This window comes from Bidens hawaiensis, unplaced genomic scaffold (genome assembly GCF_021521415.1).
Source record: "Bidens hawaiensis isolate Kalapana, Puna unplaced genomic scaffold, B.hawaiensis_p1.1 tig00011510_1, whole genome shotgun sequence".
In the NCBI taxonomy this organism is placed as follows: Eukaryota; Viridiplantae; Streptophyta; class Magnoliopsida; order Asterales; family Asteraceae; genus Bidens; species Bidens hawaiensis.
In genome coordinates, this window is record NW_027491901.1 from 431,894 (window position 1) to 503,982 (window position 72,089).

The 72,089-nt window shown below is 36.9% G+C and overlaps 2 protein-coding genes and 1 pseudogene across 4 annotated transcripts; 1 reads left to right on the forward strand and 2 right to left on the reverse strand.

Moving 5' to 3' along the window:
• Positions 1 to 11,788: 11,788 nt before the first annotated feature.
• On the reverse strand, positions 11,789 to 35,947 carry LOC143538208 (protein NUCLEOLAR FACTOR 1-like; annotated as a pseudogene).
• Positions 35,948 to 36,318: 371 nt separating this feature from the next.
• Positions 36,319 to 56,980, reverse strand: LOC143538217 (protein transport protein SEC31 homolog B-like). Of its 3 annotated transcripts, none has more exons than XM_077031823.1 (23): positions 56,567 to 56,980; positions 55,897 to 55,951; positions 55,679 to 55,801; positions 46,870 to 46,966; positions 46,746 to 46,782; positions 46,559 to 46,664; positions 46,413 to 46,470; positions 46,224 to 46,321; positions 45,613 to 45,732; positions 45,490 to 45,532; positions 45,324 to 45,424; positions 45,134 to 45,261; positions 42,995 to 43,562; positions 42,057 to 42,149; positions 41,763 to 41,948; positions 40,591 to 40,804; positions 40,350 to 40,453; positions 39,292 to 39,393; positions 38,822 to 38,923; positions 38,558 to 38,686; positions 38,221 to 38,467; positions 37,085 to 37,327; positions 36,319 to 36,483 (listed from the first exon to the last, which is right to left on the reverse strand). In XM_077031823.1, exons 1-23 carry the CDS (start codon positions 56,887 to 56,889, stop codon positions 36,371 to 36,373), a joined length of 3,390 nt encoding a protein of 1,129 aa, XP_076887938.1. In that variant the 5' UTR covers positions 56,890 to 56,980; the 3' UTR covers positions 36,319 to 36,370. The 3 variants fall into 3 exon arrangements, with proteins under 3 accessions (XP_076887938.1, XP_076887936.1, XP_076887937.1); XM_077031821.1 differs by lacking the exon at positions 36,319 to 36,483 and adding an exon at positions 39,059 to 39,093 and having other exon boundaries at positions 37,064 to 37,327; positions 39,330 to 39,393; XM_077031822.1 differs by lacking the exons at positions 36,319 to 36,483; positions 38,822 to 38,923 and adding an exon at positions 39,059 to 39,093 and having other exon boundaries at positions 37,064 to 37,327; positions 39,330 to 39,393.
• Positions 56,981 to 65,314: 8,334 nt separating this feature from the next.
• LOC143538198 (uncharacterized) lies at positions 65,315 to 70,304 on the forward strand. Its single transcript, XM_077031805.1, has 8 exons — positions 65,315 to 65,556; positions 67,271 to 67,384; positions 67,500 to 67,568; positions 67,780 to 67,799; positions 68,292 to 68,344; positions 68,437 to 68,467; positions 68,542 to 68,623; positions 69,874 to 70,304. The coding sequence occupies exons 1-8, from the start codon at positions 65,367 to 65,369 to the stop codon at positions 70,062 to 70,064; spliced, it is 750 nt and encodes a 249-aa protein (XP_076887920.1). The 5' UTR covers positions 65,315 to 65,366; the 3' UTR covers positions 70,065 to 70,304.
• The last annotated feature ends 1,785 nt before the right edge of the window (positions 70,305 to 72,089 follow it).

Sequence of the window (72,089 nt, forward strand, 5' to 3'; positions counted from 1 at the left end):
TGTGCAATAGTGTTGTATTCTATGCAATACAAACACTTTTGCATATATGCAATGCACACTATTACATATGCGCACTATACCGACGAGGTTACCGACAAGTTTTTTTTTAACCAATAACAACATGTAAGAATAATGGAAAAAAAAAGAAACTTCAAAAAAAAAATTTAAAAAAATTAAAAATAGTTTTTTTGGAGTTTTTAGAAGTTTTTAAGTTTTCTCTTTAAGAGGAGTTTTCACTAGATCCCACCCCTATATATATATATATATACATATGTGTGTGTATATATATATATAGGGTAAGGTTAAAATGAAAACCCACTTGAGTTGTGAAAACCCGCGAAAACCCTATGTAACATCGTTTTTTTTGTTACATGTAATATATGTTGTAGCATTTAATACAAAACATCGAAACATAAAAAAAATGTTTTGCTATTTTTTAACATTTTTTTACTAATTTTTATATATGTTTTCAGGAGAGAGAAAAAGTTATACTTATATTTACATTTTTATTCACTTTAATTGTGGACCATAAGATTTAAACATTAATTAAAAACATGTGGTTGAGAATGAGTTTATAGAGTTTTCACAACTCAAGTGGGTTTTCATTTTATAATTAGCCTATATATATATATATATATATATATATATATATATATGGAGATTTCAAATGAGAACCCCTTTTAGTTTTAAGAACTCGAAAGAACTCAGTGTAACAAACTTTTTTTTTTGAAATTTTTTTTACACATGCGTAATATATCTAGGTTACATATACGTAAAAAAAAATTACAGAATTTTTTACTCGCCGAGTCGACTTATTACACATGTGTAACGGACGTAAAAATTAGTTTAATCACTTACAACTTTAATCTCTCTCCCACTTTGACTTTTTAGTCAGATTTAATCTCAACCACACAATCCAATTCATTTAATAAAATGTGTGGCTAAGAATTGAGTTCTTAAGTTCTTAAAACTCAACATGGTTCTCAAAATATCCCTCCCCTATATATATATATATATATAAAGGAGATTAGGAATAAATCATATTTATTGGATCATATTAATCAATGGTTGAGATTTAAAATTACAAAAAACCGACATAGTTTCCTATAATTGTTCTTTCACCATAGGTTGTAATAGCGCATGTCAAAAATCTATTGGTTCTTACCATTCCTATGAAAGTTCTTATTTTTATTTGAACCCTAAAGTAGTGTTTGGTATGAAGTAATTATAGGCGGAACGGAATCCATCATTCCAAATGAATGAAATAAGCATGTTTGGTTGTATTCATCAATGGAATGAATCATTTCTAAGGAATGAAATTCCTTCCATATATAACATTTTTCATTCCTTAGTAAAATGTGTTTTTTCTTTTATTCCTTAAAGGAATGGAATGAAATATTATCAACAATTATTATTATTATTATTATTATTATTATGTTGTAGTATAAATATTATTAAATTATAATTATTATTATATCAAATTATGTTATTACCGTTCCATTAACCGAAAAAAATATATGTGTGTATAGTTTACTATTTAATAAAAAAAATAATAAAATGATTTTTCATTTCATTCCTACGTAGTAACCAAACAAGATAATATAATGGGGTAATGATTCATTTCATTCCCTTATTCATTCCATTCTCTCGTTCATTCCATTATCTCATACCAAACAGACTCTAAGGGACATGGTAATGGAATGAATAAGGGTAATGGAATTGACAAGGGAATTAAAGGGATCATTACCATTTCATTGTCATATTTGGTTACCTTGTAGGAATGAAATGATTCTTCACTTTATTATTATTATTATTATTATTAGTAATAATAATAATAACAAATAGTAAATAATAATAATAATATTATTATTATTTACTAATATTATTATTGTTATTATTTCCTAATTAATATTATTATTATTAAATAATAATAACTAATAAATAATATAAACAATAATATAAATATTCATAATAACTAGTTTCTAAAACTCGCGCATTACAGTTAGATTATTTAACCAAAAAAAATAATCGTAAAAGCGTTGAATCACGCATGCACTTTGTGAAATGCTAACTCACCAAATTATGCAAAACAATATTGATATTAATAGTAATAATAATATAGTATAATATTGATAATATAACAATAATTATAATATAAAATTGATATAATAATAACAATAATAACGATTTATATTATTATTATTATTATTATTATTATTCTATTCTTTGAAGAATTGAAAAAAAACACCCCTGCTTAAAGGAATAAAAATCCTATAAATAGAAAGAGTTTCATTCCTTAAGGAATAATCCATTTCATTATCACATGACAATCAAACATGTTTTAATTCATTATTTTGAAATGATTCATTCCATTCCATCTTCCATTTATTCATGCCAAACACTACCTAAGGTAACACCAACAAAATTTCGGTCCAAATTTGATAAATTTATAAAGTTAAAGGACCAAAAATATTCTTATAATAAGTAATTGGAACAAATGAGATAAAAGAAAATAAGAGCATATTATGTTAGGGAAATAAGGAAAACTCCATCCCACATGGAAAGTGGGAAAGAAATTGAAGCACTTTATAAGGAAGGAATTTTCTATGGTAATGTTCTTATATGGCTAACCACTCTCACTAGTCCTAGCAGAGGGTGCGAAGCATCCGACGCGCATGGATACGGACTCGGACTCGGCCGATGGGCGTAATGTGGCTTTTTGATGGCGCACTTTGCGCGACGGGTCACCGCTTTAGTATTTTTGAGCTATGGAAGATAGATCGAGACATGACGAGCTACCAAATACCATGGACTGAAAATGAAAATTTAACTGTATCCGGTGCTGACACGTGTCACCACGTGACAGGTCTAGTGGGTTGACTCAGCAGACCTATTGGTCAACTTCGCGCGACGTGAAGTATGCTTCGCGCGACGCGAAGGAATAAAATAATAATGGTGGCTAAGTTTGTCCTTCGCACGACACGAAGATGCACTGTTTTTGCCTATAAATAGGCAGCTATGGGATGAAGTCACAAATCACATCACACACCCTTAACCTCGATTTTTGTGCCAAAATCCAGTCATTTCCGATACGTTAGTTGTCTGGAAGTACGTGCAAGTAGAAGTGCTGCCCAAGTAAAGTTTAAGCATTCCGTATAGACAAGCCATACCAGGTAGGGATTCTGCCCGATTAATTATTATATATAACTTAGACCCTAGTCGGGGGTATAGTCTATACCCTGATCAGATAATAAGTAAAATATAGCTTTCATAAGATAAGATTATAGATGGAATATTATTCTTTATTATATAAAGATATTTCTTATGAAAGAAGAAATTGGATATATACGTTTCTTCATGATGAAGAAACGTAGTATATATATGTTTTATAAAAGAAATAGATATCAAGGCAAAGGTTCTGCAAATAGACTAAAGGTCTAAAGCTAGATCATAGATCTAGTTATTTATTAAATGCTATTCTCGTACTATAGGCCCGAGATAAAGATCAAGAATATATCAGCAAGAAACGTTGAATATAACAAAAGGTGAATACATCCAACCTTTTTATGAATGTGTTTTATGACGTGAATACGTCTAAAGGTATTATCTTTTTAAAGATATTTACTCTTTAAACTATGGATTGTTATCCATACGTAAAAGAGTTATGAAAATATTTACATGAGGGTTGGTTCAAATCCTCTAAAACGTTTTGATACAAGGTAGTACTAAACACTCAGACTAAAATACACATGTGTTTGGATCCTTACATATATGTATTGTAGTGGGCACATTACAGACATACTAACCATAAGGCAAGTAACTGTCTCTAGGGCGAGTGAAGTCCGATTATGTGGTTTGTGTGTATGTTTAGTTCCGATGAGTTGAGATTGATACCCGTTGAGTCATTGAACGCTATTGGTGTTGTGTCATAACGAATTGTGAAAACCTTTTATTGAGTCAACGTGTTCACCAGCATATAGCTGACGTATTTTCAAACTGTTTTCAGGTAATCAGGAGTAATGTATAGTGGTGGATATGCCAGTGGAGATAGAAGATCACTAGGCATAGAATGCAACTGGTGGCTCAGCTAATTTTGTAATGAGGCATATATTAAACTTGTTTTTAAACAAGTAATTTTGTAAAACAAACAAGTGTATTTAATTCCCTATGTTATGAAAGTAAATATTTTAAATTAACATTTTCTGCTGCAAACTTTGATAAATTGACACAAATTGTACCAACTGTGAGTCACACGCTTAGGTCCGAAGACGGGGTGTGACACCAAGTTTATCCCTTACCACTCTATCACCAGCTCATAATCTATTAATTTTTTTCTTCTATACTTAAAAAACCCTTTTTTCTAAATATATACTTAAAATTAATGAAATTTCATGATCCTATCAATTCTATTGCTCCAAATTTTGTTTAATTTAAATAAAGAAGATTTTTTTAAAAGGTAATTTATTGGAAAACTACCAAAAAGGGAAATTGTGGATGTGATGGAAATGGAATTCTATGTATGAAAGGACAGGGATGTCAACACCCTGCTTTTAACCAAACGCCCGTCGCCCAAAAACATGGATTTGTGCACTTATGTACACGTTTTAGTTTTAACTTGTAACGTGTTTGGGATTTACATTATATTTACCTCTTTATTGTAATTTATTATCAACTTATCATCTCACATATAAAATAATTAAAACATCTTTTTAACTTTTTAAAAAGTTAAAAGTTATAAGTCATCTAAAATTAGCAATTTCAAACACCCCCTTAATGGAAAAAAAAATTAGCTTTTACCAGTTCTAATGCATAAAACTATTTTCTTAACACCATCTGAAACCATCACCAATATCTAAGTAGGTTTTCTTGAGACGAGATTCAAATCATTCATACTGATTTTGGCACAATAGTCACTCAAGAACAACATTAAGGAAAAAACCTGCCACTATGGGAAAAGCCACTTGAATCAGATTTCAAATCTAAGACCATAAGATTTTAAGTATTAACCATGATGAAAGGTATAAGTCATAAACACCCGATACAAATTCTCATGCAAGTTGATCATTTTTGACAGCACATATGATATTCTATAATACGCTTAGGTACAAACTTAAATCCAGCTTTCTCCTTCTAATTACGTTAAGAAATGAGAAATATTTATGTTTCACTAAGCAAAAGCTGGAAATAAAATCACAACACAAGCAACACTGGCTTGTATGGATGCTAACAAAATCCATCTTAGAGCATTTCCAACCAGTTCTCTACCCTATATCAATATATATAATCTAATTACACTAAAAAACACTTTATTTTCTTTCTCCTGTTTAATTAAATAATATTTTTTATACCTTTATTATCATATTTTCTCTCTCTTTCACTCACAATTACTTTATAAAAATATTAAAAAATTATACAGTATCTACAGTGAAACCCTAAATTTCACTTTCTCATATAAATTTTCTCTCTCCTCTACTCACAACCACATATAATATAATTTATAAATCCCTCTCACATAATTTTAGAGAACGGGTTAAGAATGCTCTTACAATAACTTTTATTTTAACAGGATTGATATCACACTCGCTTCTCATAAAGCTACAATTGTAGGGGTAATTAGTAAAAAAAAGAAAGAAAAAAGAATTAATACAATATGATTAACCACCCAAGAATATCCTCTCTATACTAGGTTTTTCGATACTAGTAAAAGTGATTGGAGAAAAGTTCACTAAGATCAGATCATGTGTAGTGGGACAATTTTGAGCGAAAATTACCTCAATGTTGCCTTTCACACCATCCCCCCCCCCCCCCCTTTTATGATTTTGGGTGATTTTTTTTGGAGGGGTGAGGGGGGGGGTTGAATAATAATATTATTTTTATTCTTTTGACCGTTGACAACGGTCAGGTTAATAAAAAAAAGTAACAAAATCAATATAAATACCCAACTAATTCAATAATTTTCATATTTTCATTTTATACCAACTCAACCTCAAAAACCCATTATCATCCTGTTTTCACCAAAAATGGATTTGACAAATACTATCGACATTGTCGATCAATTTATTGAGAATAAAAAGGCGACAGATAAACTCATAGAAGAGGCGGAGGAGCAGGATGTTGCGGTTACGAGTGCATTTATGACCGTAGTAAATAAGATAACTTCAGCTTCTACTAGTTCTCGTCCGCGCACGAGGCAAGTGTTTATCGTTCGAGACCGTGAGGCCGCGAACGATCGTTTGATACAAGACTACTTCAAAGACCCGCTTATATACGACGACGCAAAGTTTAAACGTCGTTTTCGGATATCTAGACGTTTATTTTTGCGTATTGCGGGAGATTTGGAGCGCAAGTATTCATATTTTTAACAAAAATGCTACGCAAGAGGAATGTTAGGATTCACCGCATCCAAAAGTGTACTTCGGCGCTACGTGCCCTCGCATACGGAAACACAACCAACATCAATGACAACTACTTAAAGATGGCGGAGAAAACGACACGAGACACATTGGAGAATTTTTGCATGGGTATAATTTAACTTGTTTTAATTATATATTTTTTCATCGTTATAATTTAAATTGTTATATATAACTTACTTGTTTTTAATTTAAATTGTTTTAATTATTTATATAGGAATAATACAATTATACGGTGCTCGTTATCTGAGGATTCCAACTTCAAACGACCTAAGTCGTATATAGATGTACATGAAAGTAAACATTCTTTCCCCAGCATGATCGAGAGTATAAACTGTATGCATTGGGAGTGGTTTAACTGTCTAACCGCATAGCGAGGTCAACACACCCGTGGTGACCATGGAGTACAAACGGTTAGTCTTCAAGCCATTTGTTTACATGACCTTTGGGATGGGTCGACCTTCTTTGGCTCTATCGGGTCCAACAACGACATAAACGTACTTAATGTGTCGTCCGTGATAGAGTATTACATCATCTGTAGCATAATGGTCTTACCGTTTATGCCAAGGGTACCTACTACCAACACAGATACTATCTGGGTGATCAGATATATTGGGAGTACTCGATTATCGTGAACACGTTTCAAGACCCGCTCGGACATAGAAGATAATATTTTAAGAAGAAGCAAGAGTTTGCGCGAAAGGATACCGAGAGGTGTCTTGGGGTTCTTAAAAAACGTTGGCATTATGTGAAAAACCCCATGTCGTGTATGGTCGCTGGCAAAAATGAGTGATGCCATATATACATGTATCATATTGCATAAAATGATTTTAGAAGACGATGGCAGAGCAATATGCCGACACGATATACCAGGCAGCGTTGAACAATTTCCCGAAGCAACCAAAGAACAGCGGACACAAAATCATCACGAGCTCACATCAAATGAGATACATAATCAACTTAACGCGGATTTGGTTCAACAAGTTTGGGCTAATCGTCCCTTTGAAGACGAGGATGACAAACAATACGAATAACACGAAGACGAGACATAAATTAGTATTTTTATATGTATTTTATTAAAAAAAAATTATGTATTTTTATTTTTATTTTTGTTTTTTATTTTAATTTCAATTAATTTTTATTTATTTAATATAATGAAGTTTTACTTGTTTATTTTAATTATAAAAAGAAAAAAAATAAAATGGCGTGCCGATGTGATGGAGTAATACTATGCTACAAACCACTACACCCTAAAATGAAAATCGCCCCTGCTGATGTGGCGTAACGTGCCAAAAATCGCCCCCAATGTATCCCCTTCACAACGCATGGCCTAAAAGTTTTGGAAAAAAATAAGTTTGGGTATTTACATATTTCCCCTTCCTAAACTTTGAAATTACATATTTTCCCAAACCATGCTTAAAGAGCATTGTACATTTTGCATTAAAAACTTGTATTTTGAGAAAATATGTAATTTCAAAGGTTTAGGAAGGGAAAATATGTAAAAATCATGCATCGACCATGCGCTATATGCAGCATTTTCTCTCATGAAATTTTAGTTGTTACAGTCCAAAAAAATAATAATAAAAAAAAATCGGCAGCAGCATTCAAAAGTTACAGTATAGATCCAAGGCGAGTCATGAAAGCATTGCTGATATTCAAAAACAGCGTCACAACAAAAAAACAAAATACCGGTGCCACTTGAACAACTCATACATATATACCCGTGAACATGAATCTACTCCTAAACAGGATAATAAACATCCATAAAGTAAGTTATTTGACTAAGCCTTAAACTCAAAATGCTAAGACTACTTCCTTCCTAGAAATAGTCCTTATTTCTTTCCAAAACGCTTTACCATTTCCTCAATAGATCAAAAACTCATCGTTTGCTTACTAGGTTTCAATAATAGCATTCTTTTCAAAGAATACCATTCCCATATTTTCTTCACTCATCCATAAAACGCTTTGGGGCTACCTTTAGCCAATAGGGCTCCGTCCGTCCGGACTCATGGCCAGCTCGGGCTACCTTTAGCCAATGGGGGCCGCGTACGGAGTACCCGGCGTTACTTAGTTGGTCGTTCCTAAAAAAAAAAAACGCTTTGAATTCTCTTATAAGTATATTGGTATTTTAAAAAATAAAAACTACAAACGAGCAAGCATTTCTAACAAGGGCGATCATGCATATTTCGCTTACTAGGTTTTAATAATAAACTTCTTATAAATATGTTGATTCACGGCATCCATCGTAAGCTTGTTGTTTGTATCTATTTTTTGGGAGAGCTTTGTTTGTCAAACGTAGCATCCCGTTTTCCGGTGTGAATAAGTACTATATAAAGGTAATCAAAGTTTATTTATATAATCCTTAATGGATTAAGGATGTTATGGATGCGCATATATGAATTAAACAGACTCAAAAAGTCATAAAAATTAGTTGACGGGCCAAAAGTATCAAAATAAAAAAGATTAAGTCCATGGCTAAACTATCATTTAAAATTCATCTAGGAATAGCTTTTAGTTTATTTTGGTTTTTTGTGTAAGGGGGGTAGTAGGTGTACTTAGTAACACAAGGAGTGCCGCCAATAATTATTGTCATGAAATATACGTAGATTGTGACTTGTGAGGTAAATATATGTGCATTCACGAGCTAATATTTTTGTTTTTGCAAAAATTAATAACACACAAAAAGAAAAAAGAATAAAATAAAAACTAAAACATTTATTATTTAATGCGTGATTGGTTGAGAAAAGGTGCATGTGGTCGATAAATTGTTCTAAAAGCAAGAGACTAATTAGATGGTAAGTTAGAAAATACATCATGTTTGAACTTTAAATTATAAATTTATAAAAAAAACAAAAGAGCAACTACTTTAAGACAAAAAGAACAACTCTTTATCTTTATTACAAGTGAAAACGAAATTTAGTATCGAGCCTTTTAAACATAAGCTTATTTAAATCACTTAAAACATAAGCCTTACTTTTATTTTTATTGTTATAAAATAATAAAAGACAGTAAATGTGATTTAATTAAAGTGATACATACTGACCCAGATAATAGTGTCATTAGCTTTTAGTTAGTTTTAGTTTTAGGTTATAGTGACATCTGTAAGCCGAATTTATCTTGAAAAGATCAAAAAATCTCTTCACAAAGTCACACTCTTTTTTGTGTCACTATACTCATCTTTATTGTAAACATTTTAATCAGCTTTTTACTTGTAGGTAGAACCATAAAAATTATGACACTTTTTCATTCATAGTGACACCTTTTATATATGTCACCAATGATAATTTTCTTGTGGTGCTTGTTAAAGATGCCCTAAGAATATATTTCAATACATTATAAAGTGGTATATGATTTAGTAAGTATAAACCATCTGTGTGAAAAGAAATAAATACAACCTAATTTTCTGGAATTGAGCAAAGTCAAACGTCATAAACTCAATCCACCTTCTCGAGTAATGCAAATGCAAGAAGTCTTGTACCTATAAGCTTAAATTGTCAAAAAGCAGTCTATGGAATCACTATAAAAAGATATAATATTAGCTTTTTAAGATGTTTTGAACTGGTATTCAAAATTTCTAATTAATGTTCATATGATAGGCTTCCAAATTCCAATCACCTATCCAACTATTTTGAATAAAAAGATATAATATTAGCTTTTTAAAATGTTTTGAATTGGTATTCAAAATTTTGCATTATGACAAGGACATAAAACCTAATCCGTTTATATCAATACGGTCTTTAATTCGTTCAAGCCATTTAAATAGGAACTGAAAAGGCTCATACAAACAAAAATTAGGCGTAAAAACGTTGAAATATGTACTTCCGTTTCTAAATATAATTGCAATTAAGTTTAGAGATTTTTTTTTTAAATGTGGATTTAGATAGTAATTATAGCAAAGTATAAGAGTAAATAGTGAAAAAAAACTTATTAAAGTTAAGAGGCTAAATATATCATTACCAAAAGATAAAAAAAGAGCTAAAGTAATAATTATAATAAAATCAAAAAAAAAAAAAATTAAGTACAACACACCAATGCATAGAGAGGCTGATAATTGTGTAATGGTAAATAATGGAAAAAGAAAAGGAAAAAAGAGGCTTATCAAAGTTAAGATATCAAAGATGGGCGATATTAACCAAAAACATTAACAAAGCACAAAATAGAACTCCCAGTGCACACAGAGGTTGATAATTGTTCTTCTATATAATTAGATAACCTTTAACAAGATATATATAAAAAGTGTGTTACACTTTCTGTATAAAGATGTTAAAGCTATATTTATTCAATCCAATTATAACAAAATTCACATTAGGCATTTTGTTAGTTATATAAACCAAAGGATACATTGTGAATATCATGTCACGCTATTATATATGGTGTAAAATGGTGTACATTGTGAAAATTTTTAAGATAATGGAGTTAATTATCTACACCTAGCATAAGGAATTTCTTAAGTGGTAAATGTGTTGTTCCTTTAAATACCCAGTTGAACAAGTTATGTGTATGTATAATATTCATCTTTAACTTGAGCTACATCGTTCTTGAATCCCTTATTTGCTTGAACAACTATAAACATTTACAGTTAATATTTGGTGATCATCTTATAAACACTTGTTACCATCAAGTTTAAATTTACATTTACATGAAATAGTAGATGCAAGCTCTTTTGATCGAGACAAATCTACACGATGCAAAGTCTTCAGCTAGAGGGGCATCACGCATGTGGTCATGACGTTTAGTGATCAAGACTTGCCTCCCTCCCATACGATTGTTAAAAGCATGGAAAGTTAGGAATACTATTTGGAGCATGTAAACGATGCCTATATAGCTTCATGCGCCACATGTAAATAAAAATCTTCAAGGGTTAATACATATCAGATGAGATCTTAGTGTTTAATATATTTGATCAAGGATATTCGTACAACCATGAATGTTTCTAGTAAAGATAAACTCAATTCCAATTAACATCGTATAATACCGTGAAAATATAGTAGAATGCAAAAAGTATCTTGAATACCTTCATATAATGCATACTTTAATGAAATGAAAACGAATAATCCTAAACTTTGAAATATCATGTCACATCAAAACCCTTTAAACATAAAATAGATTGTATCCCGTCATAAAGATTATCACGAACAACACAATGAACAACATTATGGAATCTCCTTCAGAATGTAGTTTCAAAATTCGTAATTATTGCTTCATTTGATCATCTTAATGAGGATGAAAACTTCTTTATTAATGTTCATATCACATACTTGATTCAATCTAACCGTATTCACAAATATGTTACATACCAAACCACAACTTCAAGTGACCACAAAACTTAACTCAAAAGTATAAACCTATCATAACTATGCGAGTTTATAAGTTATATTTCATTGACGGTCATAACAAAAAGTAAAAATACGCTTATCAGATCTCACCATCCGTTCAGCCGGGGCGGTACCAACAATTCTCTCCAACTGAACAAAAGTACAAGTAAAAAAAATTGTAAGTAAACGCTAACGGATGTTATTGCTAGCGGGCCAAAAACATTGCATTAAAATATAACTAGCTTAAAAAGAAACAAATCAAACGTGTCAAAAGCCATATAGTGTATTTTCAATGCATAAAAGCTCTAATAATATTTTATAGTTAATTACACCGATAGTCTATGTGGTAAGTCTATATGGCAAGTTTGGTCCCTAACTTTGAGAAACTACATCTATGGTCCATATGGCTCTTTAATATTTTATTCACCAAGAACCTTATAATTTGGACAAAAAGTGTTGTAAGTGAACCCGATTTGACCCGTACAAAAAAAAATTTACCCGTTACCAAGACCCGCTCGTTTTGCCATATTGGTCAACAAGTCAACGAAATACTAACGGTTACCTGGAAAAGATCAAAGCGAGAGAAGAGCACAGTGCAGTTCATGCTATGTGATCCTTCAAGCATATTAACAATCTGAAATAACAAAATAACATTTATAATTAATATGATACAAAAAATGTGTTCTAACTTCTAATGTAAAATAAATTAATAATGGAAAACTAGAGTTAGAATAGCCTGCCTCGGGGTAGAACTCTTTCCGCTCAGGAAGAGAATACATTATCAAATTCTGAATCCCGCGAATCTGTTTTAATAAAACACTTAAGTAACGCGCATAATAACTTGAGCTTAGAGTGTTTTGACACATGTCAAACCAGACGACAAGAAAAGATTTGACTAGAAAGAAAACGGGTCAAACGGGTTCAACTTACCTTGTATCAGCGGTGGAAGTGGGCCCTCTCAGTGTACAACATGATCTTCTTTTGTCCCTGAAAGAACCTGGCTCGTGAGCGGGTAATATCAGGATCTTCTGTGTTCCTAAAGAGTCGAAAAATATCAAAAAAGGATCTTCAAAAACAAATTACAAATAGTTTAGTTAAACATAGTAACTCACTCGCATATCTGACACATGGATGCATCTTGTGACTTCAAAAAGTTCCTTACACGAACGAACTCAAAGTAAGAACTTATAACTATCAAAATCCCGCCCTGCATCAAGTAAATCATTTATAATTTACAAAATTAAATCACTTAACAAACTTTGAAACAAATATAATTATAAAAATTATAGTACTTAGGAAAAATACCCTGCTTGCGGTGCGCGCATATAATGAATATGTGTGTGAACCCTCGGGTGGGCAAAAGTAAAATTGCACTAATTTTGACGTTATTTTACTAATCTCGTGAAAATAACGTTAAAAGTGGCGGAAGGTTAATCAGGCATCATGTGGTGGCGTTGATAGCCGAAAGACAAGGGCACATGCACCAATCAGCCGGTGTCACGATGATTGAGTGCTATGTGCCTTATGTCCAAGGCTTGATGCAAAACTACTATCGAGCCGGGGGTCTCACCGGAAGCAGCCTCTCTATCCCTATGGGATAGAGGTAAGGCTGTCTACATCTTACCCTCCTCAAACCCTACCATAGCATTGCTATTGGTGGGATATACTGAGTACGATGATGATGATGATGATGATAGTACTTAGGAAAAAAATAACAATTTTGGAGACATTTGACATGTTTCCTTTAAAGCTAACCTTTTTCCTATTATACCCTTTTAAAACATGACCCGGGTTGACCCGTTCATATGAAAGTGGGTCAAAATCTTAATATCAACATTTTACCTGAACAGAATCTTTAATTTGTGGGAAGAACTGTAACATCAAGCATGAAAAACTTATTGTGATTACTATCCCATAGGATGATATAGAAAATGAAAAATGATACCTTTTTCTTGAAGTAATCAAGGCGGGCATCATGCTCATCTTCTATTGATTCGGTGTCAATGCGGTCGTAAATCTGTACGTTAAAAAGTAGAAATAAACAAATAAAAATAAGAATATGTAGCAATTACAGTTCAAAAGATATGATATTTTTGAAATTATAAACCTGCCTCACTTGAAGCAAAACCTTTGGAAGAACACCTTTATGCTCATGCAACAATTTAACCTGCAAATTTGTCTTGATTTTTTATTTTTAATTCTATTTACACAGAAAAACTGATATATTTTTCCTTAAAGAACAAAGCAAACATTTGTGTACAAGAAGCAAATGTAATAAAATATTCTCACCTTTCCTTTATAGTTGAGACATTGGTTGTTAAACAAAATTTCAATATCTGATAAAAGAAAAATAATACAAAACAAGCTATCATCATAATATCATATATACAAGAAAGAAATAAATAAATACAACTGCATATATGAAGTCCTAAATGTTTTAGAATAACAATAATAGCAACCTTTAGTAATGCATGCTAGATTTTTATTAAAAACATGAACGGCATAACCTTACGTCTCAATGAGATATATGCAGTAAAATAACATAGTAACCAAATGAATAGATTAGAGTCGTTAACAAGCTTTATATACATAAGACCCTAAAATAAACAAACGGAAAACAGGATCTTACCTCGATTTATATAAGACCCTAAAATAATTGTTTGTCGATAAAACCGAGCATGTCCATCAAGATACCTATGCAATGCATGGAGACAATTAAGAAAAGACACTGAAAATACACTTAAAATCCAATCGTGTGTTATAATATACACGATAAAAGATATTTCTCAAGAAAAGTGAAAGCGAAACACAAAACAGACTAACAGAGATATACCATGGTCTTACGCGCATTATATCAGTTCCATGTTGCTTTGATGGAATACAGTTCAACTGCTCAACAACAGCCTCCATAAATAACCAATTCTGCACGAGTGATATTTAATATTTTACCAAAAAAATAATGATTAATTATACAGAAATTCATTTTGGACCGTTTACCTGCATTGTTAATAAATCTGCATGATCAATAATCAGCACCTGTTCACAACAGTTCCTTATATTAGCAGCTTAGCAGGTAATAAACAAAGAAACAAACGTGTGCGCACGCGTGTGTGTAAGTGTGTGCTTGTGTGTTTTTTAACATGCGATATAATGGAATTATCTCAATAGAAGACAAATAATCCACATCTTTTTCCTTTTCTGCTTGAGCATCTTCAATTTTCTAGAAAAAAATGCATACTCACATTTTACACATATATGTAGATGTTATATATATATACATGATTAATAGTTTTCATATACTCACTTTGATCAAACCAAGAGGAGATGCAACAATTATGTCTGAAGTATAAAAATCACTGTACAACTTTATGGTCTTCCTACAAAAACAAAAGATAATCAAAAGATTAAACCGCTAATAAATAAGAAAAGTCATAATTCTCAAACACACTGTAAAAAGGGCATAATGGTCTTTTCCTAATCAATTGGGCCGATATTAACATTATGTTAGTGAAAATGTTAATTTGAGTACAAATATTTACTTGGTAAACTTGATGCCAATCATGAAACAATCATTATTTTTCCCTCCAAAAAGTGTCTGAAAGTCTAACGGCTTTAACTTTTTCCATGAATCAGAAATATGATCTTCGCCGCCAAATTTATCAGCGAATCGATCAATGCAGTCCACATTAACCTGTTGAAATCGAAATCAAAATCAAAATCTTTCTTTTAATATGTCAAAAGTTATTCTTTGGTAAAATCTTAATGTACCTTATGCCCTTCAGGAGTCAACTGAATCAGTTTAGTGATTACTCTGTATGCAATGCTTGCATATGGCAATAATATCAAAATCTGAACTTGATTACAATAATAATTTACCCAAAAATGGCATAGTGAAAAACAAAAATATTGATTTTCTTTTAATATTAGTTTACCTTCGGGCGAGTAAATCCATGATCAAGAAAATTCTCACTGGTCAAAACTTCTGCACCCTTTGACTCTTCAAGTTTTGCTAACATTTTTTCATTCTTTGTTACAAGATCTCTTGTTTTAAATATGTGATTTAGCTGCATTAATAAAAACCTTAATCACCCTTCAAGTTTTTACACGAAAACTGTTATTCGTGACATTATGATAGTGTAATAAATGAGTATTGTACACACCGAGTGTAACAAGTAGGCATCCCCATCATATTCGAGTCTTCTTCCCGTCCTTTATTATAAAATGGCTTTTTGTTGTGGTGTAATATGTCCCGATAAGTGTTACCTATTTAAATAGTAGATGTAAAGTTAAACTTGAAGTTATTATAATTAACAAAAAATTAGTCACTTACAAAGAGAGAAGAATGATCTTTGTCTTGATGAATGAAGATCGTGTCCTCCGGATGCCTTGTAATTATTCAACCAATGGTCATATAACTTCGTATTTAGACCATAAGGAGAATTCGCGTAAGAATCCTGCAAATCGTAACAAAGATTTTTTAAAAAATTTATAAATGTTGCATGATGGCCAACAATATTACAATACCTCTAGATTCAACTTTTTGGTTGCTTCCCACTTGCAGTTAGCTGCATCAACTCCGCATCTGTATTTCCATTTTTGGTTGAAAGATTTTCAATCTCTTTTTTTGTTAATTTGTACTCCATGTGATCGGAGAACGAACTGCATGAAGATAATAACCTTTAGTGCAAAAATGCATTATATATGTCATCTGTTTAACTCCTATTTTTCCAGGCCTGCAAATGAACCAAACGAACACAACCATGCTCGTGTTCGTTTATTAACTTTAACAGAACACGAACACAGGCACAAACACATAATGGGACAAATTATTGTGTTCATGTTTGTTCATTAAGCAAACGGGCATGTTCGTGTTTGTTCATGTTTGTTCGTTAAAAACCTAAGCAAACAGTTCACGAACATAAACGAACACAAACGAACAAAAACAGACAGACTTAAACTAACATATTTATATAAATGCAACTACATACGTATTTATTAAAACTTAAGCGAATGTAAATAAACATACATAAATGAACAAACATGAACAGACGTTCATGAACATGAACAGACGTTCATGAACATAAACGAACAAACAAAATGTGTGTTCGTGTTCGTTCATTTAACTATATGGGCAAAAGAATTGTGTTCATGTTCGTTCGTTTATTAAATAAACGAACTTCCTGCCGAACAGTTCTGAAGAGGTATGCACCCGCCTTAACATCGAGCGGGGCGGGTCAACCCACAAGATATAGACAAGAGGCTTGAAATCAAGATGTCATGAAAGCACAAAGCCAAAACCTATGCGCATGGCGCATATCACATATGCTCACGCATATCACATATGCTCACGCATATCACATATGCTCACGCATCACATATGCTCACGCATATCACATATGCTCACGCATCACATATGCTCACGCGTATCACATGCTCACGCACCATATATGCTCACGCATATCACATCTGCGCGTGGCGCATCTGCGCGTGGCGCATATCACATATGCTCACGCATATCACATCTGCGATTGGCGCATCCGCGCGTGGCGCATATCACATATGCTCACGCATCAAACATCTGCGCATGAAACATCTGCGCGTGAGAATAAAGAGAAGACCTCGCGCATCCTCAGGATAGGCGCATATCACACATGCACATAATCAACCTCGTCCTTATCCAAATCAGGATAAGGACAACCCTGATTGTGCTCATCAGACAACCTTCCAGAAGGTATCCTTTAAGGAATAAAGAATATGCTGATGTTGACAGCTGCCAATGAAAGGTGGACAACTCAGCAAAACCCATGTGCTACCACGTGATTGCACATGGGTCAGGTGAAATACCTTGGTCAGAGAATAATCAATGAAAAAGCACCAGGTGTCCGAAGGACACGTGGCGCAAAGCAATAGGAGGAGGCCAAAAAGGCCCTAATGGGACCTGAGCCCAATCATTGGAAACCCTAACACTATAAATACCACACCACCTCTACAAGGGGAGGTAAGCAAGAAAATACACTCTAAATCCTTACTCACTCTCAGATTATTATTATTCTCCTACAATCTCTTATTCTCACACCGGAGGGTTACCCCAAAGAGGACCCCTCTGTCCCTTTCTGAGGGGTAAGTTCACGGTGCTGCTCATTTTGTAGGTGGAAGAATTCATATTCCGGAGAACCATCGGTGATATAGCACACCCATACCCGAGGAAAGTTGATCGTCTACCAGTGAGCCGATCCACGTTTCTTCATTGGCGCCATCACCTGTTACAACGGCAACAAAATCTCATCAGTTCTCTCTGAAAAACTTCACCATGGTTTCCGGCGTTCGAAACAGCGATCAAGTTCTGGAGGATAATGAGCTTGAGGATGTTAATGAGGGACAGCAGTTTCTGAGGGCGCCGCGTGATACTGCGCGCACCATCAGTAACCATCCCTTCATCACAACACCTCATAGCCAGACTGAAACTCCTCCAGACGATCTCACGTTCCAGAATCTGACTGGTGCAAAACAAAAAGGACCAATGGGTCCAGAAGTTGAAACCAATGATCCTAAAGAATGGCTCATAAACGAACAACGGCGTTTAATGGACAAGTACAATGAGCTGGTCAAACACAAAAAGTTAGCCGACTTAACACAAAGGCTCGCATTTGATAAGCAAACCATTCAGGGAACAACAAAACGGGCGCGCGCGCCGGAAGATGGTCACTCTGTTCACACCGAACATGCTGATTTTAGTGATGAAGAAGTGCACAGCATGAGGAAGACGCGAGATACTCATGCAGGAGGCTCACACCTCTGCGCGCACATGAACATGGCGCCTGGAGCCAAAGCCGATCTGGATCTGTACACACCGTACAACCCACCAGCGAGAGGGCAAGTGGACGTAACCACACCATACAGGCCAGCCATCTTGGTGAAGCATTCAAAATTCACTGAGCGCATCGCGAAGGCTCCCATTCAACACAAAACCAAGATGCCAAGTGGGTTGGGCAAGTACGATGGCACAACAGATCCAGACGATTTCTTACAAGGTTTTTACAACACTGGAAACCTAGAAAGCTGGACGATGCCAACATGGTGTCACATGTTTGCTCGCTGCCTCACGGGCGCGGCGCGTGTCTGGTTCGAAAGCTTGCCGACTGGACAAATCGATGGGTTCGAAGAGCTATTGGAGAAGTTCCAAGCTCACTTTGTACAGCAGCGCAGGCACACGCGCGACCCCGATGACATCATGCACTGCGTGCGCAGGAATGATGAAACCATTGAAGACTACATAACCCGTTTCAATCAGGAATCTCTTGCAATTGGAGGTATCACTGAGCAACTCTTGCGCGTGGCCTTTATACAAGGTGCGCGCAGTGATCAACTCCGCAGAGCTCTCGTGAGCAGAGATGGCATGCCAACCACTTGGGCTAAGCTAATGGAAGCATCGCGAGTCTTCGCGCGAAATGAAAAACAAATTGCCCAAGATAGAGCAAGAGAAAGAGGGCATCAAGCAGAAGCACCGCGCAACAACGAAAGGAGGGGCAAACAAAACTCTGTATGGTCCAGGTTGCAACAAACCAGTTTTTCTCCCGCAGAAAAGCAGGCGCAACCAAGTTCACCCCAGCCCCAAAAAGACATTCGTAATCGCGGAGAGGGTGACAAGAGGGAAGGCGGCAGAGAGCCTAACAGACCTCTACCAAGAATATGGACTCCCCTCACTAAAACGCCTTCACAAGTGTTAAGCACAGAGAATGTCCAGTTTAAAAGCCCCAAGCCACTACACTATAAGGGACCACCAAACAGTGGCAAGTATTGTGAGTTTCACAAGTCCACAGGGCACAACACCGATGCATGCCACCATTTGAAGGATGCGATTGAAAGAGATGTGAAATCAGGCAAGTTGGCTCACCTGGTGAAAAACCCAAGACCAGAGAATGAACAACCAGATGGAGCCTCAGCCAGTAAAAAGTTCAAAATAATCTGTGTAGCCGAGGGAGGAAGGCTGGGGCAAAGATCGAGAAAGAGAAGCGCGCAAGTCCAAGGAGATTGGCGCGAGCAACAAGTAATCTTCCCAAGAATCAGAGGAGGCCCGTCTATCAGCAGTCCTCTAGTCATCACTACACACATTGCTCATTATGAGGTGTCAAAAGTCCTGGTGGACACCGGCAGTGAATCAGACATCATGTATGAGCAATGTTTCAGGAAGTTGGATCCAGCAGATCAAGCAAGGCTCGAAATTGTGAATGCACCAATCTCGGGTGTTTCAAATGAAATTATTCACCCCCTAGGTCAGATACAATTTGAACTAACTATGGGGGATGAGAAACACAAGCGAGCTGAAATTGTCAACTTCTTGGTCTTGCCCACCACTTCATGCCACAATATGATCTTGGGTAGAGGAACGATTGCCCAATTCAACGCCATACCGTCGCCAGCGCACGGCGCGTTGGGGTTCCCAACACCAACAGGTGTAACATTTGTATACCGAGATCATTTGTGCGCAGTGACAAGTATACCGCGGGAAGGGAGAATGAAACTTCCAATGGCAAACAACGCGCCAGAGGAATGGATTCTCAACCCAAAATTCCCAGAGCAAACAATCACAATTGGAGCTACGATATCAGACGACACAAGGTTGAGAATGAAAAGATTGCTCACAACGTATATGTCGGTCTTCGCGTGGCAACATTCTGATATGACTGGGGTTCCGCGAGACCTGGCGCAACATTCTCTCAACACGTTCAAGTCTGTAGAGCCAATTGCTCAAAAGAAGAGAGTCATGGGGGATGAGAAGGCAAAGGCCATGAATGAGCAAGTAGAGGATCTACTGCGCGCAAACATCATCCGCCCAATACGATACCAGACATGGGTAGCCAATCCTGTGATGGTAAAGAAGAGCAACGGGTCATGGAGGATGTGCATTGACTTCAAGGACCTCAACAAAGCATGTCCAAAAGATTGTTACCCCCTCCCAAACATTGACGCGAATGTGGACTCTGTGGCGCCATTTAAGCTCAAATGTTTCCTGGATGCCTATAAGGGCTATCACCAAATTCAAATGGCACCACAAGATGAGGACAAGACTGCCTTCAGAACTGACAAGGGTGTTTTCTGTTACACAAAAATGCCCTTTGGTTTGAAGAATGCAGGAGCCACTTACCAAAGACTCATGGATGCGGTTTTCAACGAGCAAATTGGAAGAAACCTAGAAGTCTACGTGGATGATTTGGTGATTAAAAGCAGGGAGGAAAAACAAATGCTCAAAGACATCGAAGAAACCCTTTGGCGCCTAAAGGAATTAAACATGAAGCTCAACCCGAGCAAATGCACATTTGGCGTAGAAGAAGGGAAATTTCTCGGTGTAATGGTCACCAAGGATGGTTTCAAGGTGAACCCAGAGAAGGTGGAGGCTATCCTTGACATGCCCTCACCATCCACCATGAAAGAAGTTCAAAAGTTGAATGGTAGATTGGTATCAATCAACAGGTTCCTAGCGAACCATGCAAGCAAATCTACCCCATTCGTTAACACATTGAGAAATTGCCTAAAAAAAAGCCAATTCAAGTGGACGCCTGAGGCCGAGCAAGCTTTCAATGAGATAAAAGAATGTCTGATAAATCTGCCTGCGCTCACAGCTCCACTACCTGGCGAAACTCTAACGTTGTACCTGTCAGCAGGAGAGCGCGCTATTGGCGCAGTGTTGTTGGTGGATCGCAAGGGAATCCAAACACCAATCTATTATGTAAGTCGGGTGCTGACAGATCCTGAGACGCGCTACTCCATCATGGAAAAGTTAGTTTTATCACTAACGCATGCGTCGCGCAAGCTTCACAGATATTTCAATGGTCATCCTATTGAAGTCCAGACTGATTACAACATCCAGCAAGTCTTGCGACGTCCCGCGCTCTCAGGAAGGCTGACAAAATGGGCGCTGGAATTAGGAGATCACACGATCGCTTATAAGCCTCGTCCAGCAATCAAGGGACAAGTCTTAGCTGATTTCATCGCAGAAATCCCTGAAGGAAAAATTGAAGAGGCTCAGAACGAGGTAGACCCTCCGCGAGCCAATAATGAAGAAAATGTTTGGAGATTATTCACTGATGGAGCTTCGAACAACGAAGGGTCCGGCGCAGGCCTCAAACTGGTGGATCCAGAAAATCATGAGTATACTTATGCAATCAGGTTGGATTTCAAGAGCACCAACAATGAAGCTGAGTATGAAGCCCTGCCGGCTGGCCTGCGCATCGCGCACAAGTTCGGAGTTAAAAAGCTAGAGGCCCATGTTGATTCATACTTGGTAGCAGCACAGGTCAATGGCCTTTATGATGCCAAGGAGAACACCATGCCTTTGTATCTAGAGCAGGCGAAAAAGCTCATCGAGCAATTTGACTACTTCAGAATCATACATATTCCGCGCAACGAAAACAAATCTGCCGACGCGCTGAGCAAGATGGCATCAACCAGCTTCGATCACTTTGGCAAAGATGTCAGGGTAGAAGTAATGAGCAACCCGTCGGTGGGAGCGAAGTCTGTCTTTGTAATTCATACAACACCTTCATCATGGATAACTCCAATAATGGAATTCTTGAAGGAGGGAAAGGTACCGGACGATCGCGCACAGGCGAGGAAGATAAGACACAAGTCGCAGAACTATGAACTGCTTGATGGTACGTTATATCGACGCTCTTATCTTGGACCGCTCATGAAATGCCTAGATGCTGAGGAAGCAAGCTATGTGATCAGAGAGACACGAATGAATCTGTGGAATACATGCTGGCCCGCGCATGGTGGTTGCCAAGGCAATGAACGCAGGTTACTATTGGCCAGGCATGTACTTGGACGCGTTAAAAGAGATCTAAAAATGCAAAGCGTGTCAGAGCTATGCGCCAAACACCATGCGGCCAAAGAACAACTTGATTCCGGTGACCTCCGCATGGCCTTTCCACAAATGGGCAATCGATATTGTGGGTCCCTTACCGCAAGCGCAAGGGCGAGTAAAATTTTTGGTAGTGGCAGTAGACTATTTCACAAAATGGGTTGAAGCCAAGCCACTAGCAAAAATCACAGCCGAGGCGATGAAGCAATTTATTTGGAGCCACATCATATGCCGTTTTGGCCTGCCCATGGAAATTGTGAGCGACAATGGCAAACAATTCACTGACAGGAAGATATCCAGCTGGCTCAAGGAATTGCGCATCAACCAAATCTTCACTTCAGTATACCACCCTCAGGGGAATGGCCAAGTGGAGCGCGCGAACCAAAGCTTGCTGAATGGGCTGAAGAAAAGGTTGGAGGGAGAATCCCATTCATGGGTCGAGGAGCTACCTAATGTCCTGTGGGCGCACAGGACACTAAGCAAAACCAGCAATGGCGAATCCCCGTTCAGCCTAACCTATGGAACGGAGGCTATGATTCCAGCAGAGATTGGATGCCCATCCCATAGAGTGCTCATGATGAATAAGATGGATAACGAGCGCGAAAGGAGGTTGGATCTCAACTTACTTGAAGGGCGCAGAGAGGCGGCTATCATCAGTGAAGCCAAATACAAGAAAAAACTAGAAAAGTATTACAATCAGCGCGTGAAAGAATGCCACTTCAAGAAGAATGATTTTGTCCTTCGAAACAATGAAGCTAGCCGCGCGATACCCCCGGGAAAGATGTCCCCCAATTGGGAGGGACCTTATCAAGTCTCGGAAGAATTGGGAAAAGGCGCATACGCTTTAAAAGATTTAAATGGAAAGAAGATCCCGCGCGCATGGAACGCAGCACAGCTTAGAAAATGTTTCATGTAAAAATTGTCAAGTTTGTAATTAAGGCTTTTTAAGCCATTATGAATAATGATAAGCGCTATTTTCTCTTAATGTGTGTTCTATTACCTTTTGCATACATGTTTCACACTTCCCTTTATTAATTTTGAGCAATATGACAACATTGTATTGACATCAAAACTAAAAATAAAACGAAGTAAAACATACATGCGCGAGCTTCAAGCTCAAACGCGTTAACGAGTTTTAACTCTAAAACGTCAGGGCCTTAGCCCAATAATATGAGCCTTAGCTCAGGGCCTTAGCCCAATAATATGAGCCTTAGCTCAGGGCCTTAGCCCAATAATATGAGCCTTAGCTCAAATCACTCACAACATCCATCCTACATGCTGCGCAGCCAGACCATAAAAATACCTAAGCACAACTAAGGCAAAGCACATGCCAAAACATAGTTGTTAAGGTCTCAGGTCGAGGTCGCGCATGGAATTGTAATGGATATCAGAGTAACACATACTGACACGTAAAGGCTAAAAAACTCATAATTCCCTATAATAAATGCGCGATAACGTCGCGCAAAAGAGGAATAATGAAATGCCAAAGCACGTGTCAACATATTCAGAATATTGCAAAATAACTTGAAATATGACAAGGATTAAGCAAAATAATTTCCTTACAACCTTGTTCAAATTTCAATGTACTAGCATATCTTATATTCAACAAGCAAACACATGCAATATAAAGAGATGAATTGGGAATGCGCAAGATGCGAATAAGGGGAAAACAAAATTTCATTCAAAAACATAGAAGTTTACAAATTTACAAAATGATGAGATAAAAACTACAAACAAAAAAAAAAAAAACATGAAGGGCTTCTCAGGTCTCTATATCAACATCAGCCTCTTCATCGCCCTCATCATTACCTCCCTCAGCATCTGGCGCAGCCCGCTCCTCGTCATCTCCAAACTGACCATAGTCAAGCTGTTCGTCTTGAATGGAGTCGTCTTCTATCACGATAGTGTCAGGAGCGGGTCCTTTGGCCACGCCAGAGCCGCTAGCAGAGGCAGCATTGCCCGCGCCATCATCGCTGCCACCAGCCCCTTCACACTCGTCAAGTAATTTCTTTAGCGCGCCGAGATCGGGCTGGTCAGCAAGCGCGACTATCTGCAAGTCACAAGGAAAAGTATTGAGTACAAAAGACTAGGAAAATAAGTCAAGGTAAACTCAGTAAGAATAAAATACCTGTTCAAGGATGGGAATGGGAGTATTCAAATACTTCTCCCCCACCTCGGCCATGTCAGCGCAGACAACGTCGAGCTGATAAGGGTAGTCGGATGGGTTCTTCTTCAGCATGCTATATTCACAGCCATCCTTAAACCCTTCAGCTCGACCCACCAAGCGCGACGCAGCGTTGCAATCCATCACAAGGGTCTGAAACTCGTCTGAGTATTTCATCGCATAAGCGCAACGAGTCATACCCTGTGAGACTAGCCATTGGCGATCCTGCGCGAGGGACGAAACAGACGTCTCAAGAGCAGGAATCTGAGAGTTTAACAACTCAACAGTTTCCTTGGTCTGTTTTAGCTCTTCTCTGTCGGACGCTGCTGCCGCCAATGCCTCATTCCTTTCCGCTCGCGCAGCATCGAGCTCTTCACTGTTAGACGCTGCTATCGCCAGGGCTTCATCCTTTTCTGCCCGCGCCGCTTCGAGCTCTTTCTTCAGGCGCGCAACCCCACTCTCTAATAAAGATTTGTCAGTGATAGCCTGCACAAGAGTTTGATCACGCGCCTCTGCCTCTAACTCCAAATCGCGCGCTCGCCGCGCGTACTTGGCTGCATCCGCCTCTGCCGCCTGCAGCTCATGCCCGCGCTTCACAAAGGCAGCGTTGGCACTTGCTCGGTTCTCGCTGAGTTCTGCTTGGAGTTTCTCAGCTCTCTCTCGAGCGTCAGAAAGATTCCAAGCAGAAACCTTAGCCTCTTGCTTGGCCTCCGCAAGAGCATCACGCACCTTTACATAATCATAGCGAAGCTCTTGGGAGGCAGCAAAGAACGCAGACCCAGCAAAAAGATGGTCGTTGAGCAAGTCCACACGGGCGCGTTCCTCCTGAAACCTCTTTTCAGCTGGAGGCACAGAGTGAGCCCAGAAGTCTTCACACACACCCATGGACTGAAATGAGCTATCCTCAGTAATATTCCATCTCGGGCGGTATATGTGATCGGCTTCCTGCAAACACAAAGCAACGTTCTAGTCATCTAAACACTAATATGGAAGTCCGCACAGCGAAGCAAAACGAACTCATACATGCGGGGAGCAAGCAGAAAAGTCAGCGCCAGCCCCACGAGAAGGCTGCGCCACGAAATCTCGTGGCGCTACAGGGCTTGCGCGGCCGCCATCGGAGTCTTCAAAGTTGGCCTCCTCATCATCCTCTGTAACAGATCTTTTCTCCTGCGACTTGGAAAAATCAAAAACAGTCTCGCGAGGAGGGCTGCGCGCAGGAGGAGGTGAGGGAGGTCTCGACGCCGCTAGATCAGCGCGTAAAATAGTCTCCTGCTCCTTAGTAATCCCAATAAGAGGAGATTCAGTGCTTTTCGGAGCAGGAGCAGAGCTAACGGCGCCGGCGCCAGCAGTGCCGCCAGCAGCTTGTGTGCCAGCTATAATTCCTATGAAAAAACCAAAGAGAAATGATTCATGACTTGATCTAAAAGAAAAAAGTCTAGAAAATCAAAGCGCAATATATACCTTGGCGCACCGCCGTCCGCGAGTCGAACATCGCCATGAAGTCCATTTTCCCCCTTTTCGAGGGTAAAACAGGGGACTTCAAAGCAACCTTCGGCGCAGCCTCGGTACCTTGCTGCGCCTGAGGTTGATCCACCAAGGTCGCCGGCTCTACAAACATTTGAGTGAGCAAAGATTCATTAATAACTCTATCGGAATCATGCTCATAAAACCACAAAATATAAACAAAGTATACCTATTGGAGAGGAGGAAACAGCAGGCGCAGCGCCGCTTCCCTTGTCCGCTGCGCGAAGAGATGAGGTGGCGGCACCATACCTCGTGTGGACAGGAGGACTGCCCACACCTCGAGGCAAATAAGACAAGGAAAACTTGGAGGTAAACCCCTTGGTTTTCTCAAGTCCCTTCGCTTGAGTAGGAGGATCCTGAGCAACAGGGGCATCATTTTTCTTCTGTTTTTTACTGGCCCCTGCGCCAGTTTTGCATTTAGCTTTACGCTTGAGTTGTGGCGCCTCAGCTTCTTCCTCCACATCCTCTTCTGCGAGCTCCAGCTCATAGTTCTCGAGCGCATCTACAAAACGTGCAACAGAAATGTTAACCAAATTTGGTATTATAAAGGCATAAGCATAAGTACAAAGGCTTACCAGGTGCGTCGCTGTCAAAGCAAAATCCCAAATCAACAGGGATGAACATATCGTCAAAGCGATCGGGGAAAGCAACTTCCCCAGCGCCCAGCGCGACAGAGCCACCCTCCATATGCTCATCATAGGAGGCGTGGACGTATTCCCTGCTTACTGCATAAAACAAGGCAAATGATATCAGCAAAACGAATTATATTCGCGCAGAAATAATGCAATGAGCTAATAACTCACATAAGCCATCAACTTGAATGACAGGCTCAGTCGCGCTGTCGGTCCACCTCTTGCTCATACCAACCCCCACCAGCGCCTCCTCGCAAATATTCTTGGCGGGGGATGGTTCAGCAGTCAACTTATTAACCCATGCGCCAGTTGGGTTTTTAAGAACATTTTCATCCGCGGGCGCAGAAGTGATCGCGCGCATGGTCATGCGGATGGGAATCACACCGGCCTTAATATAAAAAAATTTCTCAGACCAGTCATGAAGGCTTTTAAAAGAAACAGTGCAGCACTTAACCTTCTGACTGCGAGGAATGAATGAGAACCAAGAATCTTGGATTTTTGGCTTGTAAAAATATTGAAAGCGCCGAGAGGTGGGCTCCTCGCGCTGAGCTTTGCACATGAACTCAAAATGAGTCATGCGCACAAGTCCAAAAGGATGGACTTGGGATATGTGAATCCCATGAAATTGAAGCAGCGCACCCATAAACCTTGTCATCGGGAGACGAAGGTTACAGTGAGTGAAAAAATGGCAGTATAAGGAGATATAGCCGGTGGGCGGATCTGCCGCCGTTTGCCCGGCCGCCGGGAGCATACAGCCGTACTCAGGGAGAAAACCCTGAGAGGCGATGAGACTGTCAAAGTCAGACTGTTTCAGTTTGCAGGGAATCTCATTCCATCTTTTCACTGTTTTGCCCTTCCCCACCTCCTCCGACGAGGCCTCGGCAGCCCGTTTCCCTTGCCGGTCTTCTTCAAAGTGGACATGACTAATGATTTTACACGGCGTTTGCTGGGGGAGATTGTGATGTCTGGGTTATCAGACATACAACTGTGAATCAAACAGCGGTTACTTCAAGAACGGAAATCTGGAAGCAAAAGACAGGCTCTTAATCGGAATGAAAATGGAAGGAAAGAAAAAGCTCTGAAATAACAATGAAGATGAAGAATAACAACTCAAAAGGCTTGCTTTTATAGGCCCAGGAGAGAGAAAGAAACAGGTACTGATCAGAGTTCACGCGCCCCCACTCGCAGGTGCAGGCCAACACGAGCGCGACACGTGTTCCTGACACTGTGTGAGGGGACATGAAAGGGAACGAAACAGGTACTGATCAGAGTTCACGCGCCTCCACTCGCAGGTGCAGGCCAACACGAGCGCGACACGTGTTCCTGACACTGTGTGAGGGGACATGAAAGGCAACTGTAGCACCTCGAGCACACGAAAAGTCTGACACATGTCTCCATCTCTGACGCGTGTCAGCACCAACCAACCACGTACATGGACGTTTCATTTCAACCATAAGGATAGAATTTCGCGCAACGATGAGAAATAAAAAAGAAAAGACAAACCCTATTAAAAGAGCAAACTATTAAGTCTAATATCTATCTTACCTCGCTCACGCGAGACAAGACACACATTAGACTGGGGGGGCTTGAAGAGGTATGCACCCGCCTTAACATCGAGCTGGGCGGGTCAACCCACAAGATATAGACAAGAGGCTTGAAATCAAGATGTCATGAAGGCACAAAGCCAAAACCTATGCGCATGGCGCATATCACATATGCTCACGCATATCACATATGCTCACGCATCACATATGCTCACGCATATCACATATGCTCACGCATCACATATGCTCACGCGTATCACATGCTCACGCACCATATATGCTCACGCATATCACATCTGCGCGTGGCGCATCTGCGCGTGGCGCATATCACATATGCTCACGCATATCACATCTGCGCGTGGCGCATCCGCGCGTGGCGCATATCACATATGCTCACGCATCAAACATCTGCGCATGAAACATCTGCGCGTGAGAATAAAGAGAAGACCTCGCGCATCCTCAGGATAGGCGCATATCACACATGCACATAATCAACCTCGTCCTTATCCAAATCAGGATAAGGACAACCCTGATTGTGCTCATCAGACAACCTTCCAGAAGGTATCCTTTAAGGAATAAAGAATATGCTGATGTTGACAGCTGCCAATGAAAGGTGGACAACTCAGCAAAACCCATGTGCTACCACGTGATTGCACATGGGTCAGGTGAAATACCTTGGTCAGAGAATAATCAATGAAAAAGCACCAGGTGTCCGAAGGACACGTGGCGCAAAGCAATAGGAGGAGGCCAAAAAGGCCCTAATGGGACCTGAGCCCAATCATTGGAAACCCTAACACTATAAATACCACACCACCTCTACAAGGGGAGGTAAGCAAGAAAATACACTCTAAATCCTTACTCACTCTCAGATTATTATTATTCTCCTACAATCTCTTATTCTCACACCGGAGGGTTACCCCAAAGAGGACCCCTCTGTCCCTTTCTGAGGGGTAAGTTCACGGTGCTGCTCATTTTGTAGGTGGAAGAATTCATATTCCGGAGAACCATCGGTGATATAGCACACCCATACCCGAGGAAAGTTGATCGTCTACCAGTGAGCCGATCCACGTTTCTTCAAGTTCATGAACGTTCGGTTCGTTTACAGGCTTACTCTTTTCCGTTTTAAACAAAAAAGAAATACTAAAACATCATAACACCTTGAGCTTTTTAATACTTCTTCTCCTTCTGTATCAGATGCCACATCAACATCCTCATCATCATCATGCTCGCTGTGTTCTTCAATTGCCGCCAAACCATCGCCTTGTGTATCATGTGGGCCCAAATTGTCACGTTCGAATTCGTTTTCAAACACTGTCATTAATTATCATGATAAGGAGAATTAAAATAAGTAAGTTGGATTTACAAAAGGCAGATTATGTGCTTCTTACCATCCTCATCTTCTTCAGAAACACTTAAATCATTTTCCTCATCTTCATATGTGTCACTTTTGCCTTCTTCTGCACGTTGTCTGCACATAGTACACACAACCAACAAAACTTAAATTTTGTAAACTCAAATCTTTAAATTCCATACAATTAGCAAGGGTTGTGCACGGTTCGGTTTGGGCTAAAATCGAACCAAAACTTCGGTTTTTGAGTTTTTGGAAACCGTTCCGTTTCAGTTTTGCGGCAAAACTTTTGCCATTTGTACATGAAGAATTGGCCCAAAATAATAAAATGGCTAAATATTTTTGTTAATTAATAAGTAATTGATAATTATACATCTGGGCTAAAATATTTAGGTTCGAGTGTTTATAAAATTCATAAAAAATTACTTGAAAATAAAAAATGGAAATCCATAAATTTGGTCCGGTTCAGTTTTTTCAATTTTCATTACACGCAAAACCAAAACCAAACTGAAAGTTGGATTTTTACGAAAACATAAAACTAAACTGTCGGGTTTTTTTTTTCCGGTTTGGTTTTTCCAGTTTCATGCACAATATCCCTACAACTAACACATTAATTTCAATTACCTCTTGTTATAAGCATGAGCAACTGATTGTTTAGCTGAAGCAAGCATATTTAACAAGTTATCATACATTGTTGGTTGTTTGTAAACATGCACATCTGATTCTTCTGAAGCTACAGATGTATATATTATCATAAACAATCAAACATAAATTAATTCTTCATATATACAAAACAAAAGGATCAGTGGTTAAATAGAATTTGTCACATATTTATATATTTGCAGGGATTGTAACGCCCGTTAATTTCAGATAAGTGATTTAAAGCATGTAAAGTATGTACATCTCTCGGGGTTTATCCGACTTTCCTCGGAGGCTTTCTCGTCATCCCGGTACGTTAAATTCATTAAACCTTTCTTTCAAGTTGCTATATCCTTCAAATTGGAGGGGCTAGAGTGTAACATTTTATATTATAACATAAAAACTAAAACCCTAGCCCTCCTCTTGGCCGATCGGACCATTGCTGCTGCCATAGGGCTCCCAATTTCGTTTTTGGAAGCCAATTCCAAGTGCCAAACTTCAATTCAAGGTTAGGTATATGTTTCCCCATGTCTTTTACACCTTAATTGATCATATTAACGTGCTTATTGGTCGTTAAGGTTGAGTTTTGATGATAACAATTTGCTGACAGATTCGTATACGTTTATTGTAGGGTCTGTAACTCGATGAAAATATACTATTTTTGATCTATTCTTGATCCCATGATGTTTTACTTTGAGTCTAGTTTACAGAAAGGTATAGTAGTAATTTTTGGACGAGATTTGAATACTTTTTATGATTTTATAAAATCGAGTGTCAAACCTGATGCGGGACGACGGATTCTGGTCCGTCTTCCCGACATCATAACCTTTTTTTGACAAGTCTAAATTGGTTGGTTCCACTTCTGGAAGTTAATATTTTGAGTTAGGAACCAAACCCAATTAGAATCGTTTAATTTGGCTGGGTAATGAATTTTATAAAAATAAAACCATTTTGTTGCGCAGCTGAATAACTGCACGTACCTTGCTGTGTTGGAGGAATTTTTATAATTTTTTTGTCCAATAGAAAAATATAATAAAAATATTTTTATAAACCTAAGACATTTATTAAAGTCTGGTAAAAATTTAATAATTTATTTCAAAGGTTATCCTATGTAATTAAATGCATCTTCGCATGCTAAAATCTACACGTTTTACTCGTTATTGATCGATAAGTTCGTTTTATGCTTAACCGGTGGATGTTCAATTGTGTTCTTGTCGGGGCTGTTTGAAGTGAGTTTTTGCACCACAATCTTTCTAGGTATGTCTCGTACATCATACTCAAAGATCATGTTCTTAGGTGTTCGTTAAGTTGATCAACTAGTTGTAGTTTGATTGTTATGTTCGGTTGTCTAGAATTGTTGAGTTTGATGCGTTAGTTGATCGGGTGACCGACCGATTCTGTTCGTGCAGCCCTAGGGGGAGTTTAAGGGCTGTGGAAAAATTATTTTTTTGGTGCTCGGGGCTGCGGGGGGTTAGTGTTTCGTCAATCGAGTCGGCGGTGCGCGAATTTTCGTTTAAATGTTAAAGTAAGTGTTGTAAAAAGGAACCGTCAACCCTATCAACTCGGGTGACATAATTATGATGAATGAAAAGGTTTAAGACGGAATTTGGTCCATTCAGGGCTGATTCGGTTAACAAATGGTTTTAAGGATTATTTCACGCGCATTCGACCCAATTTGACTATCTTTGGGCCTTGGGCCAAGTTGTTGGGCCGTTGGGCCTTGGGCCAGGTGTTGGGCCTTGGCCCAAAGTGTTGGGCTTGTACGGCCCATTAGGCTAGGGTGTTCCTACAGTCTAGTTTAGTAATGCGTTATGTATAATTTACAGGCCCTTGCTTGTGATTGTGCCCTTAGGAACTTCCTAGCTCATTGCAAGTATTCGATCGATCTCAGGTGAGTTCATAATGTCCCTTTTTACTCTTTTAAGTTTTGGGCTAGCATGCACACCTAAGTGTTTTTCTTACTTGATGAAATGTTTTGAATGGTTTTACATATGCTTGCTAGTATTGGTAGGCCTTGGAATGTTATAGAATGTGTATGTATATATATATATATTTATATATATTTAGAATGGCCAATATTTGGCGAATGTTGTAGTCTTCTCGACTACTGAATGTTGCGTATGCCTACCTTGTGTTTGGATGCGCCGAATGTTACGTGTTTGGGTTGTATGTTTGCTCGACCCTGAATGTTTGTAGTCGTTTCGACTACTGAATGTTGCGTATGCCTACTTTGTGTTTGCATGCGCTGAATGTTACGTGTTTGGGTTGTACGTTTTCTCAGCCCTGAATGTTATTTATTGAATGTTATATATATATATATATATATATATATATATATATATAGGAATGCACGTATAGAGATGCTTATACGTAAGAATGACTATTTATCGAATGTGGTGACCCAACCGATGTACTTCCATTTACCGTTTTAAAACCGTTGGAATGTTAGTGTAAGTTTCAAGATTTGGAAGAGGATGCCTTATCGCTTGGACGTGCACAGAGCTACTTGGATGGTGAAGGGCATACTGGAAGGAAGAATTGTTATGAATATTTTATTTCAAGGAAACTTATAAAAGTTATATTTACTTTGGATTTTGGGCAAAATTCCCGGGTTTCGGGAACTTATTTCATTTTTCATGTTTTCCGCATAATTGATACTCTGATACGTTCGTTTTAATGGAAGAAACCGTTTTTAAGTTTATTTAATTTTACGAGTGTTTGAATGATTACCAACTGTGGGGTTCCCGGGGTTCAGGGCCTTACTGGAATCATCCAAAACTTTTCTAGCACGCTTATTATTCGTCGTCATAATAGAAAAAGAAACGTGAACAAGGGTTTCACTTTTACCACTCTATCAAAGTTGTAACTTGTTTTCGTTTTTTATATATAGCTTCACATTTATAATTTTAAGGGCCCATAAAAGTTTTTTTATATATTGCTTCTATGGGAATTTTTAAAACCAATGGGTTTTGGTGGCCCAATGGTTTGTGTGCGGGTCCGCTATTGCTCGGCATTGTATTAACGATGATACCAAAAGAGAATAAAAATCTGATTACAACCAGGGGCCGTCTCTGAACATCGTGAAAAACTTTTGGGCCGAATGTGAAAAAAATTGGGCCTTAAATTAGTTGAGTAATTGGGTTTGAAAATTAAGAATATATAAATATATATGATTTTAAAAAAACTCGGGCCTATAGGAGTGTCGGGTCATAGCCGGCTCTGACTATGACTCAGCCAACTTGAAACTACAACACTCTTCCAATCTACGTTGTGATTTATTACTCAACGAAAACTAGCCAAACGCCTTAATGTGTTCGATAGTTTTATGAATCGAGACGTTTTTATGGTTGGAAATCTTGTAAGTAGATCAACAAACCATCCTGAAGAGCGATTGGATAGCTTTCTTTTCTTTTTTCTTACTTTTGCTGACAAAATTGTGATAGTTCAAAATATCTCTCAAGGAGAATACATAAGCGGAAGGGATGTTACACCATTGGCTAACAATAGGCCAAATCGCAATGGCCACAACACACGCGATAAACAAAAGCTCCACAGTTTCCTCGTGAGCACCACACAATCAAGAGAATTTTAATACATGTTTCTTCTCTAAATTGCCTCACGAGTGGGAATTCTATCTCGTCAATCGAACAAAGAAATTCAATTGTTCCTTGAGTAATGAACATCCTCAATCCCTATTGTGCCTTTATCGATCTTTTGTCTTATAGAACGAACCGAGAATCTCGTGGCTTCTCCAACCTAAATGCAGTCTTGTTTTGCGCCTATTAACAGTCAGCAACAAATCAATATCTATTATTTGCTAACCTTAACAAATAGGGATTTTTTCACACAATGGTTCTTCTCAACAATCAAGACAAAATCTAACCATACTTCCACATGTATAGGTTACTTATAGAAGTATTAAGGAGCATGTTAGTTTGCTGTTAAAAAATGTTTTAGATTAGATATCTTTTACATAACGTATAAAAAGGGGGGGTTTACCCGATTCGACAAAAAGATTTACAAGCTATTATAGCATTTACCCAATCATAGCAAAATTTATATTAGACATACTATATAAACAAATTGGATTTTAATAATTTAAAATTATGATCCACTTGTCGATAATAATTCATATTAACAATTTGACCAATGACACTCATAATTCCAATTTAGTTGCCAAGTAAAATCCCAAATCCCCAATAGCATAGTTATCATATTTTTACAATCGATTTACACTTAATATCAACTCGATTTTGCTTGTAAGTTCCCCCATTTCGGTCATAATAGCCATTGCTCCCTCCCCCTACCTCCTATATGACTGTAAGAGCGTAGAAAATTTCGAATACTATTTAGAGTGTAAACGATGGCTATCTAGCTTCATGTGCCGCATGTAAATAAAGATCTTCTATGTTTAGTGCATGTTAGATGAGATCTTTGTGGTTAAATATAATTGTTCGAGAATATTCAAATAGCATGAACACCCATGAAGAATACATGGGCAAATGCCAAAAGAAACATTGTATTTCTAGTAGAGATAAAGGTAGCAATGATAAACATCAAATTGTTGAATAGATTGATTTACATCAGACACATGTATTCCTGATATTTTGAACAAAAGCATAAGAGCAATTATAGGAAATATAAAAATAAATCTCATAACAAAACGGTACACAAATTAAAAGAGAAGATAAGTGTTTAGACATGTGTAGCTAAAAAAATGCATACATTGTAATGTTTAAACCATTTAAAATTTAATGAAATGCTACACCAAGCTCCGACTTTTATCTGTAGTATAATATGATGACCTAAACTAGTGAAAAGGATTGTTGTGTTCTTATCATAAGATATGAACCTTATTTAAAACGACTTTGAATGAACTAGCCTCTGCTAACTAACACTTTACGATTAATTATAACTATACACGTTTCTAATAATAAGTTTATGAGTTGAAAGATTTTTTTTGTTTTATAAAATAATAAAATAAGCATTTGTCTAGTTTTTGTTTTAACAATATTAACCCTAATATCAACTAATGAAGTTCGTTTGATAACATATCAACCATCTTTTTAACTTTCGACACCAAAGAGTTCAGAGCATGCTTACGAGAGTGTGTCAAATCCAAGAAATTGGAGATGGGGAGAACATGAGACTAACAAAATGGTGAGATGAAGGATGGAAGTTTTTTAAGTAAACTAAAATTTCTATTTTCATTTTTATTTGTTAATTTTTTTCAACTTTTCCTTTCGTTAAATTACACTTTTCATCTTAATATAAATGTTTTTACTAAACTCAGTCTTTTTTTTTTTTTTTTTTTTTTGTAATTTTTGGATAGATATATGAAATTTTTTCCCGTAAAAATCACCCATTAAAAGAATGCAAACTGAAAGTTGTATTTTTAGACATGGAAACTTGTTTCCATTTCGCTACTCCGTACATTTTGTCGATTATAACTTACCTGTAGCTTTCATATCTGCTCGAGTAACAAAAACCCACCCCGAAGCGCAAACCATGTGTCCTAGTTTATAATGACTTGTAATCCAAGTATGCGTATTTTAAATAAGTTATTTTTCAAACGGGTTTTAATATACCAACTAGTTTAAAACAAGTTTTTTTATAAAATTTTAGAATATTTAATAAAATTAACCATAATATAAACTAAGGGAGTTTGTTCATTTAGTATACATCTAGTGTTTATGGTATTAAGTATTAACGCTAATATCATATTTAAGTTCAAAGTGAGTAAACAAGTACAAGAAAATAAACTTAAGAAAGCCAGTCAAGAATACCAAATCTATTTTCACACAATAAAGGGCAAAAAACACCAACAAAACCCAGTGATCTAACTTCTTTTAACCGCTTTGAAAATTCCGAAAATCTTATATTATAAGAAAAAGAAAACAAAACAAAACCTTGTTCAACAATTAGTCACTCGTTCATCTTGCATTCTGCCTGATCTTGATCATTCTTTTGAGCGTTGCTAACCAGAAGCTGCACTCGTCCCAGTCACCAGTCGTAAGATCAACCTGTAAACACGGTCGAGTCAAAACTCAGTTTCAACCTATTTGAACTGTTTCCTTTGTAGTTTACTGTTTTTACTATTTACATGGCCGGCCCAGTGGGTGTGTGAGCCAGACAGTCGGCCAAGGCCCGTGATAATAGGAGGCCAGTTTATATATATATATATATATATATATATATAAACCTTATAAAATATGATTGGATCTTAATCATCTTATAATTATTGGGCCCAAAACCTTTTTCCATCCATAATCCATTTAATCAAGTTTAAGTTATTGGGCCCAATCTAAAAATCAAATAAAAACTAAAATAAATAGCAGCCGATTGTTATAACGCTAATCGTCGTTTAAAAAAATTAGCTTATATACTCTGTTACTCGTTAGGGCCTACTAGCCTTTTTATTTCGGCTCAGCTGAGGTATTTAAATCCTCTTGAGACGGGTAGTTTACCTGTTAGACCTGCTAAAGACTTTTTAAGTACAATTGGATTTGTTCACCATAACCCCCTATACTACTCAACAATTACATTTTAGGTCCCTCTATTATTTGTTTGAGCCGTTTCCTAATTAGACTTGTTCACAATATAACTCAACAACTTCAGGTCCTCCATTATATGTTACGTAACAAAACGATACCTGGATTTTGGGGCTGCAGGGAAGTCACCTTGGTCCAAAGCTTGACAGAGCTGAATAAGCTTTTCGGAAGCGTTTATGGAGATGTCGTTATTGTTTAGTTTAGCAAATAAAGCACCTATTTTCTTTGAATTATCATCGATTTCCCGTTTCTTAGCTGGTACCACGCGTGAACCTCCCAGGGCTTCTGATGTCTCGTTGAAGAGTCTAGTCAGTGTGCCAATAACCGGCTTTTGCTGAGCTGGTACACAATACATCAAAAGGTTCATTTGCTATATTAAACCATGGTGTGTGTGTGTGTGTGTGTGTTTTAAATTATTCCAAATGAAAACCACGTTAGGGATTAGGGGTGTTCATTATTCGGTTTCAAACCGACTAGTCTTAAACCAAGAACAAAACCGAGCCTAATTACATATTTGGTTTTCGGTTGAAAGTGAACTGGGTTTTTGGTCCAGATAAACCGTATCAAAAAATGGTTATTTAAGTTTTGTGATTTAGCCCAATCAAATTACAACTATAGAACAATCATTTAACCCAGCCCAATCCAATAACAAATAATGGTAAATTTTTAAAACAAATTAAAAATTGAAAGGTAAATTATTTGGTTTGACATATATGGTCAAAAACTGAAAATTGATCGAGTTCGGTTTTCAGTTCGATTTTGAACTTCCTGAATTCAATTCGAATTCAGTTTTGAACTTTCTGAACTCAATTTGGTTCAGTTTTTGGTTTCGAAAAAAAAAACTTCAAGTTTCAAACCGAACCGAAACAGTTTAAAACCAAACTGAATTGAATAATTGGTTTTCAGTCAAAACTGATGAGTTTTCGGTTTCCGATTCACTTTTCAGTAGAAACCAAATTGAGTTTTTACGGTTTTCAGTTTTAAAAATCTGAATTCGCTTCGAGCTGAATAAACCGAATATCAAACAATGGTTATCTAGCCCAAACACAATCTAATAACAATAATAAATTCGGTTGAAACCCAAATGAATTTGAATTCAATTTTTGGCTCGGTTTTAAACTTCCTGAATTTAGTTTGGTTTGGTTTTCAGTTTCGACATAAAAATTTCAAACCAAATAAAACTAAAAACAAAACCGATGAACACCTGTATCAGGGATGAGAAAATGATATACCAGGGACATTTGACACGTCAGCAGTCTGCACTGTTGGCGGAGGAGACTCTGTAATGGGGTTGGGTTGTTGGATTTGACCACCTGATGCACTTCTTTGCATTACTGCATTATCACTATTGACGGGCATAAAACCTCTTAAAGGAGGCGCAGGCGCCACATTAGCTGGTAACTTTGGGCCTGTAACATTCGCCATCAGGCTAGGACCGGGTGGTCCACCTTGATAGTTGGAATTACCATTCAACTGAGTCTGGTAAAAGATTGACAGTCAGAATCATGCAAAATGGATCGATTTGGGTTATGTTTTATCACAAACAGGTCAAAATATATATACGCATACAGGATATAAATGAGAACCCAAGGTGTTGACTTGCTGGTATTGGTCAGCATTTCTCAGTACTGATGGTGTCACGGGAACAAAGGGTCTTGTAGCTGTTTGAGTTGTGGCCGGAGTTTGATTAAAGCCCGACTACAAGAATGCAAAATAGATGTCAATTCTAAAGAGACAACACAATCGGTGAAAAATGTAAATAAATAGTAAACCCTAGTGGAATCACCAAATTTATGCTATTTATTTTATTAACAGCTTAAATAAATTACATACAGTTGGACCAGGTACTGCAGGGGATGGAACAAACATGCTCCGTTGTGGCTGTTGATGTTGGTTATTGTAAGACGGAACAGATTGTTGTTGCTGATAGTTTTCCTGGAAAAAGAAAATAAGAACCCATCTGAAAAACATAATTTCAATTAAATCCGAATGTAAATAAATAGTAAAACCCTAGTGGAATCACCAAATTCATGCTATTTGTTTTATTAATAGCTTGAATAAATTGCGTACAGTTGGACCGGGAACTGCAGGGGATGGAACAAACATGCTCCGCTGTGGCTGTTGATGATGGTTATTGTAAGGCGGAACAGATGGTTGTTGATAGTTTTCCTGGGAAAAAAAAATAAGAACCCGTCTATAAAACATAATTTCAATTAAATCTGAATGTAAATAAATAGTAAACCCTGGTGGAATCACCAAATTCATGCTATTTATTTTATTAATAGCTTGAATAAATTACGTACATTTGGACCGGGAACTGCAGGGGATGGAACAAACATGCTCCGTTGTGGCTGTTGATGATGGTTATTGTAAGAAGGAACAGATTGTTGTTGTTGATAGTTTTCCTGGAAAAATTAAGAAACCATCAATATAACATAATTTAAATTAAATCCGACAGTTTGGTTTTATGTATTGAGGAAAACCGACTTTTTCGGTTCAGTTTTGCCATCAACCAAAAGCCTACAAAAACAAACCCAAAAGGCCGACTTTAAAGAATTTATTAGAAATTAATAAATGGTGTAGCCGAAAAATTTTAGGTACAAATGTGTAACAATCAATAGCGCAACCAAAAACCGAAACTGAACGGTTTTCTAAAACCCAAAAAACCAAAGTTTCGGTTTTTGGTTCGGTTTGAGCGCAAAAACAACCACGCACACCTCTACACCATCTTATCTAGGGATAGCAATGAAACCCGAACCCGATGGGAAAACCCGAAACCCGACATAAATGGGACGGGTAATACCCAACCCGTTAGGGTTTGGGACGGGTTTGGGAATAGTTTTGAAATTTTTCGCGGGTTTGGGACGGGTTTGGGATTTCTAATATACCCGATTGCCCGATAACATAGACCCATTTACCCGATCCCGATTATATAACCAATGTACCCGATATAGCTTATTATATTATGCATATACTATATTCCAAATATATTATTTGTCCAAATTTGTTTATGTCAATTCTTTTGAGATATTTTACCTTTATGGTAACCATCTTTGTAATCGATTGGTTATATTTTGTCAAAACCCCGGTAGAAACCCAACGGGTTTTGAGCCGGGTATACACGACGAGTATTTTGTCAAAACCCGATAGGAAACCCGAAACCCGACGGGTAATTACCCGATTAAAACCCGACAGGTTTGGGACGGGTTTGGGATGGACTTTTATAACCGGGTATGGGTTTGGGAATACCTAAACCCGACCCAATGCCATCCCTAATCTTATCAAGAACTTCCAAAACTAATGATATGATTGGCTAATCTATAATAATCCCCTTATAGTGAAGCTTTCAGGCTCCATCTACCTGATAATAATTTTGATGTGGCTCCACAACTGAATTCATATGTTGGTATACATCTGTATGTGTTTGAGAATGGCCATAATCTGCAGGCACGGTTGCGGTTTTCTCTATAAAATAAAGAAAAGAAAAAAGAGAACATTATTATATGTTGTTGCGCGGTAAAGTCTTACTAAACGTTCAGAAATATAACTTTTAAATAAAATGTGAAGATCCGTATTTTAATAACCGTTGGCTTGGCACGTACCTGGTTCAGATGAGAGGGCAATCCGGTCTTTTAAGATGGAAAGTTCAAGAGACAGATCATCGGTTCCTTTTAACTTCAAATATTCCATAGCGGTTGATAACCGCCCTTGGCTTGCTAATATTTCAGCATACTTTTCAACAAGTTTGCTTAAAGAAGCACTGAATTTGTTTTGACCAGTTGCTAAAGCGAGTACCATTGTTTTCTCCATTAATTCCTTAACACGAATAATAAATAGTTAGAAATGCACCAAAAAGAAAGGGTGATTTTACATACCCCTCAATAGGCCTCTGTAAATGAACCGAACGCAGGAAGTTGTTTATGTTCATTTATTGACAAAACGAACAAACATGACCACCATTTTTTGTTCATTCAAACTCAAAGAACGAACATGAGCACATGCCATGTTCGTTCATTCTTGTTCGTGCATGTTTGTTTATGTCCATTGATGTTCATCCGTTTACGTTTGTTTAAGTTCGTTCGCTTATATATTCACAAAGGTCCATTACAATTTAGTCTAGTTTTATAAAATTAAATCAGCAATTGTAATATAGTTTAGTTGGTAACTTTTTAGCCAAACAGATTGATGTTCACGTTTACTTTTCAATTGTTGTTCGCTCAATTATGTTCATTCATCTATGCTCGTAAGAACGAGCATGGATGAATGAATTTGTGTTCTTTTAAGTACATGGACTGTTTGTTTATATTGTTAACAAACGAACGCCAAATATGTTCCTTTTCTTAACGAACAAACACAAACAAAAAAAACTCCATTCATTAAGTGCTCCTGTTCGATTGTTTGTTCAAATAATGCTTTGTTCATGTTCATTCAGTTCGTTTACAGGCCTACCCCACAAATTTCGCATAAATATTAAATATCATATGCACCCATTCAAATTACTTAAAAAACTTCATATCTATCCATATCCCATTTCATTAAATATAATTTACAGTGTGACAATTGTACCCTCTTCTTTCTCCTTGCATTGCAATTATCATATCTTGATGAAGGTTTTAAGGGAAGCGTATAAACGTCATAAATTTGAAATGGGTATGATTGGTGTCATGATTTTTTTGCAAGGTAATATGGTGTTATACCATGTTTTGAGGGATAAATGACATTTTCCCCAAAAATAAAGATTACATGTTTGTTTCACTTTCACTTTGTTACATACCTGAAGTAGGTCAACATAGGATTTCCCCACATGGCCAACTGTAACCCTCTTTGACCAGATTTCTACAGCTTTATCAATATTCCCAGAACATATGTAACAAAGAGTAGCTGCTAATGAATTACCAGCAGTTACAAGTCTAGAAGCGAGATTATCACATAGTACAGTCCACTCATCACCCTGTGCAAACTGTCATTAAATCCCAAAATAATTATCAATAATTGATTATTAATACACACATAAGTGCAGTTTGACATAAAAAGTATAAATCCAATTTTTATAATTTAGGTGACTTACAGTGCAGAGGAGAGCAAGAGTCTCTTTCCAAGATTTCAGGGGCCTGGTATTTACTAAACTAACAAGGTCACTATTTACCATTGCAGCAACAATCTGTGAGTCAGGAAATCATAAAAATAAAAAACTGAAAAAACAACATTTAAGATAAACGAGTAAATGTTAATACCAATAAAAACCAATATACTTTCTTACTTTTCATGAAAAAGTTACTCAATATAGTTCTGATATTAAGGATTTAATATCCATCAACTTTTAAAAAATATACAAAAAAAATAAATAAATAAGCTATTTTTTGTATTCCCTAACGTGTTTTAAGATGCACGTAAATTGGAAAAGAAAACCAAATAATGTTTGTTAACTCCTAAGTTGGTTTTTATAAACATGTAAACAAACAGAAAGAGGCATGTTTATGTTCGTTCATTTAACTTTAACCGATCAAACGAACGAATACAAAACAATAAATGAACTTTCTTGTTTGTATTCGTTCGTTAAGAAAATGAGCGTGCTCGTGCTGGATTGTGTTCGTTCTATAATATTCTAAACCAACAGTTAACGAACACAAATGCACATAAACAAACACAAACGAACATGGACCAACGTTAGTTAAAGTCAACGAGAACATCCATATTTAATAGAAAACACCATCTTCATTACAATATTGCATCAAACATTTCAAAATTAAACAAATATATCTAAACAAGTTTTAAAATATCAAAATCAAATAGATTTCAAGTTAATTTCAGTAATACATAAATTTGAATGAATACTTACGAATGAACTAATATATAAACGAATAAACAAGCATAAACGAACAACGTAAATAAACAAACATAAACGAATGTTTGTGAACATAGATGAGCGAACGGTTCATTTATAGGCCAAGTTTTTTATGGTATTAACCCTAAAACAAAACAAAACAAGAGGGAAGAAAATCATACCTTCAAGTAAGGAGAAGTGCTACTTTTGAGGTAATGATCCCGTGTGCTCACCCACAGGGAATCACCACCAACCTGTGCAATAACTAATGCATCCGCCATCTTATTAGCAGCTATGCACTGTGCAGCCGCTTCCTTATAATCCCCAACAACCAATGCGCGTTGAATCGCATCATCAAACGCATTATCATCAATTTCATCTTCTAAATCATTTTCTTTCGTTTTCAAATCTTCAACAACTGGAACCGACTCTTCAATAGCAAAAGTATTATTGGAATTTGACACAGGTGTGACTGCTTGAGGACTCGGTAAATTGTTAAAGAAATCTTCCCCATTATCAGATGTTAGATAGTTGTTGAGTGTCGGTTTTGCCTCCACAACTTTCCTTTCATTAATATTGTCAAAGTTTAAAGAATTTATCTCCTCAGTCAGATTGTCTAGTATTGAAACGTTGTTTTGTTCTTCTGCGGGTAAACTGAAACCGAGGTGGTTCAAAAGTTTTGATCGTGCAGTTCCATCATCTTCAAACATGACCTTCAAGAAACCCCATGTTTCTTTGTCATCTTCAGATCTGTTTCAAATAATACAAAATTTGCAGGTTTGAGTTTAATCGATTTGGGTCAAATCTGCGAACACGTTTAGCTAAATGGACTGTATTCGTGCCGAATCTGGCGGGTTCACAGGTTGACCCATTTCAGATAACACAAAATTCGCAGGTTTGGGTTCAGTCTAAACGAGTTCGAGTCAGATTCGGGTCAAATCCGAGAAAAAGTTTAGCTAAACGGGGCGTGTTCGTGTAGAAGCTAGCGAGTTCACGGTTGATCCATTTAACCCATTTCAGATAACACGAAATTTGCAGATTTGGGTTGTCTAAACGGATTCGCGTTAGATTCGGGTCGAACCCTCAAACAAGTTTAACTAAACGGGCCGTGTTTGTGTCGAACCCAGCGGGTTCACAGGCTGACTTGTTTAACCCATCATTATATTTTTTTCTAAAATGTGTTTATGTAATAGCTTAAACTACTTGGGCGTTTTTATGCCAAATTTTTTAGTTTGAATATAAATTGGCATACTTAAAACATAACTGATTCAAAAGTAAAAACATGTAAACTTAGACTGTTTAAGAAATAATTTACATAAAGAAAAAACCAATAAAATTCTTTTTTCGGGTTGAATCTTGTTTGTGCAAACCCGCAAATACACGTTTTGTGTTCGGGTTCATGTATGCGACATGATTTTCGGGTTGCTATCGTGTTTTTGTAAAAATTTCAAGTTCATATTGAGTTCGACCCGTCAACCTGCAGATGCGACCAATTTTTTAGCAGCCCTAGTTTTCTAGGGACATACATCGGTTCGAATATCATCATCATCATCATCATCGTACTCAGTATATCCCACCAATAGCAATGCTATGGTAGGGTCTGAGGAGGGTAAGATGTAGACAGCCTTACCTCTATCCCATAGGGATAGAGAGGCTGCTTCCGGTGAGACCCCCGGCTCGATAGTAGTTTTGCATCAAGCCTTGGACATAAGGCACATAGCACTCAATCATCGGGACACCGGCTGATCGGTGCATGTGCCCTTGTCTTTCGGCTATCAACGCCACCACATGATGCCTGATTAACCTTCCGCCACTTTTAACGTTATTTTCACGAGATTAGTAAAATAACGTCAAAATTAGTGCAATTTTACTTTTGCCCACCCGAGGGTTCACACATATATACATTATATGCGCGCACCGCAAGCAGGGCGAATCGGTTCGAATATCGGTTTATTCAATTCAATTTATTAATTTCCTAAATGTTTAGTCCCTAACCAAAAACCGAACCGAATTAGCAATGTGTCTAACTAACCCAACCAAATTCAACCGATTTATTCAGTCTGGTTATCCGATTAAACCTGTTATTATTCAATTTTTTCAATTGAATCAGTTATCCGAACAAGCAAGATTTGTGGACCCGAAAACCAAATTCACAATCCGGTTCAGTTTTTTCCGGTTACGAATATATTTCGGTTTTCAAATTTTTTTGGTTTTCTAGCGCCCCTACTAGTAGTGATTCACGAGGTGATTCACGATTAAATTAAGTTATCTCAAAATAAATGAACTAGAGGTGATTAACGAGAAATCGAGAATACACATACTTGGATTCTTGAGATTTTTGGTCACATAGAAGTCTCAATAAAGATCGGTCACCACTACATATTGCAGCTTCAAATTCAGATGAATTACTTGCTATATCATGTTCATTGACCAAATCATGCACATTAACCTGACACATTATTAAAATGAATTAAAATAATATAAATATTTACAAGAAACCAGTAGAATTACCTCTGAAGCTCCATTAGTTGTGTGAAAAGAAACAAGTTTGCCACCAAAACCAAAACAAACTCCACCTTTGCGTTGATACCATTTTGGTGCTTTTAAAGGTGCTACACATTAATCAATAATAATAATAGTTATTATATAATAACGATAATGATAATAAAAGTGTTACCTGAGCCAAAGTAACCCTCACCGACACCATATCGAGCACAAGCCTATACAAAATAATAAGAGTGCATAACGTTAAACAACAATGGTGCAGCATTACGATGTTATTAAGAGCAATATATCGAACCTCAATGTTATAAATACCAATTTTTCCATCAAATGAAGATGCTGATATGACCCCAGGTAATTTTGGATACCAGTGGACATCAAAATTCCAATTGGTGCCAGCAGGCAGTTCAGATACAATCTGCAAAATTGAAACATTACCAACAGTTTAGACCTCATAAAACCACAATATAAGGCCTGTACACAAATCAGACATTTAGTGAACCGTTTGTGAACTGTTCAAGGTAAGTTCGTTTATTTAAAAGCATAGGAACATGAACACATGTCGTGTTAATTCATTTATGTTTGTTTAAGTTCCTTAGTTTACACTCGTTAATATATTCATTTAAATTATTTTGGACCAATACAACTTAGTCTAGTTTTAATAATTTTTTGGGCCAACACATTGTTTTTCACATTACTTTTAACTGGTTTTAGCTCAGTTGTATTCATTCACCTATGTTCAGTTATGTTCGCTGGTTTAACTGTTCATTTATAATGTCAATGAACAAAGATACACGAACCAAGTTTGTTAGCGAATGCCAACAAGAAAACCTTAATTCTTCTAATTTTCCATGTTCGATCGTTTGTAAGGAACGAAACAGTTATGAAGCTGGAAAAGGATCTACACACCTCGCCAGAGTTAGTGTCCCAGCAAATAGTGCGGTTATCTTTCGCACATGTCAACAAATAGGTGCTATCATGAGGACACCATTCCATCGCAACAACACCTGGCATACGAAAAAGGGGCCTAAAAAGTTGTATATTTTATAAACAGTTGTAAGTATAAACATGTTGAAAGATAGTTGATAACCAGTATACCTTTCGTATGACCTGATAGCTCTCGCAATGGTGTCATTGTGTTTCGCATATCCCATATCTGCATGCCAAAAATGAAAGTAACCAGCCAACATAAAACTGTCATTCATTTACAAATAAACAAAGGCATAATCACAATGATAAATTACCCTTAAAGAAGGTGAATTGTCATCATCAGAAGCAACAATAAGTTGAGTGGCAAAATCAGGATGCCATTGCAAAACCGAACATCTTCTTTGAACTGAATCTGAGAAACTTTAAATCATAAAATCATACAAAGTTAGTTACACATGCATGATTTTATTTTTGCAAATTCGTCATGCCAACTCATATTACCTTATAATTGCCTTTTGCTTTCTAAGATCCCAAACCACTGAAACCGCAAAAAATCAAAACATATAACCATAAACATAAATAAATTGGAATTGTTCAAAAAAAATCTGGTGAATTTGGCCCGCACTAGTTGCTCCATGAAAAGAAGTAGATGCTAAAATAGGCTGGACCTTCTTATTCCATGATAAAAATGAAATTTCACCATGCGTTGAAGATTCACTGCCCTGCAGAAACAGGATTACTAAATGTCAACAATAAATGGAGGATGGACATGGACTAAAGTAACACAACCAACTTTGTGAAAAGTTACTGAACCAGCATGCAAATGCATATAACTCTGATTTAAATAAATTATTGAGCTAGCACAGTAAATAAACAAAAAAGCACTCCTGAATTTGGTGCTCTGTTCATAGCACAATGTAGTTTGTTGTATACATATTCACACATTGAAATTTGTGTCTTGCAATCATAATAAAAATTATAAAAATGTGACTTCAATGCTAACTGGTAACTGCAAATAATCATATCTTCATAATATACACTTCCGAAGACACGTGGAGGAAAGGAAACAAAAAAGCATATAATCATAACTTTCATAATATACTCTTCCATGTCTTCCTGAGTTCCACTTAACGGAGGAAAGGAAACAAAAAGCATATTCAGGATTATCCAAAACAAAGATAAAACATGGCAGAAGTTTTGTGGTCTATACATAATGACGTCGTGGATCAACAACGATCCTTTATTGCAAATTCAATTAACACAGAACACAAGGTCGAGGCACAGGGATGACCGCAAATCGACCGTTTTAATTATAATTAGGATTTATTCCATCGTCACCGCTCTGCCTTTGCCGCCATTAACACGTCGCGGTCGCCATTGTAACACCGCCACCACTCCACTGCCACCGACTCGCTTCCATTGTCCACGAAGTCCTCCACCTCCAACATCACCTCGTAGTCTTCCCCCCACCACCAGCGCAAGTCACTATATGAAAATGTAGTTGATGAACCTATTATGGTACTCTTTTTCTAAAACTACTTATTTCAACCCAACTCCATTTTGGCCCAAACCCGTTTTGACCTGAACCAAATTGATGTTTGTTTAAAACGACCCGTTTTGCCTAAACTCATTTTTGCTCAGAACCCATATCTACCTAAACTCGTTCTGACCAGCACCCGCCCAACCAGCCCAGTTTGCTAGGCCTAATAACAACCATATGCAGTTGACCTTCATCTCTCAAGAACAACAACAACAATCATACCCAGCATATCCCACAAATAACTAAAGTTGTCTGTAGGGTCTGGGAGGGTGAGATGTAGACAACCTTACCTCTATCCCTAAAGATAGAGAGGTTGCTTCCAGTGAGACCCCCAGCTCAAAAAATAAGTAGATAATATATATATATAAGAAAAGAAAATAGTAGTATATTAATACCATACTAGAAACAATATACTAGCGGTAGCATTTAAGCAACATTTATAATAGATAGACTAAATAATAATAATAATAACAACTATTATGATAAAGATAATAACCATAAATAGAAAATGAAAATACTAATAATGAAAATAATATAATAAAAAGTTATCACAAGAGATAACCCTCCTCCTACGGGTCCTTAACCTTAATTCTACGTCTCCAGGAAGTCCTGTCCTGAACCATGTCCTCGGAGAGGTGCAAATCTAGCAAATCATACCTAATCCTCTCGTCCCAGGTCAATTTGGGTCTACCTCTACCCCTTCTACCCTCTACAAATATAGTTTCCACTGATCTAACGGGAGCCGTTTGTTGTCTTCTTTTTATATGTCCAAACCATCTCAATCTGCCCTCTCTTATTTTATCTGATATACTAGCTACCCCTAGCCTATCCCGAAACGCCTCGTTTCTTATTCGGTCGAACCTTGTGTGCCCACACATCCACCTTAGCATCCTCATCTCTGCTACCTCAAACTTACGCGCATGTGTCTTTTTGATGGCCCAACAATCTGTTCCGTATAGCACCGCCGGTCTAACCGCAATCCTATAAAACTTTCTTTTTAATTTAGTTGGGAACCACCTGTCACACAATACCCCTGTGGCAACTCTCCACTTACACCATCCTGCCTGGACACGATGAACTACATCACCCTCTATACCCCCATCACTTTGTACAAACGATCCTAAGTATTTGAACTTGGTTGACTGCAAAATCTCTTGACCTTCAATAGTGATTTGAACGTCCTCATCATCGTTTACTCCACCAAAGTCACAGTAAAGATACTCCGTCTTTGATCGACTAATCTTTAAACCTTTACTCTCTAAAGCAGCTCGCCACTCCTCTAGCCTCATGTTGAGATCTTGTTTACTCTCGTCGATTAACACAATATCGTCTGCGAAGAGCATGCACTATGGAACAGGCTCCTGGATTAACTTTGACAATTCGTCTAGGACTATTGCAAAAAGAAACGGGCTCAACGCTGATCCCTGATGAAGGCCTACCTCCACGGGGAAGAAGTCGGTATCCCCCACAGGTGCACAAACGCTTGTTTCAGACTTGGAATACATATCCTTAATTATCTCTATGTATTTCCCAAGAACCCCTCTACCTTCAAGGCTATCCCAGAGAAGTCGGCGTGGAATACTGTCGTACGCCTTTTTCTAGGTCAATAAACACCATATGTAGGTTACGCTTTCTCTCTCTATACTTTTCCATTAATCTTCTTAGGATGTATCGCCTCTGTAGTTGACCTTCCAGGCATAAAACCAAACTGGTTCACTGATACCTGAGTTTCCCGTCTAAGTCTAGCCTCAATAACTCTTTCCCATAGCTTCATAGTGTGGCTTAGGAGCTTGATACCTCTGTAATTACCGCAACATTGCGCGTCTCCTTTCTTCTTATAAATAGGGACTACGACACTACGTCTCCATTGATCCGGCATGTTATCGGTTTTTAAAATCATGTTAAACAAAGTAGTTAACCATATAACTCCTTCCTCTCCCAAACACTTCCACACCTCGATTGGTATGTTGTCTGGACCAACTGCCATAGCCCTTCCCATCTTCCTAAGGGCATTCCTCACCTCTTCTTGAGTGATACGTCGACAGTAGCAGTTATTCCGAGGATGTATGATTGTGTTGTCATTTTGTTGTTGGTGAGCGCTGCCGCTGTTGAAAAGGTTGTGGAAGTAGGTTTGCCATCTCAACCTGATGTCATGCTCCTTGACTAAAACACGCCCATCCTCACCCTTTATAAACTTCACGCCGCCTAGATCTTGCCTTCTACGCTCCCTAGCTTTGGCAATCTTAAAACATATCGTGTTCCCCCTCCTTTGTTTCCAAACGTTCATACATCCGTTTATAGGCCGTGTTCTTTGCTTCTGACACTGCCTTTTTCGCCTCTTTCTTGGCCCTTTTGTACATCTCCCTCAATCCGGCGCGCTCCCTCTCGTCTGTGCACCTCATAAGCTCCCTAAAACTTCCTTGTTTATCCCTAATCTTGTCTTGCACTATCTTATTCCACCACCAAGACTCCTTATGACCACTTGCCTTTCCTGTTGTGACCCCAAGAGTCTCCTTCGCCACTTGAGTAATCTTTGTTGCCAAGGCTTCCCATATCTGATTTGAGTCCCCATCTAGTTGAACTAGAGTCGATGATACGAGCTTATCTTTGAAAAGTGAAAGGTTGTCGTCCTTCAGAGCTCCCCAACGAATCCTAGGTCTAAATTTCCTCACCCTCTCCGTCAACTTATTTCTAAAGCCTATATCAGCCACAAGCAATCGATGTTGAACCACAACCGTTTCCCCAGGTATAACCTTGCAGGCCCTCCACCAACGTCGATCTCCTTGCCTCATTAAAAGATAGTCGATCTGCGTGTTGCGTCCCCACTACTAAATGTGATCAAATGTGATTCTTTTTTCTTAAAGAACGAGTTTATAATACCAAGTTCATGAGCCACTGCAAAGTCTAGAAGATCCATGTCGGTATCATTCCTATCACCAAAACCAAAACCCCCATGTACGGATTGAAAGCCATCGTTATCCTCACCAATATGTCCGTTAAAATCACCTCCTATACAAATCCTCTCATCCCTCGGTATGTCTCTCACAATCGCATCTAAGCATTCCCAAAATTCTCTCTTTTCCTGGTCCCCTAGTCCGACATGTGGTGCATAAGCGCAAACCACGGCCACCACTACTTCCCCTAGTACTAGCCTCAACATCATAATCCTATCATTATGCCTTATCACCTCTACCACACTAGTGAGTAGTTCCTCAGCCACTAGAAACCCCACCCCATTTTTAGCCTCATTAGACCCCGAGTACCACAACTTATACCCATTGCACTCGGTCCCTCTATGCCCTTTCCTTCCATCTAGTTTCCTGAATGCATGCTATTTGAACCCTGTGCCTTTTGAGCACATCTACCAACTCTAGCAACTTACCATTTAAGGATCCTACATTCCAAGACACCACACACAAAGTATGCTCCCTATCCTTACCTTTACCTACACCCCTCGTCCTGGGACATGATCTCAAGGAATAGTCATGGTTCCTACGGTCTATGCTTGTAACTAGTCACACAAACGCAATTATATAAAACACACAACAAGCCGGTAAGCACACACAAAGTCAAAGAGCACCCGGTTACACAAAAAGGAATCCACAACACACCGTATTTTAATAAAATAGTATTTAAAGTTTGTGTTGTAAAAAAAATAAAAATAAAAATAAAAATAAATAAAATTAATAATAATAAAAAACAAGTAAAAAAATAATATTGTTGAGTTAATAGAATATTTAGTACATAAAAAATAACTTTTTTTTATTTTATTTTTCAAAATATTTAACAAAAAGACAATATATTTAACATACAAAAACATGTAGCATGTTATAATATTATGAACCCCAAGAGCACGTGTTACGTGTGTGTGTGTATACTATTTGTTTGTTTGTTTGTTTTTGTTAAAAATTTTACTATCTTCTAAAAGGAATTGAGGAACCTGGAACCAACAATTGTGCTATTCACCCGGGGACCAACAATTTGTGCCAAGCCGACTTTGTACCTCGCCGGAAAAAACGTATCACTCCGGTAAAACTCTAGATCTCCGCCCAAAAATTTGGTGTATTCTGCCGGAAATCTCAAGATCTAAGGCTAAAAACAAAGGAATAGAGTTTGGGTATACGGTTCCGTAAAGAGATCTTGGATTTTGTGGCTGCTCAGGTTAGGTCCGGCGCCTGGTCTGGTGATGTCGTATCCCGTATGATATCCCGTATGATATCCCGTACGTACGACTATGGTTGCTCGTTTAGGAAGACACTGTTAGGATTAAACGCACACACGAAACTGAACACGACACGAAAGCAATAAACGAACACGAGGATTTAACGTGGTTCGGTCTAAACTGACCTACGTCTACGGGTGGCAACTAGGTATATCTTTATTGAGTGACAAATATTACAAGTACATAATGTTGTTTATATAGAGACTGAACTAGGGTTAGTAAATTATTATGCAAGAAATCTAAACCGGGCCGGGCTTGGGCCCGACCGCCCACACCCGTCTCCTCTTTTGACTTCATATAATAAACCGGGCCAACAAGGCCTACGAACCCAACAATCTCCCACTCGGAGGCCTTGAGTACTCTCGTCTGCACTCCTGATTGTACTTCTGTAATCTGAACATTAAACTTCTTCTAGTTGCCACCGCCTTCTCATCAATTAACCTGAAGGCCCGTTGAAGCTCCCCGGAGCTCCAACACGTCAGTTACGGCTAAAACTGCCCCTGACCCGTTCTCTGTCCCTACCGGCTCCCACTGAAACAAATTACCGGATCCCGAGATACTCTGAGAACAAACACTCTCCATATTCAGCAAGTAATTCACTGGAGAGACTTTTACAGCTGGAATACTGGTTTTCTTAATCCACTGTCGACCTGGAACTGTAACTGAAACACGACCTGTGCTCCCACTGTCACGATGTCCCCCAACTGATTTAACCTTCCTAGCTCGTTCATCCTGAATCTTCACTTTGGCTCTGGGTTTGTTACTTGCAAAACGAACCTTCTTCTGCCCACGAGATTCTGTGAACCGGATTTTGTCTTTCACCAAAACTGGATCCACTCCTTTCGATGACATGCCGACCATATACAATGAACCAATTTTCTTTCCACGAGCAACAACGAGATTCCCTTTGACTACTTTCCACTGCCCATTCCCGAACTTAACATCGTGCCCTTGGTCATCCAACTGCCCAACTGAAATCAAACGTTTCTTCAAACTTGGAATAACCCTCACGTCTTTCAAAGTCCAAGAAGTACCGGCTGAAGTTATCAAATCAACGTCTCCCATACCCGTAACCTCTAAAATATCATCATTCGCTAGTCGAACCTTTCCAAAATCCCCAAATTTAAGATTCTTCATCGTTTCACTACAGTGAGTGGCATGAAACGATGCACCAGAATCCATCACCCAAGCATCAACGCTACTCTCAACACTACAAACCAAAGCCTCATCACTACTGACCCCGTCATCTGTGTCGTCTTCTGTAACGTTCACCTCTTTCTTACCATTCGGACACTGATTCCTGAAGTGTCCTTTCTCTTTACAACCCCAACATTCAATATCCTTACGAGTCTTAGACTGACTCCTCTTCCTGCTCCCACTGCCTCGCTGTTTTCCCCTACCTCTACCTTCTGTGACTAGCATATTGCCTGATGATTCACCTGAACTTCTGCGTCTTGAATCTTCTCCCAGAATCAGATCTCGAATCCCATCGAAAGTAATATTTGTAGACGAACTACAAACTGCAGTCACTGTTTGCGACCAACTGTCGGGCAAAGAGGATAATAACAAGAGGCCTTGAACTTCATCATCAAACTTAATGTCAACTGACACTAAGCGGGACAAGATCGAATTAAGATTATTGATATGAGTTGTAACTGACCCACCCTCTTTCATTCGAGTTGTCACTAGCTCTCTGATAAGATAGACCTTATTCGCTGCCGAAGGCTTCTCATACATGTTGGATAGTGCGTCCATCATACCACGGGCTGTGGTTTCTTTCATGACGTTAAACGCCACATCTTCCGACAACGACAATGTAATACAAGCCCTAGCTTTCTTGTCTAACTTCTTCCAATCTGCTTCTGACAACTTTTCTGGTTTTTCATCCTCAAACACTACATCCAAGTCTTTCTGACAAAGTAGTGCCTCAATCTGCATCTTCCACCAACCAAACTTCTGTCCGTCAAACTTCTGTATCGAAACCTTTCCGTCTTCTGCCATAACAATGACTAAAACGAAAAACTGGATAAAAAAAACAGAGACAGACACAGCAACACGAGCCTGAACTTAACGACTGTTCTACTGAACTCTGTTAAAAATCAACCTATTTAAACCGCAGCGGAAATACGAACTGTAAATCAGAAACTGAAATTTTAAACTGAAACGATAAAACCTGACAAACGCGGTTGGCAACTGGTTATCCGTTTCTTTAACGCTTCTTCTGACTTGACAACTGTTTTTCAACAAAAATAGGATCTTGATTCAAACTTTCATGTCTCGTACTATGCTTCACCGGAGCTGATCAGAAATAAATGTGAGCTGCTGTTCCAAATATATATTTTTAGGCTTCCAAAAATATGTTAACTTGGGCCACTGCCCTAGTTACGGCCAAAAAAAAAAAAAAGAACAAACACCAAATTTTGGTGAACAAATGCTCCAAGCCAAGAAATTAAGCTTCTGGTCAAAGTGTGGTCACGCCACTTTCTTCCCAACAAAAAGACAAAAAAAACCTTATATTCAAACTCTTGTTATTTCTTGCAGAGATGCATGATGCTATGGATAATTGCTTTCGAAAAAAAAAACAGAACCCAACAACTACAACGAGCGCGACAGCGGCTGTTGTGGCGGCGAGAGTCGTACGGCGACGGCGGCGGCGGAACTCTAGCGCAGTAGGGTGGCGGCGGCGTATACCCTAACGACAATCGGAAAACCGTAGCAGCGGCGGAACCCTAGCGCAGTAGGGTGGCGGCGGCTGGATGATTTGGCGGCGACTCGGCTGGTTCAACGTGTTCTTCGCGTGATCCGAACCTAAGCTCTAGATACCACTTGTTAGGATTAAACGCACACACGAAACTGAACACGACACGAAAGCAATAAACGAACACGAGGATTTAACGTGGTTCGGTCTAAACTGACCTACGTCCACGGGTGGCAACTAGGTATATCTTTATTGAGTGACAAATATTACAAGTACATAATGTTGTTTATATAGAGACTGAACTAGGGTTAGTAAATTATTATGCAAGAAATCTAAACCGGGCCGGGCTTGGGCCCGACCGCCCACACCCGTCTCCTCTTTTGACTTCATATAATAAACCGGGCCAACAAGGCCTACGAACCCAACAGACACCTCGAGTATAGGCCGGAACTGCAGAGAAAACGGAAAGCGGAAAAATCTTACCTTGGAGATTGGCTGAAGGTTGGCCGGAGATAGGCAGGTAGGTGGTGAACGTTGGAGTTGTACGGAGGGAAAAAAAGTTGGTGTACGGACAAAAAGTTGGTGTACGCAGAGTTAATTTTGTTGCTTCTGGGACAAAAAGTTGTTGTTTGTAAAACCAGCAGTTCACATTTTCAAGATGATATATAAATAGCCATAACCTCCACTTATTTACAGCAGTTCACTAAGCAGTGACTGGCATGCATCCTTTTGAGTGCCTTCCAAAGCATGTATTATAGCTTTAGTCTTTTAGTGTGAGGATTAGCTTAACCGCTCATAAGTAAATGGTAACTTTCTTGTGATCGTTTAGACTGGCCAAAATATATTTTATTGGTAAACAGTTCAAAAAGAACAAATCATAGATCTATTCGGTTACATGTCAAGATATTACTAAGGAATTGCCATATGAAATGCAAGTCAATTTTAGCTACGCAAACGTAGTAAACAACGGTTACCTTGAGAGGAGGAAAATGTGTCGGCTCTGTTGGTTTAGTCAAATCCCATATACAAATTTCACCTTCTTCAGCACCTGATGCAAGATGGTTTGGTGAAAGGGTACAAAAATCCAGTCCACGAACCTGGAAAAACAAATATTATTGCAAAATAAAACCAAACTCTGAATGAAATTGCATGAATATAAGAACATAACATGGATGTAAAAATTGAAACTCACAGGTCCTTTATGTCTTGATAACTGTTGAACAAAAGCACTTTCACTTTCCTCAGAACTAACACCAGTCAAAAGAATTACAATAAGTCTTCCATTAATATAAGAATATAATATGAATGATCTGAAGATCTTAATTCATTATTAAACAAACCATTTCATGAACTGTTTGGTGGGAGTTCGTTTATGTGCATCCGTTCATTTAAACGAACCAGAACAAAGAATTCCGTTGGATTAACTAAATGAACGAACATGAACAGAGGCCATGTTCGTTCAATTGTGTTTGTGAACGTTCCATAACATGTCTTCATTAAAGGTTATTAATACATTTTTATGACTTCTCTAATCTTATCATACATATTTAAGCAAAATTATAATATTCATACAGAAGTGAAGTAACTTGGGTTACAACTATGGTTGTAAAAATCCCAACTAGGCTGATTAATTCCCGATTAATCATTAGTTGGTACCTCACCGACTAGTTACCGATTAATCGCTATTTGGTCAAAATTGTACATATTCGAAAACATTATATATAAATTCCAATCCGATTAATCACTAGTCCCTACATGCTACAAGTAACCAAACATTCAACATTTGTCAAACAATTTCACAGTATCAATAAACAACAATCTAATTACATAATAAAGCAACTAGCAGTGTCAATGTGTCATACCTCATGAGAACCCTAGGGTTCCAAACACCAATATTCCCATCCACAAGTCCACCAGCAATTAAACCAGGCGAAAACTCATCCGAACCAGAACTCTTCCCCCAAGCCAACCGATTAAACGGCTCGGAACTAGGTATAGAACCAGAGAACACTAAATCACGATCACCGGACTCGAAATCGAGCTTAAACAGTTCGAGATTAGCAGACGAACTGAACGACAAGTCCACCGCTCCGGCCATAGTTCCGGCAGCGAAGAACGGCGCGTCGGGAGCAAATGCCACCAGTGCGGATCGGTCTACGTGCTTTATGCAGGCGGATGAAGTCATTTTGGTGGAGAATTGGAGGAGGATTTGTGGTTTTAGGGTTAGGGTTTTGGTTTTGTGTGATTTGGGGATTTGGAGACCCGATTTCGGTGTGATCGGATCGGCGTCGTCGTCTCTGTTGTTTCTGAATTCTGACTTTCTTCGGTTGGTCATGGCATGCGTTTATAACAGTGGCAATAGTACGTCATGCTACCCAATAACAACTTGCCACGTGTTATTATTATGAAAACAAGATGCTAAATATTTCGTTTATAATTTTTTTTAAATGCGGCACATCGAGATTCACTCGTTTTTTATTCGGAAAAAACCTTCACCTAAGTCTAATGCACGTGAAAACTCGCCCGAAGGAATGACAGTGTGGTGAGGTAAATCCCGTTCAATTCAATTATTTAACTAGTGAATGTCGTCTACTCGTATAGTCTCCCATAATCACCTAGTGCCACCGAAACTAAATGATAAAGGAGGAATCGAACATGTGTCACATGAAGCACTAAGTATTTTCCTTACCACTCCATCACTAGGTCATTCGCGTTTATATGAATTGGATTTATTGGAATTTTTATTATGTTTTTAAACATTGGTTTTTGTAAGAATAAGTTTTATTCATAGCTTATATAGCTTTCCTTCGGAGACGTCCAGTTCTACTTGAAGAATGAGATGATTGGTGGGTAAATGGGGTCAATGATCCAAATGACTGTTAAAAAAATTATATAGTTGTTTTTATCAAATCTTTAAACTTTATTAGATTATGGAGTATGGAGATTTCCTTATTGCCATAGGCTTAAGCTTAAGTAAAGAGTCTACTACAATGTGATTAAACAAGTTATAAGGGATGTAACTAGAAAGGTAAGGTATGCATTTCAGGGAGACACGATGATTGTGAAATGAACATGGGACTAAGATTTCAAAACACATTTTCCTTGATTTTGAATGTTTGGTTTGGGTGCTCAGCATGTCCTATTGTAATTCCACTTAGTTATTGCTAATTTGATGTGTTTGTGTGAGTGTGTATTTTTCATGTTGCATGCTTTGAATGGATGCTAAATCATGACCAAAACTCGGGACTACACAAACACACAACAGATATTGATGTTGTTGGTTGAAGTTTTCAGACGTTAAGTCATATGTTGTTGATATAAGCATTATGACATCCGTCATTTTCGGTTTGTGTATTTGTACTTGTGTACCCAACCCGGGCTTGTATTTGGATTTTTTTTATTAATGAAGTCGAGTGTTTATTAGTATTTTATGTTATTTAATTCATTTTATATTGTTTGGATGTTTAAACATGTTAAAACCTCCTTAAAAATACTTATTTTGGCATAAAAACACATTTTCGGAAGCTATAGGGGCTAGAACTGACAAACCACGATAGTCTGCCAAACCGCGTAGCGCGACGGGGATGGCATAAGGCGTCGCGTAGCGCGGCCAAGTTGCTATGTAGCTGAGTTCGTTTTTAATCAATTTTCAACTCGTTTAACCTTTAAATTATATCCTAGTCATGTTATAATTCAAACTCAACATTTCTAGAATATTCCTAATCCTATGAATTTTATCATCTAATTCAAGTTATTAATAAAATATTGGTGTTTATCTTGTTCATTTTTTTAGTTTAAACGAGTTATCACTAAATTGGTGATAAACATGAAGCATAATTCGTTCTTCTATATAAACTAATATATGTTATCATTCTTTTCTGCTACACAAATCATTCACTTCCATTCTCTTTCACTAATTCGAGATCTAGCACAGATTGTCCCAAAATTTCCGTTTATTTCTTTTGTTTTGAAAAGTTTAAATACATGGAAGAAATGAACAAAATACATGCCACTGTTGATTATTTACAAATCATTTCAAATAAAATTGACACTAAGGTCATGGTTATCACACCCCAACCTACGACGGACATATCGGGGCGCAACTGATTACATAGTAACTCACAAGACACTAGCAAATATATACCTTAAAATTTCCATGTAATAGAAGAGTTTGGATATTAATTAGGGATTTGAACTAACACTTATAGTCTTATATGCATAATCATTTCATAAGTTGAATATAATGCATTTTGCTATAATTTAAAGAAGGAAAATAAGCATGGAGAAGAAAAAGAACATGGTACACAATTGTATTCTCAAACATAACGTTGTGTAAGGATGAGCTCGGTATCGTACCGGTACTTAAAATACCGATCTCGAAAATTACAAAATCTTGGTACCGTTACCGGTATCGAAATATTCTGTTCGGTACCGGGATGGTAGCGGCATTGAAGGTAAAAATTCGGGAAATACCGGTACCGTACCGATCCCGAAACTCAAAACTTTGGTACATATTCGGTACCGAATTTACTCAATCCTAACCTTGTCTATTGTCATAAACCAAATACAACCCTTTTAAATTAAAAAACAAGAAAACAAAATCCAATGGTAAATGACGAATTACATCAAACCGAATGAGAATCCCAAGTCTCGATTTATCAAATACTGAAAATAATTATAAGGATTGAACTTATTTTCTCATTACCAACTCCCCTGATTTCCTGAATTACCTATCATCAAATAAGACAAACACAAATAAGAAAACACGCCTGAACAAAAGATTGTCCAGTTACGAAAAGAGCAACAGTTAATGTAAAACGAACATAGAGAAAGCAAAACATAAAACTAACACCAACACCAAAACTAAAACTAACTGAACATAATGCAGATACTGAAGCACAAAGCTATGCTTCAAATGAACGCATAACAATGTACCATGACCAACAATTTAAAATCGTTGATTTAGACATGTTTATGTTTTATTGGTATTTGAAGTGCCAATATTATGTACTCAATGATGTTGTTAATGTTTGTTGGTGTGTACCTGTAACCGAACCACCCCATGCTGAATGAAGAGTTAGATGAGCACAATAATGGATGAAAGTATTTGCATGCATTACTTTAATTACATGGTTATAAACTTATGAAACTTTTAAACCATGCTTAAGTTCCAGCTAATTGAGGATTTAAAGCCTCAGCTTTGAATTAAGACTCTTTATGGTCTTTAGCCATGCATATGAATTAAGGAAAAATATTGGGGTCGTCTTCAAGAATGCTATATTAAGAAAGGGTTACAAAATGTGTGTTACATCAAGAAACAAAGATTCATGCTCAACAATATTGGCCACAAGCCTTTTATAATGGTTTAAGTCTTTAACACAACATGTTTGACCCAAAATAGGTTATTAATTGCTAAAAGCCATAAGATAGTCCATGATGTCCTAAAGCTAGCAAAGACAAACATTAACTTCTACATGCATTTGGATGTATTTTCTAAATCCTAAACAGCATCGAACATTTCAACAAGTTTAACAAATTCTACAACAATAAGAGAACATGCCTTGAATAAAACAAGAAATTTTCTCATAAGTCATTAAATAACTTAATTTTAATAGGTAAGAACTAGCACTATATCACTCCCAACATTTCTCCATTTTTTTCCTCGTCCACATATACATTACATTGTGAGAAAGAATGAACTTGAATCTGATTTTTGGTAGCCTAAATGTAGTAATGGTTTTTATGATTTTAAGATAATCATCATATTTCAACCTACAATGATTAAAGTTGACTTCTTATTATCCTTCTCCTTGAAAAAGATGGACTTGCAAAATTTAGATTCAGCAAAATCTTAGGGTATGTTTGGTACGGGGTAATGAAATAGACGAGGAAATGGAATGGACGTGATAATGAAATGAACAAGATATGAAATGGATCATTACCATTACATTGTCATGTTTGGTTACCATATAAGAATGAAATGATTAATCGCTTTATTACTATAAATATTTTTATTAGTAATAATAATAAAAAATGAATAAAAATAAATAATATTAATAATTAATGAATATTCATAATAACTATTTTTAGGACCTTCAGCTTACAACGAGATCGTTAAACTGTATAAGCATTGTGAAATGTTGACTCATCAAATTTAAAAATATATATATATATTGATAATGTAGTTATAGTTCTAATATAATAATAGTTATATTATAATATACAAAACAATATAATTATATAATAATAATACAATAACTATGGTTGGAAAATAATAATAATTATAATATATTTATAATTTTATAATAGTAATAATGATTGTTGACTTTTTGACTTTTTCGTTCCTTGAATGAATGAAAAGAAAACACCTATATCCAAAAGAATGAAAATCTTACAAATAGAAGGAGTTTCATTTCATTTGGAATGATCCATTCCATTCATGCATGGTAACAAAACATGTTTTTTTCATTCTTTAGGAATGATTTATTACATTCCACCTTCATTCCTCCATAACAAACACTATCTTACAGTATTAAAAGAGTAAGATTGCTTTAACCATGGTGTTTTTCAGAAGGATCTTGAGATATGCAATGCAAGGCAAGTATATATGTTGTTCTTGAGCCAACATGTCCTCTCACATTCCCCACCTTTTCCTACACTTGGTTTTTAGTGACCATGAACACATGCAGCAAAAGCATATATCGTTCTTGAGCATTCCAGCCACGCTCAGATTACGCCTACATCTGTGAATGACATACGCCACATTACAGATGCCATAAACCTAACGAGTAATTGGTATGGCCATGAAATGTGGCTCACAGAAGGCCATTATGGGGGTGCTAAGGCGGCGCGCGTGACACCATTGGAACCCTGCGATGCCCCTTCCTTGGTCACTAGTGATGAGGGTGCAAATGACCGTTCTCATGTGGATCATTCTCTAAACCCTCCAATCATGTTTTTTTTTTCCTTTTGTTTTAAATAATATAAATAAATGAAATAGTAAAAAATGCAGTATAACATGAGTTGAGTGATGTGGTTAAATGAAGGAAAAAATGAGATGACGTTGGTATAGCGAATGATAAAGAATGATAAACAGTGACACATAGAGCATGTCTAACCAATAATGATCAATCAGTAATCGATAAATCTAAAAGAAAATCTTACTATACTAATAAACAAAAACCATCTAATGGCACATGTCCTTCTCCAGCTCCTTTCAATCCTACGTGGTAACTTTCTAATCCCTCAAATTGCCATGTGTCATTTAACTCCAAATTAAAAAATTAAACATTTGGGTTCTCCATATTTAATTAAGATTAACACTAAAATTAACATCTACATATAAACGCTCACTTTAAAACCTTATTATGTGTGCTTCTACGTTCAAAATCTAATATGATATTGAAAACATCGATCACAATGAGATTGATCAGGCGATGAACAATAGTAAATTTGGCATTATTAAATAATCACGTTTACTTCGTTTACCTCTTAATACAGATTGAAACTTATTTCTTAACAGATTCTCATAGGAATTTTTGGCTTATTCAACCTGCAGATGACTTAAACAAAATGTTAGATCATTTTGTTAAATTAACAAGTTAAGCAAAGAATTACAAATTTATATATGACAAGAATCTCTACATATTATAAAATATCTTATTATTATGTGCCTAATGTAAATTTTGAATAGAGAAAATTACTGTTTGCGTCCCTGTGGTTTCAAGGAGGAGTCACAATAAGTCCCTGAAATTTTTTTTGAACTGGTTGAATCCCTGTGATTTCAAAAACGAACCATTTGAGTCCCTGCTGTTACTTAACTGTGTTAACTTCATGGGTAGATTGGACATTTCACTTCAACTTATTTGCATTGTCACTCTGAGTCCTTGAACTTTCATAATTTGTCACCTTGAGTCTCCTTCCCCTTTTAAAAAAAATAAATGAACTAGTCTATTTTTTTAAAACCAAGCTTAGTTTTTAACAAAAATAAACAAACCAAACTTATCTTTTAACAAAAATGAATCGAACTACTTTTTTTTACTAAATTAAACTAAACGAACCAAACCATTTTTTTAACAAGCAGTTTAGTTCACTTCGTTTAACAAAAATAAGCGAATCCAACTAGATTTTAACAAAAAAAAGCACGAATCAAAACAAAAATAAACAAATCAAACATGCTATTTTTTAGTACCAAATCCAAAATGTTCGTAACCATTCAAATTTTGTTAAAATAGTCATTAGCCCCTTGATTTTATCCCCAAAAACATGTGAAAAACATATGTTTGGGAATGCTTATAAGCTTCATTAACCAAATCGTTTATTGATAATGGAACTGTATCTTTCCCTAATCATCACCTTTTTTTTTTCTTCATTTCATAGAACCATTTAAACGACCTTCTCTTGTGACTCCTCAATCACCACTCACCACACCTAATATGGCTCATTTGCATCCTCATCATCTTCATAATCATCCTCTGTATCATTGGCATCTTGAGCTTCGGGTTTGGTTTTATCCCTCCTGTGAAACTTGGTGAAAGAAAATCTGCAACGGTTTCCCAGTCATGAAGTTTAGTTCAACAGTTAACTAAAATCAAATTTCGCCACAAAAATGCATAGAATATAACTACCTTTGATTATTTATAGTCCATTTTGGTAACACATGTGCATCCTTCAGCGAAAATTGCATCTACATATGCAAGCTTACCCAATGTTAAGATGAAATGGCATAAATCTGGACTTCGTTTTTATTTAGATGGCATCCTAACAATCTCTGAATAAAAAATCAGGGCTGTGTTTTAGGGCAAGTAAAGCATTATAAGTCTTGTTACACTCAGTTGCTGCTGAAAGTCTGCAACCAAAATTGAAACGATAGATATGAAGATGTCAGTTCGAAGTCGTTGAAACCATTGCTGTATTAGAAGGTCCGGTTACAGGGATTAATATGGATCAAATCATCACATGACTTTTGTTACAAATCAAATATTACAAATTTAAAATATTATTTTGCAAACCTTATTATGTACGCCTCTTAATTGACTACCAAGATATTAAAAACCAAGAGAATTGAATACTGTTTGTAAGATTTCATATTCTATGGTGTAGACATGTTCTATAATCTTCAGAGTGCTCACAAAGCAAACAAAACTATTGGCAACAAATAGCTTTCAGGTCAAGGTTATAAAACAAACACAATAGAAAGTTTATACAATGAGTAAAATTGCACAATATTTGTACTACTTTTCCAGTCCAGTAAACCAAAAAAGCATTATGCCAACATTTTTAAAAGTGATTAAACAATTAATGAACCAAACAATAATAGTTGAATAAAAACTTAGAGTCTGTATAGGTTGTTCCTCAATTACATTTTGTGGTGTGTTTCCAAATCAGAAATTGGGTTGTTTTGAAGCTATAGAGAAATCGAAACTGAAGACGAACCAAAAACCCAGAGATGTTGAGAATTAGTAAATGAAAATTAACAAATGAAGTTACTAGTAAGACTGAGATCAATCTCATTCTTCCTTGGCACCGCAAATACTCCAATTTCTTCACTGATGATCCTGTAAACCCTAAAAAGCATACTTTTTAATAAAAAAAAAAAGAATTTGAAAACGCAAAAGAACCTGATCGAAGAGTGATGTTAGGTTGGGGATTCTGGTCTAAAGGTCAAGTTCGGTAGGGAATGATGACGGCGGAGGTGGATTGGCAACTGACAACGCTAGAGTGGAATTGGAATGGAACGGCGTCAGGCGGTGGTGGTGAACTTGAATCCGCGTCCAGAGTGACAATTTAAATAAATTGAAGTGAATTGTCCAACCTACCCCTCAAGCTAACACAACGGCAGGGACTCAGATGGTTCATTTTTGAAACCATAGGGATTCAACCAGTTCAAATTTTTTTTCGGGGACTCATTGTGCCTCCGCCCTGAAACCACAGGGACGCAAACAGTAATTTTCTCTTTTGAATAATATAAAGAATTAAACTTATAATGTATATTTTGCATAACATAAAAAACTAAATCTCTATTTACATGTGCATTCTATTAAAAACGAGTCACTCACATAATAGCCTTACTTACATATGCTATGTATTGGTTTAATACTGCAAAATCTAAAGCTACTTTAGAAGAATACTAACATCTATCTTTCTACAAATTGATAATATGGGAAGTGACATTTGTTGCCGTTCACTCACATGATAGCCTTGCTTATATATGTTAAGCACTGGTTTAGTAAAACAAAATCCAAAGCTACTTTAGGAGAATGCTAACATCCATGTTTCTATAAATTGATAATATGGGAAGCGGCATATTTTATCGTAATTTTACACCTTGAATTGAAGCATGACCAAAAATATGTTATTTGTAATTTTATGTATGAATTATAAATATTTATAATTATTTATGATATATTTTATATTTCTTTTTTTGTTAATTTTATTTTATTATCACCCCGTATAATACACGGGATCTAACCTAGTAAAAATAAAAAAAATATAATATAACAAAGTTTGTCATGCAATCCAATCAATTTACAAGTTTTGCTCCATATCGTACAACATATCTTTCCAATAACTCACAACCACCTAAAACAAAATCCTAACTACCAGCCCAAACCCTAACCACCACACAATCAAACACTTGTCCGGCATCGGCGACTGGGTCCGATGTTCAGCGATGAGTCGGCATGCAACACGTACAACTACGGCGACTCAGTATACTGGGACGCTCGATACATCCAGGAGGCTTCAGCCGGTTCATTCGATTGGTACCAGCGGTACAACGCGCTACGCCCATTCGTCCGAAAATACATCCCCACGTCCTCCAGAATCCTCATGGTTGGTTGCGGCAATGCCGGTATCTTACTTTTCCTTCTCAGTTGTTCATTTCTCTATGTTTTATGCAATTTGTGTAGTTTTAATCGACATAGGTTTAGTGCAAAATTTGAACAATTGCTGAATTTTGGTTTAGTTTGACTAAGAGTTTCTAGAACGGTCACTTTTAATCGTTAATCAGGTAGTTTTTTAGAGCCAACCAAAATCTGACACGTGTCGTTGTACCGGCGACCTGCTAATTTATCTTTCAAATATTAGCGGAAGCTGGCTTTATATTGGCGGAAGATAGTCTTATCTTGTTGGAACAGAAGCTAGTTTTATATCGTCGGAAGCTAGTTTTATGTTGGGCAGAAGCTAGTTCTGTATTGGTGGAAGCTAGTTTTGTATGGATGGAAGCTAGTTTTATGTTGGTGGAAGCTCGTTTTATCTTGGAGGTTTTTAACTTGCCAGAAGCTTGTTTTATCTTGTCGGAAGGTGGTTATATCTTGGTGGAAGCTAGTTTTATATTGTTGGAACTTGGAAGCTAGTTTTATATTGGCGGTTTGTCAAATATTGGCAGAAGCTAGTTGTATATTGGCTCAGTTTGTAGCAACTACCGGCTCATGAAGTTTTAAGAAAAAGGAACTTGGGAAGGAAAACCTTCATATTAGGACACGAGGAAGAATTTGGTTGGCTCTAAAATTGTCAAATTAATAATTAAAAACTGGCAAGTCACGGTTTTAGAATGGACATATATGGAATTTCTTGGTCAAATGGACGTCATGGTCATTTTTACTAGATAATATGCAGAATTTGGTTTCTTCCTTTTATGCAGAAAATGACAAAGAACATGGTATGTATAGTAACATACTAGTAACATTTGGCCTCTTAACTACTAATTTTGTGATTCCTTATGGCCCAGTATGTTTCCTATTTATAGAACAGTATGATCTGTGTTTAACCTGACAAATTTGTATTGAAATTATTTGCTAAAGAATGTGATTCTGATTCTAATAGAGGCACAAACCTTCATTAAGGTCCCTATTGATTGCCAAGTTTGTAATAGTTGCAGACTTGCAGTCTACTTCAGAACATGATAAATGAATTGGTGACACTGTTAAACTCTCTAATGAGTGAAATGGATGGGTCAGATAGTTGGTTAGTAACATCAGTTTGTTTGACTGCAACTTAGATATTATTGCCAATTTAGATATCCATGGAACATGCTTATAACTGATAGATCAAGTGTTACTGATTGTTGATAGTAGTTAAAAAATGGGGCCTTTTGGTTAACTATATATGATGTTTTAACTCTAAATCTATGCATTTTAACTATATATGATAGATCAGGTTATTTTTGGTTAATGAGGTAAAAGTATTTTATAATATGATAAACCAAAATGGGCAAAATTTTCAATTAAGGATGGGGATATATGCAATTGAATTTTTGGGTTGGGTAAATATACTGTATACAATTAAAGAGGTCCGGAGGGGAAAATATGCCATTCAATTTTTGGTTTCGGTAAGTACGCAATTTAGGTGGGTTTGGAAGGGGAAATGTGCAATTGTCCCATAGTTTCAATGTCTAGGATTCTAGGGTTCATTGAGTTATGACATATATATATTCTTCCTCCTGTTGATTTTTTCCCCTTTCAAGCATTTGTATATATACTGCTGCTTTGTGTCCGGTCAACAATTATCTTGCAAATACAATATACATGTCAATCCATCCTTTTTTTGTGTGCATTTGTTGGCAGTTATGTCAGAGGACATGATTAAAGACGGGTATGGAGACATTATGAATGTTGACATTTCATGTGTTGCTATTGAGATGATGAGACGCAAATATGAACATGTTCCTCAGTTAAAATGTATCCTTTCTAGTTTCTACTAACCAGTTACTTTTATCTTGTTTATTATATTAATATTCGATATTTTGTAGTAAATTAAGTTGAAGTCATAAAGCTGTCCTTATCATATTCAAAGACTTGCAGATGGATGTTCGGGATATGGGATTTTTTCTGGACGATACATTTGATAGTGTAATTGATAAAGGTACAGATTGAATGGTTTAAATATTGTTATTCTTAATTTAAACAGACTTTTTGTATATTCTGTCTTGTCTTGACATCCTTCTTCATGGAATCTTGAATCTTGAATATGTTGACTTCAGACTTCATGCTGACTTTTATTGACTTCAGGTGTTTTCTATACTAACATTCTTTTTCTGCTCTCTTTTGCATGGTTTCTGATCTGCGGGTTTTAGGAACTCTTGACTCGCTTATGGTAAGCTATGCTTATTTTCAATATATGCAATGTTCGTGTTTGTTCGTTTAACATTAGCTGAAGTGCTGAACAAACGATTGAACACGAACAATTAAATGAACGGGTTTTTCTTGTCCATGTTTGTTTGTTATGATAAGGAGCATCTTTGTGTTCATTTATGCACGTTCGTGAACAATATAAATGAAGGGTTCACAAACGTAAACAAACGATAATGACTGAGCTAAATGATTTAGAAGTGATGTGAGGAACAATGTGTTGGGAATTTAAAAGTTGTTAAGACTAGACTAAGTTGTAATGGCCCAAAAAATTTTAAATGAACATATTAACGGTTTAACGAACGTTAACAAGCGAACGTAAGCAAACGTAAACTAACAAACATATATGAACAAACCAGACATGTGTTAACTACATATGCGTGTGTGTGCATATATGTATATGCAAGTATTGTTTTTTCTCGGTGTGTTCTAATTTCTTTAACTTTTGCTTTTGAAGTGTGGAACTGATATTCCAATAAGCGCGTCTCAAATGCTTGGGGAAGTGAGCAGGTTGAGATCTGTTGTCTAATCTAAAGAACCATAAATATTATATTTTATGTTGTTGCAAGTTATAATCATAACATGTGTTCTTTCATTTGTAGGGTTCTTAAACCTGGAGGGGTCTATATGTTGGTATGACAATGAATCCTTATATGTTAATTTATATCCCCTTTAAATAAACTCATATATAGATGCCATTACTGTAGATTACATATGGTGATCCAACGGTCAGGATGCCTCATATAAACCACCCAGTTTACAATTGGAAAATAGACTTGTATATCATACGTAAGTTATTTCTTAACTTATCATATTTCATTGTATATACACATCAAGCTTTTACTTTTTTTTTCTCTGAATTCTTGCCTTGATGTCAATTTATTATTGGTTACAACTTATATGTGTATTGAGTCTACTTTCTTAATTTCTTGTTTAAATACAAATACACACACATCTATATAGGGGTGCTTTAAATACAAACCAACTTTTAGTAAGAAGCGTATAAGCACTTGTTCGTTGGGCTGTCCTGATATTGTGGGAGAGAGAAAAAAAGGCAGCTATGTTATTACTGTTAAAGCGATAGGTACAACCGTACAAATCTTTATGTGGTTTATGCAATTTTATAGCTAAAATAGGTTATGTATTGAATATGGGTGTGTACGAGCCAAGCCAAACCTGAGCTCGTCTGGGCTTGAGCTGGGCTTATTAAACTTACGAAAGCTTGAGCTCGGGCTCGGGCTCGGGCTCGGGCTTGGCTTTTGAGCTCTATTTCTTAATCTTGACCTTGACTAGTGAGTAATTTTTCAAACTCGAGCCTGGCATGCTTTATTTATTTTTATATACATTTATAGTTATTTTTTTGTACAAATATTATTTTTAATTTTATATATTTTTATTTATAATAATAATTATTTGATGTATTAAATAAAAATATTATATAAATAATAGGCTCATTTAGGTTTGCTAGCCAGCTCGAGTTCGTTAAGTGAAGCTGAGGCCGAGGCTCGTTTATTATTGCAAGCTTATTTGTAGGCTCGAGTTTGGGCTTAAACTCGTTTAATCTCAGTTTGATTCGAGCTTTTAGCTAGCCGATCTCGAGCAGCTCATGAGCAGTGGCTTGTTTACACCCCTAGTGTTGAAGGCTCCAATTCTTTCTAGAGATCCAAAGATCAAACATCCTTAGCGAAATTAGGTTTTCTTGTTTACCATGTATTTATCGGTTAACTCAATTAATGGATGAGATTTTAGTATTTGTTTTTTATTTAACTTTAAAGATGACAAAAGATTATATGATCATTAACATACTATAAATCTTTTAATTCATGTATTTAGGGCATCTTGTTATCATAGAAAAGGCTTGTACATTATGATTTATTTGATTAGCTTAACAATACCTAAAATGCTTAAAATCCATTACAGTTATTGAAATCCACACGATGGTCTCACCGATACTCGTTTGAATAATAATTAATTCTAATGATATTCCGTCATATTCGACACGTAGTTAATCATAAATGTCAAACTATTGTCTGCTGCAGCTAGGCCTGGTTTCCAAAAGCTGCCAGGTTCCACGTCATCTCCTAAATCACAGCTGTCACCTGTTCCAACCGCCGAGGAGGGAATGCTTCCGGCTGATTATGTTCTAGAAGATCCCGATTCTCATTTCATATACGTGTGCACGAAAATGGACGTGAGTTCTGATCTCAGTGACCCGCCTGCCTTTTCATGACAGTTGACTATTTGACCGAGAGCAGAAGAGGATGAAGAAGTTGGTAATAAGGTGTGATCATCGTCTTTAGGATGCCAAATGGCGTTGTTTACTTCGCTGTGGCATGACAGGTTGATTTTTATTTATGTTAATATTTTTCTATTCTTATATTTTTACACTGTTGTTTATTTACATTTGATTGTTGTTCTGACCGATGAAACATGAATAAATGATGATTGTGTGAGATGCCTTGACTGCTATCATTTCTGGCTATTGATTATCATTTGTTGGATATCGATCTTGGTCAGGTTGTGTATCATTTTTATGTACGCTTTGAAACATCAAACGGTGCGAGTTGGGGCAAACAGCAAACACCGTTTTAATTTTTTAATTTATTTTAATTTTAATTTTATTTGGTTATTGTGCAAATTAAGTACCATCTCGGGCCAAGCCATAATGGCCTGTTTATGCTTAATGAGCTGAAATTTGAGTTTAAGTTTGGCTTTTAAAAGGCTCGAGCCAACATATGGCTTGACAAGCTCGAAGTTAAACAAGCCATAATGACTTGTTCATGCTTAATGAGCTGAAATTTGAGTTTAAATTTGGTTTGTTAAAGGCTCGAGCCAACATATGGCTTGACGTTAAACAAAAATTTAGTATTTAAGAAAAATGTTCTTTATGGGCTTATTTATTTATAGATGGAGCTGAGTTATAACTTATAAACACTAAAATTCGGGTCTAAGTTAAGCGAGTTACTAGCGGGCTTGCTATGACTTGACCTTGGCTTGTTTACATACCAAGCTAGCTCTGTGCTGACTTTGAACTAATTTTTTTTCAGTTGTTTAGCGAGTTTTGAGTGAACCTTGAGTCATAAGCTTTTTAAACAGCCTAGATATAGAATGGCTAAATAAGTGTGAAGTACTTCTATTATTGCATTGTGACGGGAAATTTTTAAATTTATTTTTTGTTGGGATTTATGTTTGTTGTGTTTGTAAAATGATAATGGGAAAATTAGGGGTTAGATTGGGAAACTTAGTGTTCCTTTTCTTTTTTATTATAATACTGTACTCGGGTGTGTTGTTTGCGGGTGTTTTAGTGTTTGGTTGGCTAGCTACTTGTTAATATTTAGTTTTCAATAAAATTGGCTGTTCAAAAATAAAAAGAGTAAAATAATAGAATTATAATTTGGCATATAGTAAATGAGTAATGCTACAAGCATGTAGAATAGTTTTATATATTTGTTAATACTTTGGACATGAAAATATATAGAAGTATTTGCATATTTATAACACAAAAAGTAACGCTAGAATATTAGATTAAAGGTAATTTTGACCTTTTGTTTTCACACGATCTAAAGTGGTCTAAATTTTGAAAGAACAATAAAAAGATTTATTAAGTTTAAACTGTAAGATAAATAAAAAAAGAACTAATTAGATGATCTTTAAAAATAATCTTTAAAGATAATGAAAACAAAAAATGGGTTAACAATAAATAAATATATAGATAAGATATTACATTAATAACATAAATATGTACTATATAAAAGGAAAAAAAGTAATAATAACAATAGAATGAATAAAAGGCTAGGAAAATAAGATGATGGTAAAAAATATATAGAAATCATATGAAACCGAAACGAAAGAACGAAGGTGAATAAAAAACGAAAATAAAAACATTAAAATACAAATATTAATAGATTGGGTGAAATTGTTATGAACTGGGAGTTTGATCGTGGATTGCATTACTTTTCAGTTAACCCTCTCGACACGACATTCTAGACCTACATCATTTCTCTTTGGAATTTATAGACTGCCCCCATCCCCTTTTCGGCACATTATCTCTTCCTTTATGACGATATTAGTCTCTTCTTTGTTTCCTCCTTTCAACGCTCTAACGGAAACTAAACCTGACAATTATGATCGACCATAAAAACACTATCATCGTACGCTACACATATACTCACCCATAACTGACATAAATATTCGTACTTAGCTTTAATACTCAAATCTTCCATTCACATTTAATTTCCTTCATGCTTCTCCCTTG

What these genes read in the sequence shown, in the direction of transcription:
- LOC143538217 (XM_077031823.1), bottom strand. Translation starts at nt 56,889, where the DNA reads ATGACTTCATCCGCCTGCATAAAGCACGTAGACCGATCCGCACTGGTG. An exon ending in TATCAAGACATAAAGGACCT is followed by an intron (nt 55,802 to 55,896) that starts GTGAGTTTCAAT and finishes TTGTTTTTCCAG; the next exon opens with GTTCGTGGACTGGATTTTTG. An exon ending in CACATCAAAATTATTATCAG is followed by an intron (nt 39,394 to 40,349) that starts GTAGATGGAGCC and finishes TAATTTTTCCAG; the next exon opens with GAAAACTATCAACAACAACA.
- LOC143538198 (XM_077031805.1), top strand. Translation starts at nt 65,367, where the DNA reads ATGTTCAGCGATGAGTCGGCATGCAACACGTACAACTACGGCGACTCA. An exon ending in GAACTCTTGACTCGCTTATG is followed by an intron (nt 67,800 to 68,291) that starts GTAAGCTATGCT and finishes TTGCTTTTGAAG; the next exon opens with TGTGGAACTGATATTCCAAT. An exon ending in AATAGACTTGTATATCATAC is followed by an intron (nt 68,624 to 69,873) that starts GTAAGTTATTTC and finishes TGTCTGCTGCAG; the next exon opens with CTAGGCCTGGTTTCCAAAAG.